Source organism: Nicotiana sylvestris, chromosome 11 (assembly GCF_000393655.2).
Source record: "Nicotiana sylvestris chromosome 11, ASM39365v2, whole genome shotgun sequence".
Classification (NCBI taxonomy): domain Eukaryota; kingdom Viridiplantae; phylum Streptophyta; class Magnoliopsida; order Solanales; family Solanaceae; genus Nicotiana; species Nicotiana sylvestris.
This window is the reverse complement of record NC_091067.1, coordinates 112,767,235-112,839,323: the sequence shown is the minus strand read 5'-3', so window position 1 is coordinate 112,839,323 and position 72,089 is coordinate 112,767,235. Positions and strand designations below refer to the sequence as shown.

Below are 72,089 nucleotides of genomic sequence, written 5' to 3'. Positions count from 1 at the left end.
CCCTCTCGTACCTTCTTCTTTCAAGTTTATCAGCTTTTCTAATTTTACCCCCCCTTTTTTTAGCAACCATGAGAGTTGTGGGGGATGTTCCCAATTTCCGTGGTTGGGTAGATAAATTGTTGAAGATTGCGCCAATGGACGGTAGATCTTGGAAAACACTTTCTAACCGCTTTGGTTGGAAGGTAAAGACTCATGGTAAGAGTTCACATTTTGTTCTTTTCGTGCCTATATTCTCCTTTATTGTTTTTACTTTTATCCTTCTTTTTGTCAGGATTTGCTATTCGAGGGGTTACTGCTGAAGCAGTTGCAACCTCTCGTGTCTCTTTGGGAACTCGTACTCCTTAGGGAACCCGTATCTCTTTAGAGAGAGCCCGAGAAATAGTCTTGGGTTCCTCTTCTGCGAAAAGGAAGGCTGTTAAAGAGGAAAATTCTGAAGAAGAGGAAAATGAGAGTTCCTTGGTAACAAGGCCACGAGTTAGAAGACGCATCATTTTCGATGACGAAGCTGAAGTTTCAGTTTCTCTTACCGAACCTGTTGAAACCCCAATAATAATTCTTGATAGTGACGTCACTCCCCATGATACTCGTGAGTCTATTTACCAACTTTTCGTCAGTGGATTTGGTCGTGAAGATGTCGGGCCTATTTTAGACGAAGTACCTTTATCGTCTTTTTCATTACCCGTGCTTGTGATTCCTTCTTTACTAGCCCCAGCTATTTCCGTTCCTTCTTCTACTGCTCTTACCTCTTCTCTGGCTCCTCCTTTGACTATTCCCCCTCCTATCGTTCATCATACTGAAACGGGCTCTTCAAGTAGAAGTGCCGCTATGAGGCGGGTAATTATTGAAATTCCTGCTGAGAGCAGCCTTTTGAGAAAGTCAGGTCAGGAGGACGTATGGCTAGAGCCTCTTATTGGCCCAATTGAAAAGGTAAAGCTGGAGAGTCACAGTTCCCTGACTTTAATGAATGATATCGTGCATGCCACTCTGAAGGTATTTTTCTTCTTTTACTTTGCAAAATTTTTCATCTTTGGGATTCTTATTTCTTCTTTTTTTAGGCCAATCTTATCGGCACAGAATTGATGAAAAGAATTGCCCCTTTGGAGAAGATAGCACACAACTCTCAATTGGAAGCAACCAATTGGAAGGGGCAATTTGAGAGTGCTCAGCTTGATATAGAGAACTTACAAGAGAGCAAGAATACCTTAGAGCAGCGAGTACGGGCTTTAAATTCAGAATTGGTGGTTACAAAAGCCTCTTCACACCAAGCAGAAAAAGAAAAAGAGCATCTCGAGTCCTCCTTCTCAGAGCAGCTATCTAAAGCTAGTGAAGAGATCAGAGAATTAAAGGCTCTTTTAAACCAAAAGGAAGTTTACGCTGGGGAGCTTGTGCAAAATTTGATTCAAGCACAAGAAGACCTCAGAATCTCTGCTGATAAGGTGCGTGCTTTAGAATGCTCCCACGCCTCCCTTCAAGCTTCCCACAGCTCCGCCTTGGCTGAAAATGAAGAGATAAAAAATGAGATCGCTGCTTGGGAAAAGAATTTTGAGACCCTTGAAGAAAAATCTGCTGTTGAGGCAAGTTAGGTTTTTTTGAATTCCCGTCGTGATACCCTACTTGAAGCTAGCCAAGAAAACTTCAACCTGGAGTTGGAGTTAGCTAAAATCAACGAAACCATTGAAAAGGCTCAACAAACTCAGGACTTCCCTTCTCCCGTGGATGAAGTTCCCGTGGCTGAAGCTCTCATGAATGTTGAAGATGATACGGGTATCATGACTATTTCAAACCCGATCGACCCCGTTGCTGCAAGCCAAGTTGAAACCGCACCTGTTGATGCACCTGCCCAAATTGAGCCCGCTGCTATTGACGTTCCTGCCTCAATACCACAAACTTCTCAGTGACCAGTTTTAATCATTCAAATGATTTTGTTTTTGTTTTGATTTTAGAAGATTGTAATCAAACCCTTAACTTCATTTGAGGGTTGATTTTAGAAACGCCAGTCCCCAAGTCTTTTAATGGGGCAATCTAAACAATTTTGTAGTTTTATGACTAAGTTCGAACTTAGTCTTAGATTGTTTACATATTAAGAAGTTTTTTATCTTAAACTTCTGCTTGCTTTATTCTCACCTTTATTTTTAAAGACTTACAAAATAATTTGCATTTTTGTTTTCCGAAAAATGCTTCTGTTAACCTCATGATTAATTTAAACATGAGTTTTATAAAATAGGGCCCTTTTATATTCCAATACTTAATGAAGAAGACGTCTCAACTTCATAATGGTATTATCATACGATAAAAGAAATAGGAATACAAACGTTTCTCTGAAATAACTTTGACAAGTTTTTATTTTTGAACCTTGTCTAGTTCCGAATAAAACTTTACATGTATTTGAATTACATCTATAACTTTCTCGTAACTGTTTTTCTTGTAACAGATAACTATAGTGAGGTTTTTCTTTGGCCTTAGCTCGTGGCTTTATGACTTTTACTCTGTACTTGACTCTTTCAGGCTTGATTTTTCCTTACTATGCTTTGCCTTCTTTATACATATGTCCGTGTATATTATGTAGTCCCCCAATTGTTTGAGTGTTGAAGTATGAAGCCTCGAGCACTTGATAGTTTCTCTCGTTTGGTCCTTTTCCTGAAAAGGAAAAACATACGGGACTCGGAGGGACGATTATAGATGAAGATTGGATAACCCATTTGTATTTCTATCAGAATAATTGTAACCTTAAGCCAGGAATTTTAGGTTACTCCATGTGCCTTACAGGTCGTGACTCATCATTTAGTACGGGTTAGCATTTTGCCTATCATCTAAAATCGTTAGTAAAATTTTAACAATTCAAAAATGAAATTTAAAATGGTTATACCTGACCGTGGGTTTTCCTTAGAAATAGTATCTCTTTAAATGAACAGCATTCCAATGCGAAAGTAGTATCTTGCCATCCATTGTTTCCAGTTCATATGCTCCTTTTCCTGCAATATCACGCACTCTGTAGGGTCCTTCCCATGTTGGACTTAATTTCCCTGTGTTAGCTACCTTTGTAGACTGAAAAACCCTTTTTAAGCATGAAGTCCCCAATTTTGAAGAACCTGAGGCGTGTTTTTCTATTGTAGTATCGTTCTATGACTTGCTTTTGTGCTGCCATTCTTATTAAAGCAGCTTCTCTCCGCCCTCGAGTAAATTTAGGTTGACCCGCATCTCCTCGTCATTAGATTCTTGTGTCACCTGTGTGAACCATGTACTTGGTTCCCCTATCTTAACTGAAATTAAAGCCTCAGCTCCATAAACCAATGAGAATGGTGTTTCTCCTGTACTTGTTTTTGTAGTTGTGCGATATGCCCATAAAACTCCAGGTAACACTTAAGGCCAGTTTCCTTTTGATTCCTCTAGTCGTTTCTTTAAATTTGTTGATAATGACTTTGTTCGTTTATTTTGCCTGTCCATTACCCACCGGATGATAGGGTGTTGACGTAATCCTTTTAATTTGCCAGCTTTGAAAAAATTCCGTGATCTAAGCTCCAATAAACTGAGGACCATAATCACATACAATCTCCTTTGGGTCGAATCGACATATGATATTCCGCCAAATAAAGTCTCTGACTTCCTTTTCTCGCACCTGTTTGAATGCACCTTCCTCTACCCATTTAGTAAAATAATCAGTGAGAACAATCAAAAACTTTACCTGTCCTTTTGCTTGCGGTAATGGACCTACGATATCCCTTCCCCATTTCATAAATGGCCATGGCGCAATGACCGGATGTAATAATTCTGAGGTCTATGCATATTGTTACTGTACCTCTGGCATTTATCACATTTGGCCACAAAACTTTCTGCCTCCTCTTCCATTTTAGGCCAGTAATAACCTTCCCTAATTAAGGTTCTTACTAGTGATCTTCCACCTGCGTGATTCCTGCAATGACCCTTGTGTATTTCTCTCATTACATACTCTGTTTGCGAAGGTCCAAGGCATTTTGCTAAGGGTCCATCGAACATTTTAAGATATAGATTGCCTTATTTTAAGCAGTACCGAGCGGCCTGCCTTCGAAGCGCGAAAGCATTTTTTTTTGTCATCAGGGACGGTTCCATACTGCAAAAAAGCAACAATTTCGTTCCTCTAATCCCAGGTTAAGTTATTAAAATTTACCTCATTCGCATCAGGATCAAGAACTGAATGAAATAAATGTATCACTGAGGCATTTGCATCGTTTTCCATGTCGGCCGCAAATGCGAGATTTGCTAGGGCGTCTGCTTCAAGATTTTCGTCCCTGGGTATTTGTCTAACTTTCCAATCTTGAAATTGTTTTATCAATTCCCGTACCTTTTCCAAGTATTGCTGCATCCTTGCTTCCCCGGCTGTATAAGTCCCTAGCATTTGATTAACTACGAGTTGTGAATCACTCTTGATTATAATCTGATTTATGCCAAGTTTCCGTGCCAGTTCTAAACCTGCAATCATAGCCTCATATTCTTCCTCATTGTTAGTTATGGAATGACATTTAATAGCTTGCCGAATGGTTTCACCCGTAGGTGGTACCAATACTACCCCCAAACCTGCTCCTCTCACATGAGATGAGCCATCAGTGAATAAAGTCCAAGTTCCTGGGTTAGCTCCATTGAACACCTGTAATTCTTTTTCTGCTTCTAACTATATTCCCTGACTAAAATCAGCCACGAAATCAGCTAATACATGTGATTTTATAGTAGTTCTAGGTTGGTATGCAATTTCGTATTCACTTAACTCTATTGCCTACTTAGCTAACCTACCTGATAACTCATGCTTATGTAATATGTTACGTAAAAGGGTAGGTAGTTACCACAACGATAGGATGACACTGAAAGTAAGGTCTTAACTTTCTAGATGCCATGATTAACGCAAGTGCAAGTTTTTCTAACTGAGGATACCTCGTCTCTGCATCTAACAAAGATTTACTTACGTAATAGATAGGTGATTGTTTACCTTGCTCTTCTCGGACCAAAACAGCACTTACCGCCACCTCCGAAACAGCAAGGTAGAGGAGTAGCTTTTCCCCAGCCTTTGGTTTTGCCAACAAAGGTGGATTTGATAAGTACGTTTTCAAATTCCTAAGTGCTTGTTGACATTCCTCATTCCATTCAAAATGATCCTGCTTCTTAAGGGCTGAGAAGAATTTAAAACACTTCTCTGATGATTTAGAGATGAATCTTCCTAAGGCCGCAATTCTCCCTGTTAATCTTTGAACTTCTTTCTTGTTTGAAAGTATGTCAGGGATTTCCTCAATGGCTTTAATCTGTGCAGGATTTACTTCAATTCCACGGTTAGAAACAAGAAAACCCAAAAACTTGTCTGATGCAACGCCAAATGCATATTTTTCGGGATTTAACTTCATATTAAATTTGCGCAAAATTGAAAATGTGTCAGATAAGTGTGATATATGATTTTTTGAGTACTGAGTTTTAACAAGCATATCATCTATATATACCTCCATTGTCTTTCCTAAATATTCCTGAAATATTTTGGTAACTAACCTCTAATACGTTGCACCTGCATTCTTTAGACCAAAGGGCATTACTTTATAACAGTAAGTCCCCCTATCTGTTATGAATGAAGTTTTTTATTCATCTGCCGGATCCATTTTAATCTGATTATAAACTGAATATGCATCTAAAAAACTTAACAATTCGTGACCTGCAGTTGCATCAATCAATTGATCTATGTGTGGTAGTGGAAAAGAATCTTTAGGGCTGGCTTTGTTAAGATCTGTAAAATCTACACAAACCCGCCACTTACCGTTTTTCTTTGGAACCAAAACAGTATTGGCTAACCAGTTAGGATATTTTACCTCTTGAATGGAACCAATTTTTAGCAATTTTTGGACTTCTTCTTGAATCACTTGATTCTTGAAAGTTCCCTGCTTTCTTTTCTTTTGCTTCACAGGAGGATATGACGGATCTTCATTTAGTTTATGAGTCATTACCTCCGGTGGTATTCCTGTCATGTCGGAGTGGGACCAAACAAAACATTCCATGTTAGTTTTCAAAAATTCAATTAACTTACCTTTCATTCTTTGGTCAAGATTAGCTCCGACATAGACTTTTTTATTAGGCCATTGAGCGAATAACACGACAGGTTCTAATTCCTCTATCGTTGTTTTGATATCTTCATTCTCTTCTGGTTCTTGAATAGTATCTGGCCTTGAGTCTACATCTGTTCGCCCTTGTTCAGTTGAGGTTTGTGTTGTGATATCCTCAACTGCCTTCTGTGATTGCTATTTGCCTCCACTTCTCGTGATTGTATCTGCAACAGAGTTAATAGCCCTGGATGTATGTTGATCTCCGCGAATTTGACAGATTCCCCATGGCGATGGAAATTTGATAACTTGAAGCAAGCTTGAAGGAACAACATCCATTTCATGGATCCATGATCTCCCCAGAATCATGTTGTAATCCATCTCCATGTCTACTACCTGGAACTTTGTATCTTTGACGACCCCTTCAGCAAAAGTGGTGAGTGTTACCTAATAGTTGACGCGACTCGAATACCCTCTTAGCAATAGCATCCGTAACCACAGCTATTGAGTCTGCTGTGGGAATAAGCGCCGCAGAATAGGCAGCTATTGACTCCCTCTTGATAGATTGCTTATGTTAGAGCTATTGTGTCACTGTCCTTCTCTACTTTCTCTGCCAATACCGAAGAGGGTAACTAACCTCCTTTCGTGATGATACTGGAATTATCAAATCCAGATAGAGTATGCGCCTTTGGTATTACTCTATCTTCAGCTTGCATCTCACGTAGCACTCTTAGCAAAATAATGTTCACTGAACTACCTGGATCAATAAAAATTGTTTCACATTAGTATCATGCACAATTAAAGATATTACCAGTGCATCGTTATGAGGGATTAATACGCCATCTGTATCTGCATCATTGAATGTAATATTTCCTTCTTCTAAAATATGCTGCACCCGTTTCCCTAGGGTAATAATTACTTTGGAAGTTTTGTTAGCTGCAGTATATGACACACCATTGATATCTTCACCCCCACTTATAACGTTAACAGTTCTTTTGGGAGACGGGGGTTTTGGAGGCTCCTGCCCGTTCTTCATGTAAGCTTGCTTGCCTTTCTCGCTGAACAACTCAGTAAGATATCCTTGTTTTAATAAATGATCAACTTCACTTTGTAAAAATCTGCAATCTGCTGTTTTGATCATTATGGAACTCGCACCAATGGTCAGGGTTGCGCCTGTTTGGATTCGATCTCATTTCGTTTGGCCATCGAACCTTATCTCCCATGCTTTTCAAAACAGCTACGAGCTCGGAGGTGCTGACGTTGAAGTTGTAACCTCCGAATCTCGCTTTTAAATTTCAATCATCATCCCGTGACTCATAGTTGTTTCGCTCGTTGCTAAATCTTGATGAAGAAACTGATTCTCTATTTCTTGATCTGTGATCGTGCCTTTGATTATCCTGTTTTGACCGCGAGTCTTTCCCCGCAGGTCCCATATAGGGCTCGTACCTGTTTTTACCGGATCGTTTTTCATTCTCTGCACGTCTTGAACGTATACTTTCTTCTTTTTGAGATCGTGGAACAGTATCTTCCTCAATCCTCAACTTCGTGCTATACTTGTTATAAACATCATTCCACGTTGTAGTTGGGAATTCTCGAAGGCTTTTCTTGAGTCTCCTCGTAGCTTCCGAACTTTTTTCATTCAAATTGCTTGTGAAAGCTATAGCTGCCCAGTTATCAGGTACACGCGGCAATGTCATTCTTTCGCGTTGAAATCTGTCCACGAATTCTCTAAGCAATTCTGAATCTCCTTGCTTGATTTTGAAAATATCCTCCATTCTTTTTTCCACTTTTTGGGCTCTCGAGTGTGCTTTGATGAAAGAATCTGCAAGCTCAGCAAAAGAGTTTATAGAATTTTCAGGTAAAAGGGAATACCATGTTAGTGCTCCTTTGGTGAGTGTTTCACCAAATTTCTTGACTAATATTGATTCGATCTCCTGCTTAGTCAAATCATTGCCTTTTACGCCCGTTGTGAATGCAGTCACGTGGTCTCGTGGGTCTGTTGTTCCATCATACTTTGGAATATCAAGCATTTTAAACTTTTTTGGAATTGGGAGTGGGGCAGCACTTGGCTTCCAGGGTTGTTGCGAATATCTGTCTATGTCTACCCCTTTGATTATGGGCGGCACCCCGGGTATCTGCTCTATGCGTTCACTTTGCTCCTTGAGCTGTTTCTGCAAGGTTAGTACTAAATTTTTTAAATCAGAATTAATTACATTACCTGGTTCTCTCTCCTGCGATTTACTGGGAGTTCCACCACTGCCTGAGTTAACAAGCCCAGAACGAGGGTTTTCCATAGTGTTATTATTTGGAGAAGGTGTGGGTGTTGCAACAGGTAACTGGTTAACAAGCGCCTCAACAGCTTTGTTGACCTGAGCAGTAATTAATTTCTGCAAAGCTTCATCAACAGCTTCAGCATTTTCAAATTGAGCATACTCGTTTATTTGAGATCCATCAGGAGTACCCTCACGAGATTGCCGTGGAGAGTCCTGCGGAGTAGGAACTTGAATGTTAATATTCTATGGGCCTCCCTGACTTTGTTGGTTCTCTTGGTTGCCCGGGGTGTTGTCATTGTTATTCGACATAATTGATGTAACAAGGAAGGTCAAGTGAAAAGAAAATAGATTATCAGATTCCCGGTAACAGAACCAATTTGTTTAACCAAAAAATAGAATTTCAGTCAAAGCTAGAATTTAGAAGAACGCGAGTTACTGATAATCAAAAGAATATGTAGAAGAAAGTAATTTGGAGTAGCCAGAGTGTAATCAGGAGAAAAACAAGTGAATCAAAGTATATTCCAATTGTGTCTTGTGTTCACAAGTGACCAGATACCTCACTTTTATAGGTATCTTGAAGATATGCGTTTTCTCCAAATCATAATGAGGCTATTATGAATAATTAAAGACATTGAATGCTACGTTACACAATCATTGTAATCAATACAAATTCTCTAACGTATCTAGTATTTAATGCCTGTCGAATTTCATATCTGCGCTCTTTATTATGGTCAGATCCATTCCTTTTGATAAATGACTTAAATAGGTACGGACGCTGAATCCTTCAAATGTCTTCCCGTGCCTCTTCCTTTGCCTTTGCTCGTTTCTATTGTTGCCCGTGCCTCTTGACTAATTATAATTCTTTGACTATTTGTCAGTCCACGTGTCTCAATATGTCACTTATATATATAAATGCAATTTTTCCCAATACAGAAAAAGAATTTGTAACGCATACTTGAATCTGCCAACCACTTCCTTCATATTGCCATTCTAAGAACATAAGATATTTGGAAATTCTAAGAAAATTTAACGAAAAGTCTGTAATGGGCCACTGGAAAAAGCAACAGACAGAAAGGAAGAAAACGAACCGGAAAAATAGATTTTTTGGGAAGATAAGATTAACAATGTCAAAAGAACATTAGGATGTGTCTTCTCTCAGTCAGTAAATGAATTTTCAAGGCAATAATAAGGTACTACTAACTCAAGAGAACCATCACATCACATGTGTGTACTATATATAGTCCAGTTTCACTCCACCTACCTATTAGAGCACCTGTTGCAACAGGATGTTCTTTTCGTACTAAAAGAATATACTCTTATATCTGCAAATTAAACATGTCTTTCTGTGATCATTAAGGCTTTTTGTTGTGGGGCTTAGTTCCGATAATTTTGTATTTACTTAATGATGTTTGGTTTATAGGAATGGATTAAATTTTCTTGCTTTACATATCTGGATTTCTTATAATAAAATTTTATTGATGCTATTGAATTAGCGGAAAAGTACATTTATTATCACATCATTTACTAATAAATCACCATTAATTATCTTTAGAAACTAAAAAGTAGATAGATGATAATAAATCTATGGCTATGTTTTTCCTTATAACTACAGTTATTTGATGCTCTCAAAATTCCTTTGAAAGAATTAATGCTTATTTCAATTGATTGGATGATTATTTGTGATCCATTTAGTCCGCACATTATTAAATTATGAATTGTTTTCCCTGCTGTGTATTTCTCCAAATAGTAGTCATCATATGCTGTACGATTGCTGAGAGTTTTTCATCCCTAAGAAATAATAGTGTCTTGTTCTTGTTGCTCTTATTTTTATTTTATTTTTAGAATGGTAACAAACTCTTACTTTTTTCTACCAATGTTATATGATAATTCAAAATGATTGTGCTTTATATTTCATATTATACTGTAGAGATGGGTGTACTTTAGGAATAAATGTTAAGATTACAAGTTTAGACTATTAAATAAAATGTCTTTATGAAACGTTTGAAAAACAAATGCCTAACAATACAAAGCCCAAATTGAGCAAACGACAACGTCCATATCTTGGCTTTAACATGTTATTGTCCCCCATACCTCAGACGATATCAGAAGCTAATTTTGTAAATAGTTTTATTGTTTTAGACTTTTAGTATACTGTATATGTAATCTTTTTCTTAATCTCTGTAAAAATTAGTTGGATGGAACATCGACCATTAGCTTTCCCCATCCTGGTTAAGAATTGAAAGAATTACAAGAAAATATACATGACTTCATATCATAACAAAAAATGGACCATGTTTTTAAGTTTTACCTGATATAGCCCATATTGTACATATTTTAAAAGCACTTGCAAATTTAAAAGCTGTGTTCTTACAACCATTGCTTATAAAAGCTATAGAGTTAAATCTTTGTTCTCATGACCATTGCTTTCACTCTCTCTTCTTCTCACATCTTCAACATATGCTTCAAGAGGCCATGTATTTTCTGTTTCTCCCCCTCTTTCACCTTGTTGCAATGTAAGGAAATTGAAGAGTAGAAGACCACAATTGAAGGCCATTCAAAGCTTTGCTTTCGAAAATAGGATTTTTTGAGTTTGTTAGTTATTTGGATTGGATGTTGTTCCAATTGATTGAAAATATCAAAAGGAGTTCAAAACTAAAATTTGAAGTGATTTGGAGTAGATTTGAGTTAAATTTCAGAAAAGACGCAAGAAAGAAGACGAAGTCAGTTTTTTGTATAATCTTTTATAATAGTGTATATGAGTGTATAAACACATCTTATACACGTTTATACATCTTTATACAAACGTCTGTAAACGAATTTCTTCCACGATTTTCAGTTGCAATTCTTGTTCAAAACTAGTCCAAATCTTCATTAAATGACTTCAAATTTTATATACAACCTCCTTATACTATTTCTAACAAGTCCAAATAATACCCACTTTAAATTTCTCACAAAATCAAATTGAAAATTTAAACCCACATATTTAACCTTGTTAAAAATTTAATTTTTACCACCCAAATGGATTTGGTTTGTTGAACTAATATTTGAGACACAGTTACTGATTCGAAAATTAACTTAAAAGCTTGAGCAATCTTTTTTTAAAATTAAATAGTATTTTCGAGAACCTATTGAAGTTGAATGTTGAATCTTAGCCTATTATTTTTGGGCTAGTTGGTTGTAAATTGAAATGTGAGCTATAAAATTGAAAAGTAGCGAGCTCAGTTGTTCTTATGTGAAATTTTCCCTTAAAAATTTGATTTGCAGAGTCATCAAAACTCACCTGTCATGGGTAATTATTTATATTTATCTAAATATTGTTAGCAGAAGTGATAATTATTTATATTTATCTAAACATAGGATACTGAAAGTTTACATAGCAAAACATATTGCCTTGGCTACATGCAATGCTAAAGAGAAGATTGAAGGCGACTCTTTTCTTTAATAAAATTCATGGCTAACACACCCATATTGGGTTATTTTCAAGATACCACATGTATTTTAACTGATAAAGATTGAAGGCAACATTTTCACGACTTGGAGATACCAGTCGATTTCCATATTTGCCATTTCTCCAGTTCTTATGTCTAATTTTGTCTTTGCCTTTGTACTTTTGCATAGCGAAATTTTAACTATACCATTATCATGAAGTGTTCCTAATATTTGATTTCTTAGATGCAATGTAAAGAAAAGCTGCATTATAATCCAAATACTCATCTAGTATTCTAAAGAAAAAAGAGAAAATGACCCTCTATAGCCCTTGAAAATTTAATTAGCCCATATTTTCTCCCATGGACCCGAAATAGCTTTTAGGCTTAATCTATTGACAAATTATAGCCACTATTTCCAATGCCTTTAGGCCCAATGCATTCTTCTTCCATAGCAACACCAACATACATCTTTTTCAAACTTCTCTTTTTTTCTTTGAGATCTCCTCCTCCTTTATTTAGATGCAAAAATATCTACCTTCTTGAGTAAGTTCCCGCAAAAGTCTAGCGGTGGTTGCCGCTTTCTTTGCTTTCTGTCCACTTTCAGATATAATATTACATGATTTTTTTGGATGATTTTGCAAGAAGATGGAAAATGGAGAAAATAAAATAGCCACGACCGGAGAAAAAAAAATTTCCGGCCAAGTTCACTGTCCTCCATTACCATCAGTGCTCCTTTATTTATACATTGTGTAATCAGTGTATAATAATGGTATAATATGGTGTATAATCAATGTGTATACATTTTACACTAGTGATACATTTATTATACACGTATTATGCAAAATTGGGCGTAAAAGATTACATTGGCTAAATTGAGTGTTGAGAATATTGTATATAATGTGTATATATTATGTATGAACATTTATATAAAAGGTGTATCTACACTGATATAATACATATACATTTTTTAATTTAATTCAGATTACAGTAGGTACATTGAGTGTTATGAATATTGTATATAATGTGTATATATTATGTATGCACATTTATATGAAAGATGTATCTACACTTATATAATACATATACACTTTTTATATAAATTCAATATTCATATAATTTTGTATATAAAGTATATAATAGTATATAATGTATATATGCAGTGCACATAGAATTTACAATTGTATATAAAGTAAATAATTAATATATTTTCCTTATATAAAATGTATAATTTTTCTCTCATAAATACTCTCAATCTTTCTTTCTTTTTCTTTTTAGATCTTATTTCTTTCTATTCAATTTGTCTGTTTATAATGCCTTATGTTTTTTCTTCTTTTCAATCTTTTTTCTCCTCTCTTTTAGTTCTTAATTCTTTAGGTTTGATAGTGGAATTGGGATGGATGAGGCTGATCCAAGGGTGCGTGAGTCTGCTTTTTGATGATTTATTATTTTTGGGATATGGGTAGATGGTGTGGTGGCAGCAGAGCATGGAGGTGGTAGTGGTGCCATGGCGGTAGCGACATCGGTGCAATAGTGGCAGGGCAATGGTGGAGCTTTTTTGTGTGGATGTCTGATAGATGGTGGAAAAGAAAAAATATATGCGGTGTGGTTGGTGGAATTTGGGCTGACCATTCTAATATCTTTTAGGCTACTAGATGTATTTGAAATTTTGTGTCTACCAGATGATATAAGTTTGCAGCGAGTGGCTACAAATGTATTTTTCTCAAGAAAAAATCTAACAGAAATACAAAAACGCAAAATATCTTTTTCTTTTTCTTTTGGATTTTTGATTTATTACACACTTTTTCAAATGTAAAATAGAAAGTACAATAATAATAAAAAACTCGACATTACCATACAAAACTAGAAGATAAAAGATGTTATAAAAAGAAAAACAGACTCAAAGCATTAAAAAATAAAAATAAAAATCTTCTTTAGCAACTCCTGAATAAGCGATACTGAGGATGGTCCTGTGGTGTCTGTCATTGCTCAAACTCCAGTAAGTAGATCCACACTTGTATGAAAAAACTCAAACCAACGCTATGTGAGACAATAACATTCCCTACCAGACACATGCAAGACATGATTATAATGATTTTTCTAAAATTAACCTCTGTGGCTAAAAATGCAAGATTTGGCTAAGACCCCGCGAAGCCAAGAACCTAAACTCACTAAGAAGATCGGACCCTATGTGGGTTGCCTACGTATCACGCACCGAAAGACGAGAATCAGGTATGCGTAGTTCGGGCAGATTGGATACGAGCGAGAAATAAAATTAACAAATAACTTAGAGAAAATATATTTTTTTTGTCTTTTCTTGAAAAAATGATGAAACATGTAAAATCTTTTTTGGATTTTCTTTTTTTATTTTTTATTTTTTGAAAAAATGATGGGGAAAGTGCAAAATTTTTTTGGATTTTTTCACTTTCATTTTTTTGTTTTTTTATTCTTGAAAGAGTGTCAAAGAAAATTATACTGGGCCCTACTTGATTCATTTTCACACTTCACCCTCTCTTTTTTTCGTTATTGGTCCGTCAAATGACCCTTTTACCTTTGAAGAAATGCAACATGTAGCACATAAGATGCATCAAGATGGTCTGCTATTTTGGGTACACCTGTCCTAGACGGACCCAACCCCTGTGTTGAGTCCCCAAAGTCAGATGCACGTGATGCAAACAAGCATTCCTACTAGGGATCCGACATGAGGCTATGTTATTCTAGATTTAAAAACCTGGATTTTTTTGTTCTAGACCTAGCTTACCCGAGCGGACAGCTTGAGTCGAGGGAGGGGGGGGAAGCAGCGTACCGGGAATACATAAGCTTCATCAGCTTTGCAACTTATCCGAACCTCATTCTAAAATTGGAATATGACTCTAACAGAAGTCACACGAAGTGCACACTTCCCAGATGATTTAGAAGACTCAGAGAGATGAGAGTTTCGTAACAATTTATATATAGTCCGAACAATATCAAAGCGGTAAAAAGCAACATTTAGCACATTATGTTCAAACATGAAAAAAAACCAGATAATAAATAAAGCCAATTATAACAGATATTCTAAGCTCGAATTCTGAACCCTGAACCAGAAGTTGTGGGTTCTTTTCCCCAGAAGAATCGCCAGAGTTGTCACACCTCCTTTTTCTACCTCCAGAAGGGTATAAAGGAGATTTTTTCAATTTAAGTGACAATCAAACAATGCTCTTGTAACGCACCTCTTTCATCACCAACTAGGCATCCAAAGCAAACATTCAATTTGAAGACTTTGGCCGAAGAATCAATGTCTGCTTTAAACATCCCTTTCTTTGTTGCTTCAGACCCAGCAAGTCCAACTCGGGGTTGCCATTTTACTTCTCCCACTGTATCTGAGTGTAACGAATTCGACACATCCACCATTGACTCAGGCCAGTGGATCAACTTCAAAAGTATGCTACCAATGTTTTTATGCATTTTGACCTACATAAAATATATGTGATGATGAAATGGGGATAGACGCTTGTGATATACTGAAATATCTTTTAGGTGAGAGAAAACCAGAAAGAGATATCTTTTATGTCAGAGAGAATTTCAAGAGAGAGATTTTAGGATATTAAAAGTTGTACATAATTTAATTAAATAGATAAGATTTTAAAATAAATTTTACTAAAAGTATTTTAGTTAAACAGTTGTAGGAAGTATAAATAAATCTTTAAAGGGTTGTATTTTATGTAAATTCCTCTAAGAGAATCTAGCTGAATCGACAAAACATGTCCTATTTATCACGTTTCCGAATTCCCACCGTCGGGACCATGATGGCGCCTAACATTTCACTTGCTAGGCAAGCCAAAGTTAGAATAATTTACTTCTTTTAACATTTTAGATGATAACGTTAATAACGAACTGAAATAACATATATGTTCTAAGTATAAATGCAAAAGCTAAACCAGCCAAACGTATATTACAATTCCTTGAACCTAGTGTCACAAGTGCACGAGCTTCTAAAATAATACATATAAGGGTCTTAAAAAAGTAGAAAGCTATTTGAATGAAAATATACAGCTAAAAAGAAAGAGGATGGTGACTCCAGGAGTTGCGGGCGTTGAACAACCGTACCTCAAGTCTCCGTCAATGTCTAATCCAGGCACGCTAATATCCACAGCTGGGACGAACTCCAAAATCTGCATCGTGTGCAGAGTGTAGTATCGGTACAACCGACCCCGTGTATTGGTAAGTGCAGAGCCTAACCGTCATAACCCATTTCCATTATAGATCATGATGGCGCCCAACACCATTGTCAGGCAAGCCAACGCGGAAATATAAATAAGTGTCACTTTACTTTACCAAAACAAGTACTACAATTTCTAAACTTGAAGGTAAAACAAGTGATAATCAGTAATGTACCCAAAAGAATAGTCTACTAATGTGTGTGCCAAGACCTGGTGTCACGAGTTGTGGGCAACTAGTAGAATATGCAAAAGAATAATTCTATCTTACAGTCCGAAATAGAATAGACAACAAGAATAAATCTATCCTATCCTATCTTCAATATACCAGTGACTTCCATCTTTCTTTCCCTCTATTTTTATATTTTCCCTTCTTCACTCTCTTTTTTTTTCTTTTTTCTTTTCTTCTTCCATAGCAACACCAACATACATCTTTTTCAAACTTCACTTTTTTTCTTTAAGATCTCCTCCTCCTTTATTTAGATGCAAAAATATCTACCTTCTTGAGTAAGTTCCCGCAAAAGTCTAGCGGTGGTTGCTGCTTTCTTTGCTTTCTGTCCACTTTCAGATATAATATTACATGATTTTTTTGGATGATTTTGCAAGAAGATGAAAAATGGAGAAAATAAAATAGCCACGACCGGAGAAAAAAAAATTTCCATCCAAGTTCACTGTCCTCTATTACCATCAGTGCTCATTAATTTATACATTGTGTAATCATTGTATAATAATGGTATAATATGGTGTATAATCAATGTGTATACATTTTACACTAGTGATACATTTATTATACACGTATTATACAAAATTGGGCGTAAAAGATTACATTGGCTAAATTGAGTGTTGAGAATATTGTATATAATGTGTATATATTATGTATGAACATTTATATAAAAGGTGTATATACACTGATATAATACATATACATTTTTTAACTTAATTCAGATTACAGTGGGTACATTGAGTGTTATGAATATTGTATATAATGTGTATATATTATGTATGCACATTTATATAAAAGGTGTATCTACATTTATATAATACATATACACTTTTTATACAAATTCAATATTCATATTATTTTGTATATAAAGTATATAATAGTATATAATGTATATATGCAGTGCACATAGAATTTACAATTGTATATAAAGTAAATAATTAATATATTTTCCTTATATAAAATGTATAATTTTTCTCTCATAAATACTCTCAATCTTTCTTTCTTTTTAGATCTTATTTCTTTCTATTCAATTTGTCTGTTTATACTGCCTTATGTTTTTTCTTCTTTTTAATCTTTTTTCTCCTCTCTTTTAGTTCTTAATTCTTTAGGTTTGATAGTGGAATTGGGATGGATGAGGCTGATCCAGGGGTGCGTGAGTCTGCTTTTTGATGATCTATTATTTTTGGGATATGGGTAGATGGTGTGATGGCAGCAGTGCATGGAGGTGGTAGTGGTGCCATGGCGGTAGCGACATCGGTGCAATAGTAGCAGGGCAATGGTGGAGCTTTTTTGTGTGGATGTCTGATAGATGGTGGAAAAGAAAAAATATATGCGGTGTGGTTGGTGGAATTTGGGCTGACCATTCTAATATCTTTTAGGCTACTAGATGTATTTTAAATTTTGTGGCTACCAGATGATATAAGTTTGCAGCGAGTGGCTACAAATGTATTTTTCTCAAGAAAAAATCTAACAGAAATACAAAAACGCAAAATCTCTTTTTCTTTTTCTTTTAGATTTTTGATTTATTACACACTTTTTCAAATGTAAAATAGAAAGTACAATAATAATAAAAAAACTCGACATTACCATACAAAACTAGAAGGTAAAAGATGTTATAAAAAGAAAAACAGACTCAAAGCATAAAAAAATAAAAATAAAAATCTTCTTTAGCAACTTATGAATAAGCGATCCTGAGGATGGTCCTGGGGTGTCTGTCATGCTCAAACTCCAGTAAGTAGATCCACACCTGTATGAAAAAACTCAAACCAACGCTATGTGAGACAATAACATTCCCTACCAGACACATGCAAGACATGATTATGACGATTTTTCTAAAATTAACCTCTGTGGCTAAAAATGCAAGATTTGGCTAAGACCCCGTGAAGCCAAGAACCTAAACTCATTAAGAAGATCGGACCCTATGTGGGTTGCCTACGTATCACTCCCCGAAAGACGAGAATCATGTATGCGTAGTTCGGGCAGATTGGATACGAGCGAGAAATAAAATTAACAAATAACTTAGAGAAAATATATTTTTTTGTCTTTTCTTGAAAAAATGATGAAACATGTAAAATCTTTTTTGGATTTTCTTTTTTTCTTTTTGAAAAAATGATGGGGAAAGTGCCAAATTTTTTTGGATTTTTTCACTTTCATTTTTTTGTTTTTTTATTCTTGAAAAAGTGTCAAAGAAAGTTATACTGGGCCCTACTTGCTTCATTTTCACACTTCACCTTTTTTTTTTTCGTTTGCCCGGAGCTATCATTGGTCTGCCAAATGACCCTTTTACCTTTGAAGAAATGCAATATGTAGCACATAAGATGCATCAAGATAGTCTGCTATTTTGGGTACACCTGTCCTAGACGGACTCAACCCCTGTGTTGAGTCCCCAAAGTCAGATGCACGTGATGCAAACAAGCATTCCTACTAGGGATCCGACATGAGGCTATGTTATTCTAGATTTAAAAACCTTGATTTTTTTGTTCTAGACCTGGCTTACCCGAGCGGACAACTTGAGTCGAGGGGGGGGGAGGCAGCGTACCGGGAATATATAAGCTTCATCGACTTTGCAACTTATCCGAACCTCATTCTAAAATTGGAATATGACTCTAACAGAAGTCACACGAAGTGCACACTTCCCAGATGATTTAGAAGACTCAGAGAGATGAGAGTTTCGTAACAATTTATATATAGTCCGAATAATATCAAAGCGGTAAAAAGCAACATTTAACACATTATGTTCAAACATGAAAAAAATCAGATAATAAATAAAGCCAATTATAACAGATATTCTAAGCTCGAATTCTGAACCCTGAACCAGAAGTTGTGGGTTCTTTTCCCCAGAAGAATCGCCAGAGTTGTCACACCTCCTTTTTCTACCTCCAAAAGGGTATAAAGGAGTTTTTCCAATTTAAGTGACAATCAAAAGAAGATTATTTAAATTAAAATCAGAGTCGCCACTTGGGATAATTTAAGGTATCCCAAGTCACCGGTTCAAATCCCGAATCGAGGAAAGATTGACTCTGTTTTATAGTCCGCGAACACATAAATCCGGGTAAGGAATTCTGTTAACCCAGAAGAAGGTGTTAGGCAATTCCAGGTTCCTTGGTTCTAGCACGGTCGCTCAACTATTATTCTTGGTCTAATTATCTGATTTTAAACACTTTTAAATCTATGTGCCTTTTAACTTTTGAAAACCGTTTTTTCTTATTTAAAGAATTAATTCAAGGTTATTTAAAATATATCGCAAGCCACGCTACATGAAATGCACCCGTGATTCACGACGCGTTCTATTTAATCTTGATGGAAATTAGAACCGGGCCGCATGAAATGTACCCACAAATTTTTAGAAATTAAGCATCACAACTACGTCACGGGAACCGTACCCGTAGCCATGACAATTATTCAATTAACGCGCCTAAAGTAAACTACGAAAGTTCAAGGCATTTTCTATACTAATTTTTTATTTATGAGAGGGCCATAGACTATGTGATTGGATGGCACACCTCGATTTATTTGTAGAAAAATCATAATTATGTCCTGCGAACGTGTACATAATCACGATAACAATTTTAAAACGCGCCTAAAACATCTTCTACAAATATGACGAAATATAAGTGATAAAAATATTAAGAGTCTAATTTTTTTTTACATATTATATCCAATCCCTAAGGCCATTCAAGCAATTCATGACAAACTTAGCCTAAACAATTTACTAACTTGCTTGGTATTAAACAATAATTTTGAGCCAGAAAACACAAACTAATAAATTACTTAAAATAAATTTAGACCAACAATGATGCAAACAAAAATAATCAACATCATTCATAACTTGAACCAACTAACTGCCGCATGATCAAACAAAATCCCGTAAAATTTAATAAAACAAAATTGCATGATCAAATAGAAAAAAGGAAGCTTGAACCAACTGACCGGATCAAGAACAACGACGGAAACCTCGTAACTTCACCCTCAAACCACTACCTCAGACAACATCAACATGTTATTTTTGATACAACTTGGCAAAAATAGATTCGACAGTTTTGATGACTATCGCCGGTTTTCTGTTCATTCGCCGTCAATGGTGTGAATCCGGCGAAATAATGACAGTAGAGGGGAAAGAAATGACATGAACAATGGTTAAGAACAGGAGTGACAGTCATGGCCGTCCTCCGGTCATCACCTCCGGAAGCGACATCCATGGAAAGGGTGAGAGCTGGGCGGTTTCCAGCAATGACAGCTAAGAAGCTTGAAAGTCTGGTGTGTTGCTGATTTCTGGCATATTTTGTGTATGTGTACGTTTATATGGGTGTGTTTTATTTTGGGTTTTCAAGGTTTGAAGATGCTTAAGATGGTGAAGAACGATGGGGGAGGTCGTGTATTTGATTCTCTGAAGAAGAAGCAGGACGATGGGAAGATTTTGGAAAAAATGGTGGATCTTAGCTTTGTGCGTATATGTCTGTTTAGGTGTTAGATCTAATGGAGAAGATGATCTAATGGTCTACTGTGTATTCCCCATTCAGAAAACGGCTGGTCTTCTCCTTAGTCTTAGGTCTATCTCTTTTTTTGTATTTTTCTGTATTTTCAGCTCTTTTCTTAGGGGTTTAGGTTTGTCAGCTCTGGATGGAATTGCGGACTTGTGTGTGTAGGGATCTAGGTCTAGAGTCTTGTTTGCTTTATAGGGTTTTTTTTTTAGGTTAAGGGGTATGCGCCTAGGGATTATGGGTTAGGTCCAAAAATTAGGCCTAAAAATGGGTTGCTCGAGCCCAAGTTTCATTCTTTCTCCGCGAACGAGACTAAAATACGACCTCATTTATTAATTAGTCCTACTTAAGTAAAACAATTGTTAAAATAAGACTGACCGTTAAAACAAAACTATTTTTGGTACTTTTCAAGATTAAAAATGACTACAAGACATTAATGAAATTATGTTTTTTGTAATTTTTATTTTCTTGTAATAAAATAAAGTAATAGAGTCAAAATTAGTTGAAATAGCGATATTAGGCCTAAATTAAATATTTATGTGCTAAAATATAAAAAATCTTGGGGAGGGTAATAAGTCACATGTCTACACTAGACATGGTCGAATTTCAACAGTGGGGACATTTGTACAAAGTGGATGTGCCCAAGGTCTATGAAGATGAGGTCCAAAGTTTCTATCCAGACCTCTTTACTGTTGAAACTGACCATATCTGTGCTTTGGTCAATGGAATTGATATTGTTTTAGATGCTGCTCTGCTTGGAGACACACTTAAGGTCCCTGCTGATGGTATGTCCTTTGTCAAGAATGTGTGTGGCTCAAATTTTAGTAATGCTATTGTAAAGGAAGGCGCAGTCCAACGAGGGGGTTGGTGCATAAGAAAGCTCTGCTTCCTATTTATCAACTCCTGTTTGGGTTGGTAAATAAGGTCCTTCTACCCCGTGCTGAGAGGAGGCCCATCACTTCCAAATCTGATCTGTATTTGATAGAAGCACTGGATGGGTTCTGATCTGTAAATCTGCTAGCCATAATGATTGAGCAAAGGCAAAAGGTGGCAATTTTCAAAGATAGAAACCATGGTCTTCCTTATGGATTTCTTCTCACGCATGTCTTCAAGTTCCTTGATGTGACTTTAGGACAACCCAAGATAGGGACCAAGAAGCAGACCTTCTCTCAAACTACTTTAGAGGAATGTGAATGTGTTGAAAAAGGTGGAGGGATAGGAAGCACTTCAACAATCTCTCAGCTTAACAATACCCAGAATAGTGCTACTGAGGAGATTAGGAAGTTGAAGGCAAGGAATGCCATTATGGAGAATTAGCAGGCTCAAGGGGCACCGGGGTCAAAAGAAGAGGTCGCTCGTCTGACCAAAGAAAATGCTGATCTCAGGCAACAAGTGGAGAACCTGAAGGAGAAACTGCTCGCAGAGCAAACGCCGGCCAATGCCCAAATTGATCTTGTTCTCAACACTCTTGATGTATCTTCTAAACCCTCTCCTTCTAGTGTCCCCTAGGCTAACCCTTCAATGACTAGTTTCTGGATTATCTCTTTTGTTTTTTGATGACTCTATGGCAGTTGTTTTTGTTTTTCTTTTGTGGTGTGGATGGAATTTCCTTGTACTGCTCCTGATGATAACAGTCCAAATTTGCCTTTGCTGTAATAGCAAAGGCTTATGATTTATCAAAACTATCCTCTTTTGTTGTTTAATACTTATGTTTCTCTGCTTCTCTTCTCTATCATGTTGTGTGCACATATGTGGCATGAGTTAGCTAGGCTAGACTTCTTTATGCTGATTGCTTGTTTGTGTATTTTAATTGATGCCAAAAGGGGCAAGTATAATTGAAACAAGGATCTGATTAAGGGGGAAGCATAAAGTCAGGGGGAACTTGTGAAGTTCCTGTTACTTCATCTGATTTATTTTGCTCTAAATATGTGTTATCAATTTTTAAGTTTGTCATCATCAAAAAGGGGAAAATTGATGGGTTTACAGTACCTTAGCTTTATGTGTTGATGATCTAACAAACTTACTATCAAATAACCAGATAAGGAACTTGACACACTTGGTACACAACTCAAATCAACGGACTCCAGCTAATGTGAGTTGCCATGACTTCAGAAGATAAAGAATCAACACAGGGACCTGATCCCCTTGTGATTCCCTGAAAGCAATACGAAGTCAACTGTCTACAGCTGGAAAGTGACTGCCTGCACTGTACAAGCAAACAGTGTAGTACAATACTGCAGTCTCTCTCATTTGGCCAACCAAGTGATTACATCATTCAAGTGTTATCATCCAAGTTGTATTAACAAAGAGCATTACAACAAAATATCACTTGAACACTTGAGAATTCATTCAAGCACTTCAACTGTTCTTCAGTTGAGCATTCAATTCTCAAGTGCAATCGAGAACAAAGTACAACACTACTACGGACCAGTTCCTACAACAAGTATCTTGTATGTCCTTAGTTGAGTTGTAACTTTGTATTAGTTCTTCATTGTAATTCCTACTTTGCTTATCTAGAAGCTTTAATTAGGAACCCCTTGTAAAACCATAAATCTTCAGTGTTTGTATTATGACTAGAGTTAATCATGAGTTGAAAGTCTTTGTAATATGTATATTGCAAAATGGCTTGTAATAGGTGTATTACAAGTTAGTGAGAAATTAAGAGTTTAATTCTTAGATTGCATAGGTTGTAATCTAAAAGTTGCTCATAGTGAAGTTGAAATCCTACCAGTGTAAGTCGTGGTTTTTTATCCCCTTGAGCAGAGATTTTTCCACCTAAAAGTTTCCTGTCCCATTTACTTACTGTTTCATTAGAACTACCAGTGGAAACCTATAGAGAACATGGTCTTTACATAGTTTGGTGGACTCATATATTCTATCAACGTATAATTCAAAAAATCAACAAGTAGTGCAACTTACTTATAACTCCATCTATTAACACGTATTCCATAAATCACAGTAGTGCCCTGTAATTACCATATGTACAACTGAGCTCATTGTATTTTGCTTCAAGAATTTCCAAGAGTTCCACAATATCAAAACCAGATTTATTCACATCCGATGCACTATCGTTAGGATCCTTATTGTCACAATCAATATAGACACAATCACATGAAGCAAAGTCGTCCTCAGCAACAACACCTATTCCATTGCAACTGAAACTGCATTCTCCAGCTCCATTCTCATCAGCAGACACTAAATTACTGGAGCAAGATGAAATCATTTCCCGTTTCCCACCATTTAGCTCATAAAGAATCCTCATTGTCACAATCATATAGACATCGATCACGCGAACGCAAGAAGGCAGACTGAACTTATTATGTGATAAATACAACTCATTATGTGATAAATACAACTCCAGGGGCATAGACCACTCATACATTTGGCATGCATGAGGAAGAATTTTCTCAATAGGAAGCAATAAATGTTGAAATTTATTACTCCCTCCGTTCTAATTTATGTCAACCTATTTGATTGGGCACGGAATTTAAGAAAAAATGAATACTTTTAAAATTTGTGGTCCTAAACAAGTCAAAAAGGGGCTCAGAGTATTTGTGTGGTTATAAAAGCTTCTCATTAATGGTATAATAGTAAGTTTAAGCTAAATTATTACCAAATTTAGAAAGGGGTCATTCTTTTTGGAACGGACCAAAAAGGAAATATGTTCACATAAACTGGAACAGAGGGAGTACATACGTAGAGCCGTTGCAGCGAAAATTAAACAAGAAACGTATCTTCAGCCATAATTGTTCAAGTATCGTAAAGTCGTCTTGGAAGAACCTTGATAGAAACCTAGGAGTCTTCAAGCTTGTTCTTATCATAGGATGCTAGATTGATAGAGTCACGAGCGTATTTATAGGTAGGCTATAGACTCTTATGCAAATACTTTAGCCCTAGGTATTTCTCCATAAATTATGATTGCCCTAGGAACTCTTAATAAAAAAATATTTCTTTCCATTAAAGAAACTACTATATATGCATAATAATATCTGATATATTATTTCCTTTGGAAGACAAGATAAATAATTTATTACCTTATATGTGGGCTATACTAGAGGTCTCTAGAAGAGACGGTAAATTTCTAACATTCCCCCACTTGGCCCACATGTTAAAATCAGATAATCCTTTATGAGAGATAAACATATTATACGACCATAGACTTTATCACTCAACTAAAAGTTATGTAACAATCACTTTAACTAGAACATATCATTACATGAATTACGATGGTCATGCTCTTAAACAAACAATTCCTTCCATGTATTATAATGTACAATATGTTCCAACAAAGTGTCAACAACTTTATGAATGAACTTAAAATAAGTCACTCAGAGTCCAACTTTACTGATCCAATGATCACAAAATAATACATGAAAAAAATCAAGTGTGCACTGTCATGTATATCAAAATAAACATAATGTCTAAACAAACTGTTAGAGGATAAAGCAAGGCTAAATTGAGCTACTAAGACCTATATAGGTTACATAATCCTTGAAAATATTAGCCAACAGACCTTTAGTTATAAGATCAACAATCAATCAAAGTAGTAATCGCATCTTGCTTCTTCACATAGTCTCTAACCATCAAGTAATTTATGTCGGTGTGCTTGTTTCGGCTGTTACTTTTATTATTCTTAGAAAAGAACACTATAGCTTAATTTTCACATAAGATTCTCAATGACCTTGAAATGGAATCGACAATCCTAGGCCGGAAATAAAGTTTTTCAACCATAAAGCCTGTGATGTAGCTTCATAGCATGCTATAAATTCAGCTTCCATTGTGGATGTTGCAACAATGGTTTGCTTGACACTTCTCCAAGACACAACACCTCTAGCAAGAAGGAGATTGTATCCTGAAGTAGATTTACCAGTGTCTTTGCATCCACCCAAATCAGAGTCAGAATATTCAATCACCTTCAATGAGTCAGAGTATTTGTATGTGAGATTATAATCCTTGTTCCTAGAAAATATCTCAAAAACCTTTTTACCAGCTTTCCAATGGTCAAGACCAGGGTTACTTTGATATCTGCCAAGCATTCCTACTGCAAAAGCAATATCAGGTCTAGTACTGACCTGTGCATACATAAGGCTCCCAACAAGTGAAGCATATGGGATGTCTTTTATTTTTGCCTTTTCCAACGCATTTTGTGGACATTGTTTCAAAGATAATTTGTCACCTTTAATTATAGGTGCTGCTATAGGTGAACATTTTTTCATTCCGAATATTTCGAAAATTCTTTCAACGTAGGTCTGTTGAGACAGTCCAAGTAATCTTTGGGATCTTTCTATGTGTATCTCTATGCCAATGATATAAGAGGCTTCACCCATATCCTTCATCTCAAAATTCTGGATAAGGAATTTTTTTAGTCTCGTAAAATAATCCCATATCACTACTTGCAAGCAAAATGTCATCCGCAAATAAGACTAGAAAAATATATTTGCTCCCACTTATCTTAAGGTATATACACTGATCAATGATGTTCTCCATAAATCCAAATGAAGAAACAATAGTATGAAATTTAATATACCATTGACGGGAAGCCTGCTTTAGCCCATAAATGAATTTATTCAACTTGCAAACAAGGTGAGTTTTGTCCTTATCACAAAATCCTTTAGGTTGACACATGTATACCTCCTCTTCAAGATCTCTATTCAAGAAAGTTGTTTTCACATACATTTGATGTAACTCTAAATCGGAATGAGCTACTAATGCCATGATTATTCTTAATGAATCCTTCTTTGATACTGGAGAGAAGGTTTCATGGTAGTCAATGTCTTCCCTTTGAGTAAAACCTTTGGCTAGAAGTTAGACGTTATATCATTCAATATTACCAGATGAGTCTCTTTTAATTTTAAAGACCCATTTGGAACCTATAGTAGAGGCTTCCTTTGGTAATTCAACGAGATCCCAGACTTTATTTTTAGCCATAGATTCTAACTCTTCTTTTATGGCATCATACCAAAGTTTGGAGTTTTCTCCACTCATGGCTTGTGAAAACGATCATGGATCATCTTTTAGTCCAATATCATAATCAGACTCTTGGATATATACAACATAGTGACTTGAAATTGCTAGCTTTTGAACTCTTGAGGATTTTCTTACTCCCACTATTTCAAACACTTCTTCAGTGGGTTCAGGTAAAGCAGGTTGATCTTCATATGGCCCCTCAAGTGGTGGTGGATATTGAACTTGTTCTTATTCAGATAATCTATGAGAATTTTTCTAAGCAACATTGAAGTTCCGAATATATAAAGGTACCATAGGTGGTTCCCTTATTTCTTCCAATTACGCCTTTTGAGTCAAACCACTCCCACTTTCTTCATGTTCCTCAAGAAATTTAACATTTCTAGCCTCAACAATTTTAGGAGAATGAGAAGGACAATAAAACCTAAATCCCTTAGAATTAACTGCATAGCCTATAACTAACTGCTTATTGTCCTTTCATCCAACTTCTTTAGTCGTGGGTTATAAACCCTCACTTCAATTGGACATCCCCAAACGTGTAAATTATTTAAAATAGATTTACATCCTTTCTATAACTCAAAGGGTTTCTTGGGGACAACCTTGGATGGAACCCTATAAAATATATACGACGAGTTTTAAGGCTTCACTCCATAAGGATAAAGGTAAACTTGATCTGCTAATCATTCTTTCTACCATGTCCATTAATGTCCGGTCCTTCTTTCTGCCACACCATTTTGTTGTGGTGTTCCTGGCATGGTATATTGGGCAATTATACATTCACTTTTAGGGAACTCAGCAAATGGACCCTTAACTTGTCCCTTATCTGTGTACCTACCATAATATTCTCCGCTCCTATCAGATCTTTCAATTTTGATCTGAGCACCAATATTTTTCTCTACTTTTGTTTTGTAAACTTTAAAAGCATCAAGTGCTTCTAATTTGTTAATTAGATAATATATATATATCATGAATAGTCATCAATAAATAAGATAAAATATCTCTCACCATTCAAGCTAGGGGTAGGAAAAGGTTCATAAATGTTTGTATATCTAATTTGTTAATTAGATAATATATATATATCATGAATAGTCATCAATAAATAAGATAAAATATCTCTCACCATTCAAGCTAGGGGTAGGAAAAGGTTCATAGATGTTTGTATATATGATCTCAAGCAATTAAGAACTCATTTTGGCCTCTTTAGTTGATTTGTTGGTCTGCTTACCCTTTATGTAGTCCACACAAGTCCCAAAGTTAGAAAAATCAAGAATTTTTAGAACTCCATCATTAACCAACCTTTGGACTCTTTTGATAGAGATGTGTCCCAATCTCTTATGCCAAAGACTTGATGATTTCTCATTGATAATACATCGCTTAGTGACAATTTCTTTGTCATGCAAGGTTAAAACATTGCATTCAAATGTGAGGTGTCGCTCAAGTTTATATAAATTTCCAAAACCAATATCTTTATTATTTTTTAAAAGTTTCACAGAAGGATAATGAAAATTCAAATCATATCCCGGCCTCGGCTCCTTCATTCCTGGAATTGTGGAACCGCACTCGTAAGTATACAATTTGCTTCTACTTTTATTAAAGATCATTCCTCGTCATTATTAAATTTTCTTCCTTTACCTGCCTCACCGATTCGGTGGATTCCCCCTAGGGTTAAGAGCTTGGACCAATGGGTTCAGAAAATTTTGGACGTTACTACTCCCGAAACCCGCTCGTGGAAAGAGCTGCCTTTGAAATATGGGTGGAAGGCCAAAAATCATGGTAAGTGAACTCATCTCATCCTTACCTTTTCTTATGAGAAATCTATCTGATTCTTCTCTCTTGTTGAATATAGGTCTACCCTAAGGCTTAGTTGTCGTCCCCAAAGAGGACATTTTGGCTGATCCTACTAATGTGGTGAGGCTGATGCTGAAAGCTTTTTCACAAATAGGCATCTCCAGGCCTGCTGCTGGTGCAAGTGCTTCTTCTTGGAGTCCATAGACAGAGAACAAGCAACCAAAAAGAAGGTGTCCCTCCGCGGCCAGGGGAAAGAATAAGAGGGCAAAGAATTCCACCCCTAAGTCGTCCCCAGAAGTCGTGGTAACGAGCTATCCGCCCGGGCCGGCCATGATACCATGATGATTGGCATTGATGGAGAAGCTATTGAGGAGGGAGCTTCTTTACATAGAAGACGACGACCTTCCTCAACTCAACAGACTGTTCAATCCGTTAAGTTAGTTACACCAACCGAGGACGATGCCTCGGCGCTCTAGGGGGAGTTTGAAATAGTGGAAAATACCAACTCCTATTTTCGAATCCCAATCGTTGTGCCCGGTATTGTGGGTCTGAGTATCGGGTCCTTACAGTCTTAGGTTGATGAGCAACCAACAACTAGCACTGCGCCTTCCGCAATTGCTTCTCACCCTTTGACGCCATCAGTTTCATCCCCTTCTTCACCAACTCTTCCTCCAGCAACTGCTACATCATCTCCATATTTCGTATCTATCTGAGAAGAGGATGTTTCTCTCCTCCAATCCCCAATTCATGGGAAATTAGAGTAAAATTATGCAACCCCTTCAGAAGATCCGCAACAGAGGAGGAGCGTTACTCTCTCGGTCTCTAGGAGATTCAATTTGCTGTTTTGGACGGTAGAACTTGCAAACTATCTGAAACTTTTGGCTTCAGAAAAAGATTGGGAAAAGATACATGCTCTCTCAGGAGAGTGCTTGTTGAACAATGCCATGCACAACGCTACAGCGGTACACTCTTTATTTCCTTTATCATTTCTCCTGTCTTTGATTGATAAATATCTTGAGTTTGTCTTTCTGTTTTGAAGGCCTATTTGCTTGCTTCCGAGGGACTCTAGAGGTAGATTCAGAAAAAGATGAACTTACCTCCGGGCGGGGTCAACTTTTGGCCGAGCGGGACCAACCTACTACTCGCGTCTCTGAACTGGAAGCCAAAGTTGTTGAGGCCATTGTGTTGGAGGCTCATTGCAGAAAGCTAGCAAGAAGTGTAAACCCTTAGCCAAGATATTGTCCCGCTGAGGGTTCAATTTGAAAAGGCCAAGGCCAAATGGGCTGAAGTCCATAGTGTCGTTCTTGCTGCATCCGATTGCGAGGCTGCCTCTGCTGAGAGATTGACCAACTTGAAGGCAATCCTTAAATCTAAACTGAAGAGCTTCCTGATGTGAGGCTGAAATATGCCCAATTGGAGAAGAAGTATAAGAAGATCATTGAGCATAATAGAGTTTTCATCTATACTGTCCGCGAACTCGACGTTAGCCTCAAGTTCATTAGATCTACTAGGGAAAACCTTTCTGCTGAGGTTGACCAACTTAAAGAAAAACTCAAGCGTCGAGCGGCTTCCTTCATTGTTGAAAAAACTTATGTTATGTACAACATGAGGAGAAAAATCTTGGAAGAGGCTAAAGCGGGCATCATTGACTTTGATGTCGAAATCGTTAAAGCCCGTGAGCTAGAGATAGTTGCTAAAAGTGGTCTCTCGGCAGGGTTTGATGCTTTTGGTTCTTCTGGTTCTGATTCTAAAACCTCAAGAACTGAAGAGGAACCAGAGGGCGCAGATGTTGAAGGCTAAATTGATGAGGGCAAAGATGTTGAGACATCGGTGGATCTACCCACTTCCCCTGTGGGAGTGTACGCTTCTCTTCCTCCGGGTTCTGGAGATGCAACAGATTAGCTTTTCCTTTCTCTTCCCAAATTTGTACCTGTGCCATTTTGGCACATTTATTGTGAATAAAAACATCTTTTGCTCAAGTATTGCATGAGTCTTTCTACGTACTTTTGTCTGAACATTTATTCAAGTTTTAATCTTTGCATTCTTTCTTGCTTAAGTGTTTTACGCAAGTTTTAATGTTTGTGTATGATTATGTAAAGCCTTGGGTGTAGTTTCCCCCAAAAGCATTTGGATTTCGGGCACAAGTTCTTCCGAAATCAACCCTTTTATCGTGAGGGTTTTATAAGAGAGGGCACTTTTATGTTGACAATGCTTTTGAAGAAGACGTCTCCTATTCATTATGGTACTTGCATTTGAAGTACGTATTTAACTTTTAAATGACAGAACAGATTCATCGTTCAGATAGAAACAAGATAGAAATAAAAGGACTTTACTTTATTCCTTCCATTGTCAAAAGGCACATAAGCATTCATTATGCTAAAAAAATTGCCATTTTTTGTGGCTAACTTGTACAACTTGTTTCTACGGGGCTGGCTGTGCAATCCCCGGTCCCGATGATACAACTATGTTTCTTGTTTTCCTATTCGGTCGACGTGGCAGTCATTGTTTCTATATCCTCATATCATTCCCCCTAGTGTTCGAATGCGAAAATTGCGAATTTCAACACTGGAAGTTTTGCACCTTCGAGAACTGCACTAATGAATTACTAGATAATCTTCGGTTCGGTAACAAACTTCACTTCCCCTTAAAAATTTATGCTATCGAGCCAAAGACTATTTGACAATCCCCTAATGGTTTGCACTTGTGAATGGTTAGGTAACCTTTGTTCGATAGCAAACTTACCTTCTAGTAGGAATTTTGCTATCGAGCGAAAAATTATCTAACCGTCCACGTGGTTCTTCGCTTGTGCACCTTGTTATTAGAAGATCTTATTACTGCTGTTGAAACTTTTCTTCGTACTATGCTTTCCATTATTGCCACGTTAAAAACCTTGCAAGAAAAACCCAATTGATACAAAAACTAGACGAAGGGAAAACAAGTGCAGCATATACTTTCAGTATAGGTGGTGTTCATCACCAATAATATCTCTTGAGGTGTGCCACTTTTCAGTTGCTTGGAAAATTTTCTCCATCCTGATTCTCCAATTCGTATGAACCTTTCCCGGTGACAGCTGAAACTCTGTAGGGGCCTTCCCATGTTGGACCTAGCTTCCTAGCGTTGAGTTGCTGGGTGTTTTGAGTTACTTTCCTTAGAACCAAGTCTCCCACTTTGAAATAATGGAGGTTAGGTCTTCGATTGTAATATCTTTCTATTCTATGCTTTTGGACAACCATTCATATATGCACCAAGTCCTTGCACTCATCGAGTAGCTCCAAGTTGACTAACATTGCTTCTTGTTTGTCTCTTCACTTTTCTGGAAATATCTCAAGTTAGGCTCCACTACTTCTACCAGGATTAAGGCTTCTGCTCCATATACAAGGGAGAAAGGAGTTTCTCCTGTACTTGATTTTGCCGTCGTTCAGTACACCCATAGCACTCCAGGTAGTTCCTCATGCCATTTAACTTTAGCTGTTTCCAATCTCTTTTTGATATTTTGTGTAATCAATTTGTTCGTTGCTTCCGCCTGACCATTTACGCTCGAATGGTAGGGCGAAGATGTGATTCTTTTAATTTTCAAGTCTTCAAGGAACTTTGTGATTCTTGCGCCTATAAATTGTGGCCTATTATCGCAGGCTATCTCCTTTGGTATTCCGAATCTACAAATTATATTCTCCCACAAGAAATCCACCACTTCAGTTCATCGATCTTCTGATAAGGACCTGTTTCAACCCATTTAGAATAGTCAGTCAAAATCAAAAGAAATCTTACCTTGCCAGGGGCCGGCGGCAGTGGCCCGGCGATATCCATTTTTCACTCCATGAACGGTCATGGAGACAGAACTGAATGCAATGGTTTTGCTGGTTGATGTACCAGTGGTGCGTAACGTTGACACTTATCGCATTTTTGTATGAAAACTTTGGCGTCCTATTCCATTCGGGGCAAATAGTATCCTTTCCTTACCAATTTTAGTACCAAGGAGTCGGCGCCCCAATGATTTCCATATATACCTTAATGGGCTTCTTGCATAACATATTTAGCTTCGGAAGCTCCCAAGCATCGAGCCAACGGGCCTTGGAAAGATTTCTTGTACAGTTGGCCTCCTTTGAAGCTATATCGTGCTGCATTAGCGTGCAACGCCCGGTATGCCTTGGAGTCTTTGGTCAACTTCCCGTGTTTGATATAATCAATTATCTCATTCCTCCAATCCTAGACGAAATTAGTCGTATTCACTTCATAGTACGCATCCAGAACTGAGTGCATAAGCTGTACTATCATCCTAGAATCTGATCCCTTCATTTTGTTGATGAACCGAGGTTAGCTAATGCATCCGCTTTCGCATTTTCTTCACTTAGGATATGCGTAATTGACCACTTCCGAAATCGATCAGAAAAAACTTAATAGGGATATATACGTTTTAGGTAAGAGAAAATCTTAAGAGAGATATACAAAAATATATTTTAAGTATGAAAATATCAAAAACAAATATACACTAATACATTGCATATTTGTATATTATATTGTATATATAAATATATATAATTAAAATAGATATAATAACATATATATAGTATATATAATATACAATCAATATATTGTAGAAAAACTTGGGGGAAACAAATACATTTTGCGGATGGAGTGATAAAGAAGAAGCAAACTTGGGGAAACAAATATAATGTATTATATAAATTCATAAAATAATATATATATATATATATATATATATATATATATATAAGTTATTAAAATATACAATAACACAATAGATAATAAATAGAATATAAATACTATATTATAAATAAAAAACAGTAACGAATAATGTCATTCCTTCATCCCTTCCTCCATTATGAATATCAAACACTGCTCTTGTAACGCACCTCTTTCATCACCAACTAGGCATCCAAAGCAAACATTCAATTTGAAGACTTTGGCCGAAGAATCAATATCTGCTTTAAACATCCCTTTCTTTGTTGCTTCATCCCCAGCAAAACCAACTCGGGGTTGCCATTTTACTCCTCCCACTGTATCTGAGTGTAACGAATTCGACACATCCACCATTGACTCAGGCCAGTGGATCAACTTCAAAAGTATGCTACCAATGTTTTTATGCATTTTGACCTACACAAAATATATGTGATGATGAAATGGAGATAGACGCTTGTGATAAACTGGAATATCTTTTAGGTGAGAGAAAACCAGAAAGAGATATCTTTTATGTCAGAGAGAATTTCAAGAGAGAGATTTTAGGATATTAGAAGTTGTACATAATTTAATTAAATAGATAAGATTTTAAAATAAATTTTACTAAAAGTATTTTAGTTAAACAGTTGTAGGAAGTATAAATAAATCTTTAAAGGGTTGTATTTTATGTAAATTCCTCTAACAGAATCTAGCTGAATCGACAAAACATGTCCTATTTGTCACGTCTCCGAATTCCCACCGTCGGGACCATGATGACGCCTAACATTTCACTTGTTAGGCAAGCCAAAGTTAGAATAATTTACTTCTTTTAACATTTTAGATGATAACATTAATAACGAACTGAAATAACATATATGTTCTAAGTATAAATGCATAAGCTAAACCAGCCAAACGTCTATTACAATTCCTTGAACCTGGTGTCACAAGTGCACGAGCTTCTAAAATAATACATATAAGGGTCTTAAAAAAGTACAAAGCTGTTTGAATGAAAATATACAGCTAAAAAGAAAGAGGATGGGGACTCCAGGAGTTGCGGGCATTGAACAATCGTACCTCTAGTCTCCATCAATGTCTAATCTAGGCACGCTAATATCCACCGCTAGGACAAACTCCAAAATCTGCATCGTGTGCTGAGTGTAGTATCAGTACAACCGACCCCGTGTACTGGTAAGTGCAGAGCCTAACCGTCATAACCCATTTCCATTTTAGGTCATGATGGCGCCCAACACCATTGTCAGGCAAGCCAACGCGGAAATATAAATAAGTGTCACTTTACTTTACCAAAACAAGCATTACAATTTCTAAACTTGAAGTTAAAACAAGTGATAATCAGTAATGTACCCAAAAGAATAGTCTACTAATGTGTGTGCCAAGACCTGGTGTCACGAGTTGTGGGCAACTAGTAGAATATACAAAAGAATAAATCTATCCTACTAACCGAAATAGAATAGACAACCAAAATAAAGAGACTCTATCAAGCTGCAGAACAGCGCGGGAAGGGAGCAGTTCATCGTGAAAGTCTCGGACTATGATCAGGGATGCGTACCAGACTGATAGCCAGATGTACCTGCCTCAAGTCCTATACAATTAAGTATAAAAGTGTAGTATGAGTACATAAACAATACGTACCCAGTAAGTATCCCGTCTAATCTCGAAGAAGTCAAGACGAGAGGTCGACTTGATACTTACTAGGGTCAAATAATATAATAAAGTGTTACACTAAGCATGGAAGTCACAAGTAAATAATAGTTTGTAGCAAGAAGTAATAAGTCATGTCCTTAATGATATCACAGTTAGCCATTTACATTTCAAAACATTTTTAACCAAGCAAGCCATGAATAAGATTTCACATAGATATCATGCGCACAATATGCCGAGGTCGACGGCTCGATCCAACAGAAAAGAAACGGTGCACTGGCAGAGGGTCGAATGGCGTGAACCATAGATGCATCTATTTCTACTGAGGTGATCGGCCCGATCCACGAATATCAATTATCATCAGGAAAATATATGAAGGCGCATTTATATTCAAATAAATTCATACAAGTGTTCAACAAGTACATACGTTCCCTTATGTTCATTTCCAATTCTCTAGCATATCCTAACTGATCACATTAGCAAGAAAATATATAGACATTCGCAAATATGGCATGATACGGGTCTTAAACTACCCGGACAATTAACATAATAGTAGCTACGCACAAACTCTCATCAGCTAGTGCGTACGTAGCCCCCGCATCTAGTGGAAAATTATTCAATTATTACACCTATGGGGACAATTCTCTCTTACAAGGTTAGAAAGGAGACTTACCTCGTTCCAAAGTGTACTTCCAATACCAAGAACGGGCTCAAACTCTCAATTTGTAGCAGAACGATCCAAAACTAATTAAACGAGGTAGGAACTAGTCAATACAAGCTCACAAGATTGCATTCTAACTATTAAAGCAATTTCCCAACCTTAAACACAAGTTTCCTAAAATCTGACCCCGGGCCAACGTTCCCGGATTCCAAAATTTTTCGAAGAAAGTTGTTCTTTATAACCTAAGGATCAATAATATATGATTTCTAATTCTTTTCATAACAAATTTCGTGGTTAAATCTAACTTTTATCAAAACCCTAGGATTTGCTCTAACCCCATGATTATACCTTAATCTTTGTGTGTTAATCTACACAAGACTCAAGTATTAAACTAGAAATAGGTAGGATAAACATACCTCAAGATGCTAGGTGAAAGTCCTTTCTCAAGAGCTCCAAATCGCCCAATGGGCGAGTGAAAAATGGCCAAAATGGCTTAGAGACCGTATTAAATGAAGCTCACTGCTTTAGTGATTTCCGCATCTGTTGTCCCGCTTCTACGAAAGGAAGGCCACATCTGCAGAATTCGCCATGCGAGCTGGGACTGCTTCTGCGGTTTTGAAGCCGCTTCTGTGGCTAAGGAACCGCTTCTGCGGCTTTGGCTTGGCCTGCCTTGGACGCATCTGCGAGAGGACGACTGCTTCTGCGGTCTCGCACCTACGGCTGGCCAACCGCAGGTGCGGTTATGATAGAAATCTAAAGCTTTACCTCTTCCCAAATTTTCCAACTTCACTCGAGCCTCGTCCGATTGACACTCGGGGTTCCCGGGCCCTGCTCGAACATACCGACAAGTCTGAAATCATAAAACGGACTTGCTCGAACCTTCGGAACGCCCGAAACAACGCTAAATCTAAGAATCACCCTCTAAAACCAATTGAATCAAACTTATGAACTTCAAGTTCTTCAATTCACTTGTAACGTGCTGAAACGTACTTATACTACTCGGATTGACACCAAATTTTGCGGGCAAGCCTTAAATGTTATATTGGACCTGTACCAGGCTCCGGAACCAACATACGGGCCCAATAACAACATGATCAATCATTAGTTAATTTCTTTAAATCCTTAGAATTTTAGTTAAACAATTTCTAACAAAAATTCACTACTCGGGCTAGGGACCTCGAAATTCAATTCCGGGTATATACCCAGGTCCCATATTTTCCTACCCTTTGGGACCGTCAAAACACAAATCCGAGTCCGTTTGCTAAAAATGTTGACTAAAGTCAAACTTAGCCTTTTAAGAAATTCTTAAGGAATCAAATGAGCCTATTTCAACCCAAACTCTTCCAAATCCCGAACCAACCATCCCCGCAGGTCGTAAATTAGTTAAAGCAAGCGCGAGAAGTTTTATTTAGGGGGACGGGGTTCTAAGAAGCAAAACGACTAGTCGGGTCATTATATTCTCCACCTCTTAAACAAACGTTCGTCCTCAAACGAACATAGAAAAGTACCCGAGGTTCTTAATAAATGTGGATATCTGCTCCGCACGTCCTCCTCGGACTCCCAAGTCGCCTCCTCGATTGGTTGGCCCATCCACTGGACCTTCACCGATGAAATCCTCTTGGATATTAACTAGCGATCATGTCTATCAACAATGGTAACTGGCTCCTCCTCATAACCCAAACTCTCATCCAGCTGAATAGTACTGAAGTCTAACACATGGGACAAGTCGACATGATACCTCCGAAGCATAGACACGTGGAATACTGGATGAACTCTCGATAAGATGGGGGTAAAGCAAGCTTGTAAGCAACCTCTCCAACTCGCCTCAACACCTCAAATGGGCCAATGAATCTTGGGCTCAACTTGCCCTTCTTCCCGAACCTTATAATACCTTTCATTGGTGATACTTTCAAGAGGACCTTCTCGCCAACCATGAATGCTACACACGTGCCTTTTGATCCACGTAACTCTTCTGTCTGGACTGAGCTGTGTGAAGCCTTTCCTGAATCAACTTCACCTTATCCAAGGCATCTTTCACCAAGTCTGTGTTGTACAACTTAGCCTCACCAGGCTCAAACCACCTGATAGGAGAACGACATCGCCGCCCATATAAAGCCTCAAATGGAGCCATCTCGATGCTGGACTGGTAGCTATTGTTGTAAGCAAACTCTGCCAAAGGCAAGAACTGATCCCAATGTCCTCCAAAGTCAATCACACATGCTCTAAACATGTCCTACAAAATCTGAACTGTCCGCTCCGACTGCCCGTCAGTCTGAGGATGAAATGCTGTGCTAAGCTCTACACGGGTCCCCAACTCACTTTGAACGGCTCTCCAGAAATGGGAAGTGAACTGAGGGCCTCTGTTTGATATGATGGAGACATGCACACCATGCAACCGGACTATCTCCCAAATGTAAATCTTAGCTAATCTCTCTGAAGTGTAAGTAGTCACAACCGGAATAACGTGTGCCGACTTGGTCAACCTGTCAACAATAACCCACACTGCATCAAACTTCCGCAAAGTCCGGGGCAACCCAACTACGAAGTCCATAGTAATGCGCTCCCACTTCCACTCTGGTATATACATCTGCTGAAGTAGGCCACCCGGCCTCTGGTGCTCATACTTAACCTGTTGGAAATTCAAACACCTAGCCATATACTCTACTATGTTGTTCTTTATCCTCCACCACCAATAATACTGCCTCAAGTCATGATACATCTTCGTCGCACCCAGATGAATGGAATACTGTGAACTGTGAGCCTTTTCTAGTATTCTCTCCCTCAGACCATCAACATTAGGAACACATAAGCGACCTTGGAGTCACAAAACACCATCCTCGCCAATAGAAACCTCTTTGGCACTACCCTGAAACACTATCTCTCGGAGAACCGCCAAATGTGGATCATCGAACTGTCGTGCCTTGATCTGCCCCAATAATGAAGACTAAGCAACAACACATGCAAGAACTCGGTTGGGCTCTAAAATATCCAACCTCACAAGTCTGTTAGCCAAGGACTGAATGTCCAAGGCTAGAGGCCTCTCCTTTGCTGGAATGAATGCCAAGCTACCCATACTCCCTGCTTTCTTGCTTAAGGCATCCGAGACCACATTTGCCTTGATTGGATGATAAAGAATGGTGATTTCATAATCCTTCAGTAACTCAAGCAATCTACGCTGCCTCAAATTGAGATCTCTCTGCTTGAACAAATGCTGTAAGCTGCGATGATCAGTATAAACCTCACATGACACCCTATACAGATAATGCCTCAATATCTTAAGAGCATGAACAATTGCGGCCAACTCCAAATCGTGCACAGGATAATTTTTCTAATGAATCTTCAGATGACGCGAAGCATATGCAATAACCGTCCCTCTTGCATCAATACACATCCCAATCCAACACGTGAAGCATCGCAATATATCGTATACATCCCCGAACCGGAAGGTAATACAAGAACTGGTGCTGTAGTCAAAGCTATCTTGAGCTTCTGAAAGCTCGCCTGACAATCATCGGACCAATGGAAAGGAGCACCCTTCTGGGTCAATCTAGTCAGAGGTGATGTAATAGATGAAAAGCCTTGCACGAATCTCATGTAATAACCTGCTAACCCTAGGAAACTCCTGATCTCGGTCATTGAAATAGGACGTGGCCAACTCTAGACTGCCTCAATCTTCTTGGGATCCACCTTAATACCCTCTCCTGACAGCACATGCCCCAAGAATGCCACTGGCTCTAGCCAAAACTCACACTTGGAGAACTTGGCATATAGCTTCTGCTCTTGCAGGGTCTGAAGCACTACTCTCAAATGCTGCTCGTGCTCCCCTAGGCTACGTGAGTATATCAAGATGTCGTCAATGAAGACGATGACAAAGGAATCAATATAAAGTCTAAACACTTTGTTCATCAAGTCCATAAATGCTGCTGGGGCATTAGTCAAGCCAAAGGACATCACCAAAAACTCATAATTGCCATATCTAGTTCGGAATGCAGTCTTCGAAACATTCGAGTCCCGAATCTTTAGCTGATGATACCCTGACCTCAAGTCGATCTTAGAGAACACCCTAGCACCCTACAACTGGTCAAACAAATCATCGATACGAGGCAACAAATACTTGTTCTTGATGGTGACTTTGTTCAACTAGCGATAATCAATGCACATCTGCATAGTCCCATCCTTCTTCTTCACAAATAGCACTGGTGTACCCCAAGGTGATACACTAGGTCTAACAAAACCCTTTGATAATAACTCTTTAAGCTGCTTCTTCAACTCCTTAAACTCTTTTGGAGCCATACGGTACGGTGGGATAGATATAGGCTAGGTGCCTGGAGCCAAATCAATACAAAAATTAATATCACGATTCGGTGGTATGCTAGGAAGATCAGAAGGAAACACATCGACGAACTACCGGACTACTAGAACTAAATCAATCGTCGAAGACTCTGCTGTGGTGTCCCAAACGTAAGCCAGATAACACAAACACCCCTTCTCGACCATATGCCGAGCCTTCAGGAAAGAGATAACCCGACTAGATGTATCAACTGCAGAACCCTTCCACTCCAACCGTGGAAACCCTGGAATCGCTAATGTAACAGTCTTAGCATGGCAATCTAGGATGACATGATATGGAGATAACCAATCCATGCCTAGGATGATCTCAAAGTCGATCATATCAAGCAATAGAAGATCTGCTCTAGTCTCGAAACTATAAAATGTGACCACGTAGGACCGGTAGATCCGATCCACAACCACAGAATTGCCCACATGAGTGGACACATGAACCGGAGTGCCCAAAGGCTTAGGAGAAATAACCAAGAAATGAGTAGATAGAGATGATACATATGAATATGTAGACCCTGGATCAAATAATATCGAAGCATATCTACCACAGACAGAAATAATACCTGTGATGACAGCATCTGAGGCCAATGCATCTAGCCTAGCCGGAAGGGCATAGAATCTGGCTGGAGCAGTAGCTGGCTGGCCTCCAAATGACTGAGCAGTAGCTGGCTGACCTCTACCTCTAGGACGGCCTCTACCAGTCTGCCCCCACCTCTAGACGGCTAGGCAACCGGTGCTGAAATTATAGGCTGTTGACACTGTTGTACTGCCTTGCCCCCAAGCCTAGGGCAGTATCTCCTTATATGACCAAGGTCTCCATACTCAAAACAACCCTGCGGTGCGGCGACCTGCTGCCCTGATGACTGACCCTGATGGCCTGTAAACCCACTAGAAGAAGCCTGAATAGCCGGTGGACGGTATGAACTCTCCGGCATAGCACTAAAATAGGAACCAGAAGAACCCTGGGGACCTGAATACCCACTAGAGGAACCCTGAATAGCTAGCGGGGGATAAGAACTCTCTGGTATGGAGCTGAAATAGGGGCACGCTGGAGCACCCCGAGCAGGTGGTGGTGCTGAATATGGGGGTCTACTGGTCTGACCCCTCCCAAACTAACCTATACCCCTAGTCGAGGCACCTCTAAACTCTCTGGAGAATCTAGCCCTCTTATCCTGCTGCATCTGCTCTCTACCCCTCATACGGTAGCCCTCAATCCTCCAAGCAATCTCCATTAATAGCTGATAAGGAGTCCCCATCTCCACCTTTCGGGCTATGTTGTCCCCAATGCCAGAATGTAACCCTGCAACGAACCTCCGCACCCTCTCTACGTCAGTAGGAATTATCATTAATGCATGGCGGGATAACATAGAAAACCTCGCCTCAAAGTCGGTCACGAACATCTAACCCTGCTCCAGTTGCTTAAACTGATATCGCAGCTCTTCCCTCTCAGAAGGTGGAATATACCTGTCCAAGAATAAATGCGTGAACTGACCCCAAGTGATGGGAGGAGAACCTGCTGGACTGCAAAGAACATAGGACTGCCACCATCTACGGGCCCTTCCTTCTAGCTGAAAAGTAGTGAAGTCAACCCCATGCGACTCCAATATCCTCATGTTGTGCAGTCTGTCCCTGCACCTATCAATGAAATCCTGGGCATCCTCATGATGCTCACCCCCGAATACAGAAGGGTGAAGTCTAGTCCATCTATCCAACAACTTCTGCGGGTCGCCATCCGCAGCTGGTCTAGGCTCGGGCGCCACTGCAGCCACTAGTTGAGCCCCATCTGTGGGTAGTGCACCTAGAGTCAAGTACACTGTAGCTGCATGACCAGGAGCCTGAGTAGTAGGGTTTTGTGCTCCTGATCCTGCCTGTGATATAGCTGGATCTGCTGGAAATAAACCAGTTGAATCATGGTGTCCATGAACCACAACATACGACCCCTGACCTCCTAGAAAACCGGTGCTCTCATAAAGTCCGTCGGGGTAGGCTCAGCTGCGGGCACCTCGCCCTGCTCCTCAATGATAGGATCTCCCGCGAGATCTGCTGGTGGTGCTACTGGGACAGCTCTGGGACACCCTCGTCCCCTACCTCGGGCCGGTGCCCTCCCCCAGCCTCTACCTCGGCCTCTAGCAACAGGGGGAGCAGCTACTCCTGGATCTGGAACATCAACCGTGCATTGTCCTCATCACCTGTGAGAGAATAGAAGAGGGAAATTTAGTTTAACAACCACCGCACGATAGGAAATGAATAAAGAGTAGTTTTCCTAACACCCTATAGCCTCTTGAAGATAAATACAGAATCTTCGTACCGATCCGCAAGACTCTATTAGGTTTGCCCATGACTTGTGAGACCAACATGAACCTAGTGCTCTGATACCATGTTGTCACAACCCATTTCCATTATAGGTCATGATGGCGCCCAACACCATTGTCAGGCAAGCCAACGCAAAAATATAAATAAGTGTCACTTTACTTTACCAAAACAAGTACTATAATTTCTAAACTTGAAGTTAAAACAAGTGATAATCAGTAGTGTACCCAAAATAATTATACAGTTTCCAAAAGAATAGTTTACTAATGTGTGTGCCAAGACCTGGTGTCACAAGTTGTGGGCAACTAGTAGAATATACAAAAAATAAATCTATCATACTGTCCAAAATAGAATAGACAACCAAAATAAAGAGAGACTCCATCAAGCTGCAGAACGACGCGGGAAGGGAGCAGCTCACCATGGAAGTCTCGAACTATGATCATGGATGCGTACCAGACTGATAGCCAGATGTACCTACCTCAGATCCTGTACAATTAAGTATAGAAGCATAGTATGAGTACATAAACAATATGTACCCAGTAAGTATCCCGTCTAATCTCGAAGAAGTCAAGACGAGAGGTCGACTTGATACTTACTAGGGTCAAATAATATAATAAAGTGTTACACTAAGCATGGAAGTCACAAGTAAATAACAGTTTGTAGCAAGAAGTAATAAGTCATGTCCTTAATGATATCATAGTTAGCCATTTACATTTCAAAACATTTTTAACCAAGCAAGCCATGAATAAGATTTCACATAGATATCATGCGCACATTATGCCGAGGTCGACAGCTCGATCCAACAGAAAAGAAACTGTGTACTGGCAGAGGGTCGAATGGCATGAACCATAGATGCATCTATTTATACTAAGGTGATCGGCCTGATCCACAAATATCAATTATCATCAGGAAAATACATGAAGACGCATTTATAATCAAATAAATTCATACAAGTGTTCAACAAGTACATACATTCACTTATGTTCATTTCCAATTCTCTAGCATATCCTAAGTGATCACATTAGCAAGAAAATATATAGATATTCGCAAATATGGCATGATACGGGTCCTAAACTACCCGTACAATTAACATAATAGTAGCTACGCATGGACTCTCGTCACCTAGTGCATACGTAGCCCCCGCATCTAGTGGCAAATTATTCAATTATTACACCTATGGGGACAATTCCCTCTTACAAGGTTATAAAGGAGACTTACCTCGCTCCAAAGTGTACTTCCAATACCAAGAACGGGCTCAAACTCTCAATTTGGAGCAGAACGATCCAAAACTAATTAAACGAGTTATGAACTAGTCAATACAAGCTCACAAGATCGCATTCTAACTATTAAAGCAATCTCCCAACCTTAAACATAAGATTCCTAAAATCTGACCCCGAGCCCACGTGCCTTAATTCTGAAATTTTTCGAAGAAAGTTGTTCTTTATAACCTAAGGATCAATAATATATGATTTCTAATTCATTTCATAACAAATTTCGTGGTTAAATCTAACTTTTATCAAAACCCTAGGTTTTGCTCTAACCCCATGATTTTACATTAATCTTTGTGTGTTAATCTACCCAAGATTCAAGTATTAAACTAGAAATAGGTAGGATAAACATACCTCAAAATGCTAGGTGAAATTCCTCTCTCAAGAGCTCCAAAATCGCCCAATGGGTGAGTGAAAAATGGTCAAAATGGCTTAGAGCCAATATTAAATGAAGCTCACTACTTCAGTGATTTCCGCATCTGCGATCAGGGGACCGCATCTGCGGTCCCGCTTCTGCGGTCAGGGGACCGCATCTGCGGTTCCTCTGCTGCGAGAGGAAGGCCGCATCTGCGAAATTGGCCAAGCGAGTTGGGACCGCTTAAGCGTTCTTGAAGCCGCTTCTGCGGCTAAGGAGTTGCTTTTGCGGCTTTGGCTTGGCCTGCCTTGGACGTATCTGTGAGAGGACGACCGCTTCTGCGGTCTTGCACCTGTGCCTGACCAACCGCAGGTGCAATTATGATAGCAACATGAAGCTTCAGCTCTTCCCAAATTTTCCAACTTCACTCGAGCCTCGTCTGATTGACGCTCAGGGTTCCCGGGCCCCGCCCAAATATACCGACAAGTTTGAAATCATGAAACGGACTCGCTCAAACCTTCGGAATGCCCGAAACAACGGTAAATCTAAGAATCACCCCCTAAAACCAATTGAATCAAACTTATGAACTTTAAGTTCTTCAATTCACTTCTAACGTGCCGAAACGTACTTATACTACTCAGATTGACACCAAATTTTGCGGGCACGTCTTAAATGTTATATTGGACCTGTACCAGGCTTCAGAACCAACATACGGGTCCGATACCAACATGATCAATCATTAGTTAATTTCTTTAAATCCTTAGAATTTCAGTTTAACAATTTCTAACAAAAATTTACTACTCGGGCTAGGGATCTCAGAATTTGATTCCGGGCATACGCCCAGGTCCCATATTTTCCTATGGACCCTTCGGGACCATCAAAACACAAATCCGGGTTTGTTTACCAAAAATGTTGACTAAAGTCAAACTTAGCCTTTTAAGAAAATCTTAAGAAATTAAATGAGCCTATTTCAACCCAAACTCTTCGAAATCCCGAACCAACAATCCTCGCAGGTTGTAAATTAGTTAATGTCACGACCCTAACCCCGAACCCGGTCATGATGGCGCCTCTCGTGAAGACAAGGCCAGCCAATTTACCCAAATTCTAAAATTTTAAAATAGTTAAATAACATAAAAACAGTCTAAAACATGATATAGCAATACCAAGTAGCGAATAATGCCAATAAAGTGCGGAAACACATCCCAACCGGGGTGTCACAAGTCATGAGCATCTACTAAGGTATAAATACAACTGAAAGTCTGAAGTGTACAAATATAGACTAATGAATGAAGAGAGAGAGAGGCAGTGCTGCGAACGCCGGCAGCTACCTTACTAAACTCCGATGGCTCTACCTCCGATCAGCCAAAACCCGCTACTGGGTGTATAAATACCTGAATTTGCACACAAGGTGCAGGGAGTAAAATGAGTACTCCAACTCAATGAGTAATAAACATAACTAAAGTCTGAATGATAAGAAATCACGTAAATCATATCAAGGTGCCGTATAGAAGTAGTTCAAAAACCAGTAAGAAAGCACTGAAGCTGTAAAAATCTCTTAAAACATCTTAGCTCAGTTTAAACTTCTTTGAAAATGACTTTTTAACAGTTATGCAAATGAATGCAAAACATTTAGTGCAGATAAGCAGAAAAATCCGCCCCTCGGGCACAAATCCCATAGTTTAACAGGTAAATGACAAGTAAATATGAAAGATAAACACATAAAGGTTTGCTCCTCGGACATAATGTCAACAACTCCGCCCCTCGGGCAATATATCAGAACAATAACAGCCCCTCGGGCAATCATAGAACAATACCAGCCCCTCGGGCTATCACATAGAACAATATTAGCCCCTCGGGCTCAATCTCACATCACAATAGGTACCTGCGCTCACTGAGGGTGTACAGACTCCGGGAGGGGCCTCTTACGGCCCAAGCGCAATAACAAGCCATCTCGTGGCATCAAATCTAGGCCCTCGGCCTAATATCAATCAAGCCACCTCGTGGCGTATATATGTATCTCAGGCCCTCGGCCTCATAGCAGTATCAGTGTATTCTCACAACTAGGCCCTCGGCCTTACTCAGTCCGAAAATCATCACAAGCCGCTCGGGCATTAGAAAAATAGTATTTCTCAGCCCCAAAACATCATTTAAAATATCATTTAAGTCTCAAAATCTGAGTAAAAATGGCTGAGTAGTAAAACAATGAAAACTAACATGACTGAGTTCAAGTAACAAACCAAAACAGTGATGAAATATCAAATAAAAGCCCCGAAAGGTCCAAATAGTTGGCATGAAGCCCAAATATGGCTTTCAACCCAATAAATGATGATAGCAAATAGTTTTAAATCAAATACGTGGTAAAACCATCAATCGGGATGGACCAAGTCACAATCCCCAATAGTGCACGATGCCACGCTCGTCATCAAGCGTGTGCCTCACCTCAATATAGCACTACGATGTGTGATTCGGGGTTTAAAACCCTCAGGACATCATTTACAATCATTACTCACCTCAAACCAGCTAAATCCCTAGATAGCGACGCCTTTGCCCCTCGAATCGGCTTCCACACGCGTCGAATCTATCCAAAATCAGAACGAATACGTCACAATATGCTAAGGGAACAAAGCCCAAGCGAAAACAATCAACAAAGGGCACGATTCCAGAAATACCAACACCCGAGCCCCCGACCCACGTCTCGAAATCAGGTAAAATTTACATTTTTAAAATCCTCATACCCTCACGAGTCTAACCATACCAAAATTATCCAATTCCGGTTCCATTTGGTCCTTCAAATCACCCTTTTATATTTTTGGAAGATCCCACAAATTTTTTTCCCAGATTCCATCCCAAATCACAAATTACATGATGAATTCATTAGATTCATGTACTCTAGCCAAATCTGAGTTAGAATCACTTACCCCGATGAATTTCTTGAAAAATCTTCGAAAAATCGCCAAAATCCGACTTTTATAGGTCAAAATATTAAATAAAACCCAAAACCTCATATTTATAGAGTATCCCATGGATTTCCACCTCTGCGGACCGCACAAAAATGACCGCGTTCCGCACAAAACCAGTGCGGTCCGCACAAAAATGACTGCGGCCGCACAGGTTTTTATCTGCAGTGACAAGCTTTAGTATTTTGGCCATGTCTCTCTCTACGAATGTCCAAATTGTGATATATTTATCTTTCTGGAAACTAGACACAAAGGGCTACAACTTCATGTTTGAGTCATCTCAAAATTCCTTGTAGATCAAAAGATATGAGCTTCCGAAGTAGGACTAGGGAAATGTTCCCCACCGCGGCCGCACTGCATTTTGTCCGGTCCGCACAGCACCTACCGCTGTCGCACTGCATTTTGTGCGGTCCGCACAGCACCTACCGCGGCCGCACTTCATTTTGTGCGGATCATGCTAGTGGGTTCCGAGGCCTGCAACCCTTCGACCTGCTACAACTATGATTTTCGGCCTAAAACATCCCGGAACCTACCCGGAACCCCCAAAACTTCAAACCAATTGTACCAACACATCCCATGACATTGTTCAAACTTGTTCAAAACTTCAGAAGGCTCACAACAACATCAAATCACCAATTTAACATATGATAGCCTAAGAACTCCAAGAACTCTTAAATTATGCTTTCGATCAAAAAGTCTATCAAATCTCGTCCGAATGACCTGAAATTTTGCACACACATCCCAAATGACACAACGAAGCTACTGCAACTCTCGAAATTCCATTCCGACCCCAATATCAAAATCTCACCTATCAACCAGAAAATGCCAAAATCTCAATTTCACCAATTCAAGCCTAAACCTTCCACGGACTTCCAAAATGCATTCCGATCACGCACCTAAGTCCCAAATCACCTAACAGAGCTAACCTAACCACAAAAATTTCAATCCGAGATCAAATACACACAAGTCAAATCTTGGTCAAAACTTTCAAATTTTAAGCTTTCAACTAAGACTGTTCTTCCAAATTCATTCTGATTAACCTGAAACCCACCACCAATGATTTACATAAGTCATAATACACCACACAGGGCAAGTCATGCCCGAGAACTGGCAAGCAAAGTGCAAAAGTTTAAAACGGCGGGTCGGGTTATTACATCCTCCCCCACTTAAATACACGTTCGTCCTCGAACGTGCCCAGAGTTGTTCCAGAAGCCAACCAATTGCTGAATAACTTACCATGAACATACCTGGGGAGTGATCCCACGTCACCCTATCTCACATAGGTGCAATAACACAATATAACTGAAGTTTCACAATCCATCCTAGTCCATTAAACATAGAACCACTTTTCTGCTTCTAAAATCATCAATACGGTCAGAATCTCACATTTATACTGTGAATAAGTCCGAACAAGCTGTAATAGACCATATCTGTTATCTCAGGTGCAATTACATGATAAAAAAAATAACTCAAACGCTCGTAGCGATCCCTTCTATTCAAGGCAGCTGCCCACAACAACGAATATCGGTAGAAAACCTCTTATCAACTAAAGTCCCATTCCAACACTTTCATATACTGCCAACGATAGATGAAACACGCAATAAACCATAACCATTTCTCAGATCGACCATTCACAAAGCCACTTCTCCTTTGGCAAATACCATAGCAAATGTTTGAGCCGAACCTGTATATCATCCTTCCAACATGCTGAAACCGAATTCGTTCATATTTATTAACGATCCCAATGATCTCCTCTAATCCAACACACCACTCTGGTGACATGACACATCAATATAGGCCTAAGCCACAACTTGCATAATACGCGGACTAATAAGTAACGGTTCGAACATACTCAAATCATGAAACATGACTCAAATGAAAGAGCTATACCTCAAGCTCACCAGTACCACCACAACACAAGGCTGAGAACCCATCTCACATTATAGGAATAGAACACACGAATCTAACCTGCAAGGTCATACCTCTACATATATTTGCTGCAATGCGCGATCCTATCCAAACACTGCTCCACATGAAACACCTCAAGTCACTCTGCTCGAAATTGACGACCACATGCAATTGATGTCTAGAACCAAAGTGAATCATCATAATCACGTAAAGCAAATACATAACACCTCACAACTCGAAAGGACATAACCGATACGCCATCCACTACGTAGTACCCAGTTACTCTCCCTGCTCGGCTTCCACTATGAAACCCCAATAGAACCGCACCATATGTGCCCATAACCAACAAATAATAATGCCTCGCAACATGGAAAGGTAACTCATAGATCTCCCCAGATTACTAATAAGCTCAAAAACAATCGAATCAACACATCCCTCAATAATACATTTCGGACCCAACCAAGCCGACTCAAGTTAGAACACGCATCCACATTGGCCTGCCAACGAACTCCTTATCAAGGTGAAGCTGCTCATTCCACCCCTTTAACTCTGCCGGTGCCATATGATACGGTGCCCAACATCAAATCAATATCGAAATCAACAACCCTGCCCGGTGACATGCTCGGCCACAAGAAACACATCCGAAAAGTCCCTCACCACCGGAACTGAATCAATGATAGAAGCCTCTACACTGACATCCATCACGAAAGCCCAAATAAGAAAGACAATCCTTTCCAGCCGTCTGCTGGGCCTTCGAAATATAAAACCACTCCACTAGGGAATAATCCTACGGACCTCGCCACTCAATCCGTGGAATTTCCGGCATAGCCAATAGTGCCGCCTTAGTGCAATAGTCCAGAATGACACAACATGGAGACAACCAGTCGGAACCCAATATCCCATCCAAAATCTAACATGCCAAGCACAAAAGATCCGCTCGGGTCTCCAAACCCCGATAGTCACTAAACAGTGCCGATACATATGACTCACAACCACAACATAGCCTGAATTTGAGAACTTCCCTGTCTCTAAATCCATATGGCACATGAATCAACATAACTGATCCCAATTCCGCTGTCTGAATGCATACCACACATCAAATACCCAATCATTCCTCGAAAGATACTCTAAAATTCCCATGTGTCACCAAGCAAACTCGAATATCAGCAGTCGATCTAACAAGAAAGCGCCGCAATTCTACCAAAGTACCATCAACTTAATCACATTGCCTTTTCTGAAACATATACCCTCATCATATCACTCCCATTTAGCAATACCATTTCCTTAATCATCTAGAGATCATCCCCCTAATCATCTGAAGCTCATTTCTCTAATCATCTAAAACTACCCGTGCTGCCTAAGAATTTTATGACTTTCCGTTCAAAACTGAACCGTAACCTTACACATGTAAATATCAATCCTCCACAGCATACCGCATATACCATACCATCCTAGGATAACATGAGAACTTCACCTCCCTTCCGAGCCACAAACATCTACGTACTCCACTAGTCAAAAACTTTCCATTGATCCCATCTAGAAGGAAATCACTATGCATCCCATGCTCCTCATGCCCATAGAAAATATACATCTCCAACTAAGGTAGAAACATCAAGAACTCTCCGAGTTCCCATTGCACAAACCAGACTTGCTAGGACTAAATCCTTCTAACTCGACTAAGCTATGCAAGCCATCAAAACCTAAGAGCATTGCTGCGAAATACCTATAGGAACTCATTACCCCGTACACACCCAAGGAACTAATCATATTCTTACCATACCGATCCGGCCTACTACCCAGCTATACCATCTATCCGAGTTTCCTTTTGATTTACCTTCAATTTGATATCCCCTCTTGCTGTAGCACCACAATTCCTCAACCCAGACTTACCACACGAGACCCAAGCATAAAACCACACTGTCTAAGGCTCATAAGTCGTTGAGTACTCTCTTAAATGTTTTCTAAAGCACCACGTTCAAAATACCTACCCCGAAGGGACTTCCTGCGAATCTGGAACCATTACCTTCCTAATACTGATGTATAGAATCCCATACTTAATGTAGAAAGTACCACAAGTCTTGACATATTCCAAATGAAAACTCAGTTCCTAACCACATATACAACTTTAAAATACCCAATTGTTACATGTAGAATCTTGAACACATTAGAACCATTCTCGAGAGTCATTCACTTTATTCAAACTGCAATTAGTCTGATCAAATGAACCGAACAACCCGTGCCTTATTGGCACTCCGACACCGCAGAATGTAGCCTCATCCCAATACAACCAAGCAATTTCCTGCTCTATGTACTGAGTATTCTTGTCAATAACAACTCAAGACATCCCGTGATTCTCACACACCTATGAAGCATAATATAATCTTCGTCAACATTTTCCTTTACCCGAGCCATCCTCGGTTTCAACCTCCATAGGCCATAACTAATTCACCTGAATGCCTCAAACTAGAACCGACATAGCACATAACCGTGCAGTCAACTAATCAATAGCGGACTCTCCCACTTGGCTCGAAGCCATAGATTAACACACACTTAATAACTCATAACACATATACTCTATTGATGCCATAATACCATAGTGAGATTAAATTCAAATCATTTGTAAGCTTGTGAAAACACAGATCATCTATTACTTTAAATCTTCTGCAAACCTCGTATTCACTCTCGCAACAGCTAAACCCACTCTCTTAAGCGACCCAAAATACAAATTTCCACACTTATATTTCACTTGTACATAAGATCTTCTAATAAACACATAAGGATCACACAACTTCAGAACACTTCGCAGGAGATAGCCCGCCTGCTTTGCCTTCAATTAACATTTCTGTATACCTTCCACCGTCATAAACTGTACGTAGTTAGTTAGTCTTCCTGAGTTTGAACTCATACCGAAACATGAAATTTACTTCACTCACAACTAGGAAACATAAAAAGATTCTTCAAACTCCCATAACTCGGGGCTATACCTCGAATCAAGATGGAATCCAAGCACCTAATAGTTCTTCTATCCCCCAACAGACCCTTCTCGTCACTTCCAAATCATATAGGTACATCTCATAGTACTAACACACTCATCACATAGCTACCCAGTTGTCACCTCTACCAACAGGGACACTACCAAATATATAAGTTCAAAAACACTCGCTCACACAATCAGCACCTCAGTGCTCAAGCCATAAGCAAAGATTCGGCCTCAAGTCCTCCAGACTGGCCCAACATCAACTCATAGAGATCACATCTCGCCCCTCGTTCAGGAAATCACAAGCCATCAATGCACATCTGATATTGAGCGCTCATGCGCGTATACGAACGCGTGGAAGGAATTCAAAGAGTTATATTTCAAGCTGAATCAAGGACGCATGATAAGAATTCAAGGATGTGAAGTTTTCCTAAAGGTTCTGCAGCCTCTCGAGGATAAATACAAATGTCTCTGTACCGATCTGCGAGACTCTACTAAACCTACTCATGACTCGTGAGACCTATGTAACCTAGGCTCTGATACCAACTTGTCATGGCCCTAACCCCGAACCCGGTCGTGATGGCGCCTCTCGTGAAGACAAAGCCATCCAATTGACCCAAATTCTAAATTTTTAAATATTGTTAAATAAGATAAAAACAGTCTAAAACATGATATAGCAATACCAAGTAGCGAATAATGCCAATAAAGTGCGGAAATACAACCCTAACACAGCCTAAATCGGGGTGTCACAAGTCACGAGCATCTACAAAGGTATAAATACAACTGAAAGTCTGAAGTGTACAAATATAGACTAATGAATGAAGAGAGAGAGAAGCAGTGCTGCGAATGCCGGCAGCTACCTTGCTAAACTCCGATGACTCTGCCTCCGATCAGCCAAAATCCGCTACCGGGTGTATAAATACCTGAATCTGCACACAAGGTGCAGGGAGTAAAGTGAGTAGTCCAACTCAATGAGTAATAATCATAACTAATGTCTGAATGGTAAGAAATCACGTAAAGCATATCAAGGTGCCGTATAGAAGCAGTTCAAAAACCAGTAAGAAAGCACTGAAGCTGTAAAAATCTCTTAAAACATCTTAGCTCAGTTTAAACTTCTTTGAAAATGACTTTTCAACAGTTACCCAAATGAATACAAAACATTTAGTGCAGATAAGCAAAAAAATCCGCCCCTCGGGCACAAACCCCATAGTTTAATAGGTAAATGACAAGTAAATATGAAAGATAAACACATAAAGGTTTGCCCCTCGGGCACAATGTGAACAACTCTGCCCCTCGAGCAATATCTCAGAACAATAACAGCCCCTCGGGCAATCATAGAACAATACCAGCCCCTTGGGCTATCACATAGAACAATATCAGCCCCTCGGGCTCTATCTCACATCACAATGGGTACCCGCGCTCACTGGGGGTGTACAAACTCCGAGAGGGGCCCCTTACAGCCCACGCGCAATAACAAGCCATCTCGTGGCATCAAATCTAGGCCCTCGACCTCATATCAATCAAGCCACCTCGTGGCGTATATATGTATCTCAGGCACTTAGCCTCATAGCAGTATCAATGTATCCTCACAACTAGGCCCTCGGCCTTACTCAGTCCGAAAATCATCACAAGCCCCTCGAGCATTAGAAAAATAGTATTTCTCATCCCAAAACATTATTTAAAATATCATTTAAGTCTCTAAATCTGAGTAAAAATGGATGAGTAGTAAAACAATGAAAAATAACATGACTGAGTTCAAGTAACAAACCAAAACAGTGAGGAAATATCAAATAAAAGCCCCAAAGGGTTCAAATAGTTGGCACGAAGCCCAAATATGGCATTCAACCCAATAAATGATGATAGCAAATAGTTTTAAATCAAATACGTGGTAAAACCATCAATCGGACCAAGTCACAATCCCTAATAGTGCACGACCCCATGCTCATCATCAAGCATGTGCCTCACCTCAATATAGCACAACGATGTGCGATCCGTGGTTTCAAACCCTCAGGACATCATTTACAATCATTACACACCTCGAACCGGCTAAATCCCTAGCTCGCGACGCCTTTGCCCCTTGAATCGACTTCCACGCGCGTCGAATCTATACAAAATAAGAACGAGTATGTCACAATATTCTAAGGGAACAAAGCCCAAGCGAAAACAATCAACAAAGGGTACGATTCCCCAAATTACCAAACCCCAAGCCCCGGAGCCACGTCTCGGAATCAGGTAAAATTTACATTTTTAGAATCCTCATACCCTCACGAGTCTAACCATACCAAAATTATCCAATTCAAGTACCATTTGGTTCTTCAAATCATCCTTTTATATTTTTGGAAGATTCCACAAATTTTCTTCCCAAATTCCATCCCAAATCACGAATTAAATGATAGATTCATGTACTCTAGAACTACGAATGTAGCACCAAATTGAATAAGATTTTTAAGAAAGCTTTAAAACTTCTTGTTACAACCCATGTTTTTGTACGTGTAAGTACGTCGTAAGTCCGTTGATGTAAGCTCAGAAATGAGATCCTCTTGGAAAGTATATAAAGTGATTTTACGTCCCATATTTTTTTGCAAGCCTTTGAGAGTTAATATTCAAGGATAAATGTTTATAAGGGTACATGTTGTTACACCCCATACTTCAGATGTTACTATCATTATAGGATTATCTAATGTAAACTCAAAAAGGATAAAATCCTTCTACAAGGATAAGAAAGGTTTGCCGAAGTGTTAAGTAAGTTAAGATGAATATGAGACTTGTTAACCATGATTTAAATGATTTTAAAGCCATGATATGACTATATACGATTTTTGTATATGAAGTATAAAGTTTGAGAAAAATCGGATCTATGTTGCGGAAAAACCGACTAACGATTTGCCTTGTAACTGAGTGTTTTGAGAAATATATTTCGTGTGCTATATGATGTATTTTTGGGAAATATTACATACCAAATTTAAGGTCTTGGAATGTAGTTTCCAACTCTCTTAACCGTTTTCTCATACAACACTCGGATAAAAGGTTATAAGCGTTGGAAGACGAGCCAATTATAGGGTGCCAAGTAGCACCTTTTGACTTTTCAACAAAATGGAGATTTATCTCCTTTATCTCGTCTCTTTATGCATATTTCCAGAGAGCACGACCAAATAAGACCCCTAACATCACCCTTAATCTATCTACAAGTATTTTCAATGATACTATCATTCGGGGCACGAAATCAAGTAGCGATAACATCAAAATAATCTATGCGACGTAAGTATCACTATATCACTTTTTTTTCTTCATAGTTTGGGTTTAGAAGGTATTTTGAAGTTAATAAAAATGCCTAATTTCTGTTTTTAATATCTTAAATATCAACGAAGGTTGATTAATTAATTTCATAATAGTTAGAACTCACGGGACGGTGATCGGAAGCCGTGAGTTCGAATTATTTGACTTGTAATGGACTGTTTTTGGGTTGTTTCGTATAGGTTTTGGGATGTCTATTTTGTTGCTGTTAAATGGAGTTTTTGGAGGATAAATGGTGTGGAGAAACACCACATAATGGCAAAATCATGGATTAGTCATTATGTTTGACACTACTATAGTCGTCGTTTTGGATATGAATTGATTGGGGTGTATTAGGCTATTGTAAGCTAAATATAATATGGATTTAAACTTGCATATACTATATGAGGTAATTATATTGTGTTCCTACAGGTTCTTAAGGTTATCTTGGCATTGGTTAAGTTAAATGGATGAACTAGACATGAACTAGTGAATAAAGTTGCTAATTAAGAATAATTGGAGTTGTGAATCATTTTCTTTGTTATGGATATATGGTATAAGGCTGGAATTATTGATAAATGACTTCATTATCATGTTAATGATACTATTAAGTTAAAGTAAAATGTCTATAAGGGATGATATGGGGTATACGAATTTCAATTGGAGCTTGTCGCTCGTCGTAAAATAGTTATGACTTGTTGTTGTTTTATGGTGTCTTGTTATTGATAATTATGTATTGCTGGATTTCTCTGGTAATTGTTGTTGGTATATGATATTGGAGGAGGCTCTTGTTACAGGGGAGATGCTGCCTGAATTTATATAAACGAGCTACAAGTTTAAGTTGCAGACTTGGCCTTTATTCAACACTAATTTTGAATCTCCTTATGCAATGGTAGATTGATTTGAGTTGGTTGAAGAGTAGCTTGGGAGGTATTAAGGACTCACCATGGTTAAGGTATGTTAAGGCACTTCCCTCTTTCTTTTGGCATGATCTAAAGTGAAATGAATTCGCTATTTCATAACGGATCTACTCCTAGAAACTAAGGTTACCCATGTTGTTCTTTCCTTATAAAGTTATTTTAAGCAAGTATGTATGATCCTTGAATCCAATAGAAGCTTATATTGATGGTATGATGTCCATAATGTTAATCGAAGGTGCAACGACCTTAAGTCACTCCAAAAGGTTTAGAATGTGATTCCATGATTCTAGCATGCATTATATATAGCATCTATTTTACTCTACCGAGTCGCGCTATAGTAGGCCGGGTACGATGATAACTAGGGATTTTGATGCATTTCATGTTCCTTCTTGCTTACTCTTTGATTATAAATTCATACAAAACAGTCCCAAAAGGCTCATAAGTTGTGCTTGATTGCATGTTTGATCAACAAAGTAACGAGATGTCAAAGATCGACTCAAAAAGAGTAAAACCGACACAAGTACCAAAGACAAGACAAAACTCAGGAGAAACAGGCCTAGTGCGGCCGCACTACACTTTGTGCGGTCTGCACTAGGGAGATTCAGAGAGTTGGTTTTTCAAGCATTAAAGCAGTGCGGCCGCAGTAGATATTGTGTGACCCGCACTGAAGGCACCACGGCTGCACTACCAGTCTGTGCGGTCCGCAGAACCAAAGTTCAGAGAGATGCTAAGTTCTGAAGATCAAGCCTGTACGGTCCACGGTCATGTTTGTGCGGACCGCACTAGATGCCTCCGCGGCCGCAGTCCATTCTGTGCAGAGCCTGGGCTCAGAGAGTTGAATTTGCAGAGTCAAGAGCCTAGTGCGGCCGCACACCATTTTGTGCGGTCCGCACTGACCCCTCAGGGGCATTTTTGTCCAGTTTTTCTAGCTTAGTATAAATAGAACCTTTTTCCATTTTTAGGGTATCAGATATTATCAGACGTTAGCTGCGCTCGTGAGAAGACATTTCTTAGCCATTTTGAGCATTTTTACTTAGTTTTTATCATTGAATCTTTGTATTTACCATAGCAATTAATTAATATGTCTTTATCTTCATCTATTTCTCTGTTTTTCTCTTCAAGCATGAGTAGCTAGACCCATTAGCTAGGGTTGTGGCTCAACCCTAGTGAGGGTAATTGATGGGTGTTTTGATTTAAGGTTAGATTGACTATGGGTGTTTGTTATTTGGGTCAATTTCATAGTTTAATCTATGAATTAGTGGTTGCAAACACTAGTTTGTGCTAAGTTGACTTGGGTTCTTCTTGAGAAAGAGAGCCTAAGTCTCTGAAATTGACCCAACAAGGAATTAGGATGGACTCAAGAGAATTGATAGTCCCAATTAAAGGGTTAAACCTCGAGAGAGTAATACCCAACTTGAACCCCAGTTGCTTGAGCAAATTTGCCTACCCTATTGGTCTTGAGAAAGTTTATTGGGCAAAATCACTCTCTATACCGAGAGGTGTGAGAGTGGGTAAATTTGTGCAACGGCTATAGCATATTCCCCAATCATGTCAATCGTGCCTTAGGTTCAATTACCCATCAATTGGCCACTAGGAGGATGCCACTACCCTAATGCCTTTTAAACTATTAGATACAACTTGTAGCAATTTACTCGTAGTTAATCTAGAAGCAATTGTAATTTGTAGTTTGATAATAGTAGAATATAAAGAAAACCCAAAAATGATTAGAAGTGATATTTGGAACAAATACGCAATTCCAACCTAAATAGATACTCGACTCCATTCCTAGCTCTCTATGGAAATCGATCCCGACCCACAAATCGGGTAAAAGCTATTGCGACCCTCTCTTCCTACTTTTTAGTAGTGTGGAGTAGGCTGCGATCAACTTTTTGGCATTGTTGCCGGGGAGCTAACAATTTTGGCTATCTATTTAGTTAGTTTTGTGTATTGTTCTTCTTTCCTTCTTTGTTACTTACTTGTTTGTGTCACTACTCAGGTACCAACATGGCTTTAAACAACGCTAATAACCCTCTTGGAAACGTGATAGTGGGGGTGGAGGTAGATGATCTTGAGCAAGATGAGGTGCCTCTTGCACCTCAAGGACAACGTAGAGGCCATAATGCCAATGCGAATCAAATGATAATATTCCACACCCTCCTCCGCCACCTCCAAGAGTGGCTCCCAGAGTACTTCCGAACCAGGGTTATGCAAGTGCTATTGTCCCACCCAAAATCTGGGTGAGCAACTTTCAGATAACCAAATGTGATGTTGACCTTACTTGAGCAGTATGGGTATTTCACGGGCGCTGCGACTCAAAATGCCTACAAACATCTCAAGGGCTTCGTAGATACATGTTGGGGGAGTAAGCAGACGAATGTATCCGAGGATGCGCTGAGATTGAGACTTTTCCCGTTCTCACTTCGGGGGAAGGCATTAGACTGGCTTGAGAGACTCCCCAACCATTCCATCACAACTTGGGATGAGTTGGCGGATAAGTTTATTGTCAATTTCTTCTCTCCTAGTCATATGACGGCACTTCGAGATAAAATATTAGCCTTCAAGCAAGAGCCAACGGAACCTTTGCATGAGATTTGGGAGTGGTATAGAACGATGGTGAAGGAGTGCCCAAATAATAATATAACCGAGGCCATGATACAACAAACCTTCTACCGGGGCATAAATACTACAAATCAATGCATTGTTAACCAATTGACCAGGGGCAATTTTATGAAGCTTTCTTATGATGAGGCATGTAATGTACTTGATGAAATGGTGGACACTTCTTCAGCATGGTAGAGTAGAGCAAATGTGCCTCAAGGTGACCCTACAGTTATCCATTTGCACAAGGAATTACATGATCATGGGCAAGCGATAGCTGAGTTTACTTCTACTATGAACTAATTGGCTAAGGCATAGTTGCAATAAGTTCAGAATCCTCGTCAAGTGAATGCCATAAAGGGTGTTAGTATGCTTGTCGACAAGAGAAGGCAAATGAGGCAAAAAAATCAAGGGAATTCTGAGCAGTATGATGATACATGTGATAGGTTTCAAAATGATGGTTACGATGATCAAAGTGAAGAGGTACAATATGTCAAGAACTATCAAGGTGATATAGGTAACTCTTCAAACCAACAATGGCGACCCCAAGGAAATTGGGGCAATCAACAACAAGGTGGTGGTAATTGGAACAACAACAACCAAAATAATAATTGGGGTAATCAAAACAACAGCCAAGGCAATTGGAATGGAAATAACAACAAATGGGGCAACAATAACAATCAAGGCGGGTGGAATAACAATGGAAACCAAGACAACTAGGGGCAAGGCTTTCAAAGGCCTCAAATGTACCAACAACTGAACAATCCACCCCTTTCCCTTCTCAAGGTCCTAGTTATTCGGGCAGTGATATGGGTAGAATTGAAGAGATGTTCGAGCAGATGATGAAGAAGAATGCGGATTCTGATGCACAGTTAGCTTCTCACAACACCTCTATCCGAAACTTGGAGGTGCAATTAGGTCAAATCTCCCAGTCATTGAATACTCGCCCGAAGGATGCTCTACCAAGTGATACGGTAGTGAACCCAAAGGGTGGGAACAATCATGTTATGGCGGTCATAACAAGAAGTGGGAGAGGCGGCGATGTGAATGCCTCTAAGCAAAAGCAAGTTGTGGATGATGATGTTGAGTTGCAAGATGACAAAGTCCCTTTGGTAGTTGAAGATGTGGTTGATGAAAATGTGAACAATGAAGTGAGGACTGATATTCAAGAAGTCTAGGTGGAAATCCAAAATGATGTGAACCGGTCTAGGGAACACATAATTGACATACCAGAGCTAGTTGTGCCAAAAGCCAAGGCTCCTTTGCCAAGGTCACCTCCACCTTATCCTCAAAGGCTCGCGAAGCAGAAGAATGATAATCAGTTTAAAAAGTTCATTGACATGATGAAGAGCTTATCTATTAATATGCCTTTGGTGGAGGCACTTGAACAAATGTCGGGTTATGCAAAATTCATGAAAGACTTGGTTACAAAGAAGCGTTCTATGGATTGTGAAACTATAAAGATGACTCACCAAGTTAGTGCTATAGTGCATTCAATGGCCCCAAAGCTTGAAGATCCCGGTGCTTTCACCATTCCTTGCACCATTGGGAGTGCGGATTTTGCCAAGGTTCTATGTGACTTGGGAGCTAGTATCAATTTGATGCCATACTTGGTTTTCAAAATTTTGGGTATCAGGCAACCTAGACCAACTTCAATAAGACTTCAAATGGCAGATCGATCGATGAAGCGACCTTTGGGCATTATTGATGATGTGCTTGTCCTGGTGGACAAATTCATATTGTCGGCCGATTTTGTAATTCTGGATTGTGAGGTGGACTATAAGGTTCCTATTATCTTGGAATGGCCTTTCCTTGCAACGGGGAAGGCATTGGTTGATGTTGAAGTGTGTGAGCTCACTTTCCGAGTGGGTGATGAAAAGGTCGTCTTCCATGTTTACAAATCTATGAAACAACCCAATAGCACCGAGGTGTGCTCTTTTGTTGACCTCGTCACAACAGTGATAATTGATGATACCAGTGCTATGATCAACGTGGAGATCCTGTTGAGGCTATGTTATTAAATCTTGATGTCAATGAGGATGCAAGTAGAGTGGAGTGCGTGAATGCCTTACATGGGATGGGCTCTTATTCTTATGAGCCTAGAAAATTGTCTTTGGATCTTGAAAACCGGAAAACTCCACCAAGAAAACCATCAATTGAGGAGCCACCAGTGTTGGAGTTGAAAACACTTCCTCCACACCTCAGGTATGAATTCTTAGGCTCAAATTCTACTTTACCAGTTATTCTTTCTTCTTGCCTAACTAACATGCAGGTTGAGGCCACTTTGGCGGTGCTTCAAAAGCGGAAAAGGGCAATTAGATGGACTTTAGCTGACATTCGGGGAATAAGCCCCGCATTTTGTATGCACAAAATTATCTTGGAGGATGATGCAAAGCCTTCCTTGGAGCATCAAAGAAGATTGAACGAGGCTATGCAAGAAGTGGTGAAATAAGAAATGATCAAATGGTTGAATGCCAGGGTTGTGTACCCCATTTTTGATAGCTCGTGTACTTCTCCAGTGCAATGTGTACCGAAGAAGGGTGGTATGACTGTGGTGACCAATGACAACAATGAACTTATTCCTACTCGGACAGTCACAGGTTGGAAGGTTTGCATGGACTACCGGAAGCTAAACAAGGTGACTCGAAAGAACCATTTCCCATTGCCATTCCTTGACCAAATGCTTGATCGTCTCACGAGGCGTGTTTTTTATTGCTTTTTGGATGGGTACTTGGGGTATAATCGAATCTTAATTGCCCCGAAGGACCAAGAGAAGACCACCTTTACTTGTCCGTATGGAACCTTCGCTTTCTTTAGGATGTCGTTCGGGTTGTGTAATGCTCCGGAGACATTCCAAAGATGCATGATAGCTATTTTCACTGACATGGTGGAAGATATATTGGAGGTATTCATGGATGATTTCAGTATGGTTAGTGATTCCCTTGAAGAATGTTTGAGAAATTTGGATAGAGTATTGGCCCGATGTGAAGACAGAAACCTCGTACTCAATTGGGAAAAACGTCATTTCATGGTTGAAGAGGGTATAGTGTTGGGTCACAAGATTTCAAAGTGAGGGATTGAAGTTGACAAAGCCTAGATAGAGGTGATTTCAAGGCTTCCTCCCCCTACTTCTGTCAAAGGGGTGAGGAGTTTTCTTGGGCACGCGGGTTTTTACCGGACGGCTTACAAAACTCCGATTGGGATGTCTCCGTATCGGTTGGTGTTTGGGAAAGCATGCCATCTTCTGGTTGAGTTAGAGCACAAGGCCATGTGGGCTTTGAGGAAGTTGAATCTTGAATGGGATGTTGCAGTTAATCTTCGTGTTGAACAACTCAATGAACTTGATGAATTTAGATTCCATGCCTACTCCAGTTCGTCCTTGTATAAGGACAAGATGAAGTACATTCATGACAAATATGCTCGTGGAAAGGAGTTCAAAGTTGGTGATTTGGTTCTCTTGTTCAACTCCCGGTTACGTTTGTTTTCGGGAAAGCTTAAATCAAAATGGAGTGGACTGCTTAAAGTTGTGTTTGTGACCCCTTTTGGTGCTCTTGATTTGAAAAACAAAAATGGTGAAGTTTTTAGAGTTAATGGGAACCGGGTCAAGAATTATCTTGGAAAGTTTGATGACAGCCACGTGGTGGCGCTCCTTCATCTCAAGTGATGTGGTGGTAACATGCGTCATGCCGCGACGTTAAATCAGGCGCTTATTGGGAGGCAATCCATGTCTTTTTCTTCTTGCCGTTTTCTTTGATTTTCTTTGTAGTATAGAATTGATTTTTGGGCTAATTAGTTGTGAGATGTTTTAGGGTTATGTTGATGTAGTGTAAGGCATGATGGACAAATATGCAGGTCTCTGAAGTTTCCAGTGCGGCCGCAGTACATTCTGTGCGGACCGCACTGGCGTGGGTATGATGAAGCTTCTCTGAAGTTTGCCACCGCGGCCGCACTACATTTTGTGCGGTCCGCGGTGGACCTTTGCGACCACAATCCGTTTTTTGCGGACCGCAGAAGGTTGCCTTCTCAAACTTGTGCTAAACAAGGCAGTGCGGACCGCGGTACATTTTGTGCAGTTCGCACTGGTAGGTGAGTCTGGGCCCCAGGGGCTTTTCTATAAATAGACCCTGAGGACCTCCTGTTACCCTTTTCGCAAATTTGAAACCTCTGAGAAATTAAAAACTAATCATCTTCTCACTTGCACGTAAGTACTTGTTGAAACTCATTTGATTCAATTGACCTCACAATCTGGTACTTTAATCTTCCTCTTTACTTGTTTAATTTTGTCACTTGCATTTAATTTTCATTTTTTCTTAGTTTTTATTTCTTCCTTCTCCCGAAATGTCTTAATTTGTTAGGTTAGGGTAGTTAGATTTTTGATTCTTATCTACCTAGTTAGTGTACTGGATAGGGTAAACATGTAGGGACATAAATTAGGGACAAATTTGGACTTAAAAGCAAAATATGATGAACCCTAACTTAGTGCCAAGTCTGGGCACGTAGTGCGGAACGCAGTCGTTTCTGTGCGGTCCACAGTGCCATTTTGTGCGGACCGCACTAATGAACTTCTGAAAGATAACTCTTGGGTAGTGCGGTCGCACTACACTTTGTGCTGTTCACACAGGCCCAGTGCGGCCGTGGTACCATTTTGTGCGGGCCGCAGTGCTCAGATTCAGAGGATGGGTAGTCTGAACCCCATCCCAGTGCAAACCGCAGTAGTTTTTGTGCGGACTGCATTGGCCCCTGTGCGACCGCACTCCATTTTGTGCGGTCCGCACTGGGCAATTCCTGCAACTTGTCTGCAACATTTTAAGTCTGTTCTGCAATTCTTTCTGCAACAATGTTCCCACTGCTTCTATTGATACTAACAATATTAGATGATTGTGTTTGCAGATAATGGTTAAACAACGAGGCAAAGGGTCAAAACAACCTGGAAGAGGTGAACCTTCCCGGGGTGGAAAACAGAAAAATGGCCAAACTCACTCCCCAAGCTAGGTAAAACATCAAGAACATGAGGAAGGCCATAAAAGTGGCTGACAGAGCCATTGACATGTCGGGGAGTGAGTACGAGCCCTCTTGGGAGATCTCTTCGGAGTCAGTCCCAGAATACATCCCATATCCGGAGAGGGCCAGACATAGAGACACCCATCCCTCATCAACCACCAAGCACCAGGGCATGTTTCTACTGAGTCTTCTAAGGGCTCAACAGCCGGCAGTGGTGAATACTCCACCTCCCCCACAGCTTCATTATCCGGGGAGGGTGCAAGTGGAGGTGAGGAAGAGGTACAGGGGGATGAGGAGGTAGCTGAGGGTGGTGAGCCTCAGGTTGGAGGCATTGCCCGAACTAGAAACCCCGATGTTTGGGAGGATAGGTTTGTGAGCCAGGTGGCATACCACAAGTTTAGGGAGTGGTGGCCGGTGAGAAAGTTGATACCGGAGCGGAGTTTCATTGACAGAGATCTATTACCCCTCAACCCTAATATGCAAAGACAATTCAGAACTTGAGTGGGTTGGGTACACTTCTTAGATGACTGTGTCGATGCCAATGAGCATTTGGTCAAAGAGTTTTATTGCAATGTAGCCCACATCAAAAGGGCTCCAAAGTGACCAAAGTTTGTAATTTGAAAGTTTTGTTCGATGGGAAGTCAATAAACAAATATTTGGGCTTCAACAAGGAGGATGAGACTCTATATATGACAAAGATGGAGATGGGCGAGAAGGTCCGTCCATGGTTAGCTCAGTACCTGGAAATCTCGGGTACCTTTCCTGATTGGTTGACTGTGGGGGTCAAAATATTGCGGAGGACCTTGAACTTTGAGGCGAAGGGTTGGGAGACATTTGTGTACAGCCGGTTAGATCCTATTACCCATGACCAGACCCTTCCTCTCCACCGGGCTATTTTGGTTGCTTCCATTATGGCGGGGTACCCCATCAACTTGGGGAATATGATGTCCCGAATCATTTCTATAGTAGGTGCCGAGCATGACCGGAACTATCCTTTCCCCAACACCCTCACTATGTACTTCCGGGACTTGAAGGTAGAAAAGAGGCCATACGACATCAAGGTCAATGTGACAACCCCATTCTCCTGGTATAGCTTGAAGGGGAATGACAACCCCAAGGAAAAGAACTACAAAGCCCCTACTTCTGCCCAACTGGCCAGTCTGAAGAGCTAGTCTGAAAAGCCAGTTGTGGTAGAGGTCCCTGCTGAGCCTACCTCCATTTATGCTGACATGCCTCCCGGACCCTCCACATCTTCAGCCATTCCTCCTGGCCCGTCCACATCAGTAGGCCTGGAGATCCCGTCTACCCGGGCCCATCCTATCACTACCTACCAGCTAAGTTAGGCCCTGCTGAGTATAAATAACTTGATACAGACTGCCTCATCCAAGTTGTCCATATTGACTACCATGGTAGAGGCTCAGTCGGCTCCTCCAGCCCCTCAGGTGCCCCAGTCGATAGAGGATGCTTTGAAAGAGATACTTGAGAACCAAAAGAAAATCCTCACTACTCAGGAGACACTGACCAAGGCAGTTGATTCACACAGCAAAGCTCTCAAGGAGCTTGCTCGGGAGCACAAGAAGCTTAGAAAGAGACATGCCTCTAAGGAGTCCGTGAAGGAGATGCGGGTAGATGTAGATAGACTGAAGGCAGACTAGCTGCCTTTGGACATGTTACTTGATGATCCAGTCCCAGTAGCTCATCTACAACCGGAGCAGACCCAGAGGCCTCTGAAGAGGAGGAAGATCCCTAGAGCAGATGATGCCATAATCTAGTTGGCGGACCCACCGGAGGCTTCCTCCAGTCAGCCACAAGATGTACCGGTTCCACAGCCTATCGAGGTCTAGGCCTAGGTCCTAGTAGCAGCAGAGCAAACCACCGAGAACCAGTCTAAGGTTCCCCAGCACATAGAGGACCCAAGGACCACCCATGATCCTATGCAGACAGACACGACTTAGGGAGTCTTCTATATCCTTTTTCTATTGTTTTTGGTGCTTATTTAGACTAGTTCGCACTGGGGACAATGCCAGCTTTTATTTGAGGGGGTGAGACACACATTTATGGATGACTGTATATATTGATATCTTTATGCTTTCTTGATTTTTCATTTGGTCTGTATATAATTTTATATTTAGTTACTTTTATCGCATTTTTTATCTTTCCTTGGGTCTGTATATAAAGTCTCATCATATTGTATATATTCATCCCCCGTTGTATATTCAAACTCCCTATTGTATATATTCATTCTATTTTCTGAATTTTTTTCATTTTTAGCTTCTTATTTATGTTCGTAGCTTTTTGTTTGTTTTGGACGTTTTTAATAAGCTTTTGATTTTCTTAATGCCACGGTTCTTTCCAAAGGTGGAGTGTTGTGTGAACCGGGTGGCTCTTCCCAATGATGGATGGCGTGACAACCTTCTTAAGGGTTTGAGTTTGTTTTTGTTTTTGTTTTAGTAGTTTGTAGCTAAGGGTATCTCAAGCAAAGCTTTACTTGGGCCTAGCACATTTGCCTTTGATCCCATGGTCAAAGACAAAATGTTGTGTTTAGGATGGTGAAAGTCGTGACTTTGAGACTCTTGTGTTGACCGATAATCATCAAGTGGTTTTTCGGGACCATTGTGTGCTCAAATCGTATCTAAGGTTGTTGTGGCGCCCGACTCTATGTCTTTAGCGATCCTTTAGCTTGTGTGGTGAAAAATTGAATTGCAAATCCAAGTCCCGAGCCATTGGTCTAGAACTTGCCCCGAATGTTTGTTGAGGCGAAATCCTAAGTGAATTTTGACTTGAGACGTGATTATAGGCTCTCCTTGATCCAAATGATAGTTTGAACAAATTCCATAGCCTACCAATGATATGATCCCTAGTTAACCCTTTTGAGCATTAGGCCTTTTTCTTTCAAGAACCATGATACAGGCCTATACCCGTTCTAAAAGATACCCTCTCTTGGCACCCGATCTTTCTTTGAGCATATGGCAAAAGTATAAGTTTGGGGGGAGAGACGAGGATGGCAACAAATTGGTAAAAGGCACAAAAATGAAGAAAAGGAAAGTCAATGAAAAAGAAAGAAAAGCAAAAGACAAAAAGAATGCTCAATATGAAAAAGAATAAAAAGGGATTCAAGAAAAGCAAAAGAATGAAAGGTGTGGAAGGTGAAAAAGGAGAAACGGTTTGAATTGCATAAGAAAGAGTGACAACGTGTCTTTCTAACCCCTTAGAAAGAAGTGAGATGACTCAAAAAGTCAAGAAAATGTGTGCCAAATGAATCAAAAGAAGTGCTTAAAGGAAGATGGAACCCACTTAGATCAAAACATTTCCTACCCTGAACCAAAAGCCTTCACAATGACTCCACAAAAGCCCTATAGGATCTTGAGTTGAATGAAGCTTACATTAGTGGATACTAACATAAGGGGCAAGCATATGGTACTTAGAGTCGGACTTGCGACTTTTTCTTGAGAGAGATGAGTGAATTTCCATTAACCTCGGCTTGTATGCCAATATTCAAAAAGGTGAGGTTTGCTTAGGGAGAGTTGAGGATGTGTGAGTTTGGGTTCCACAATGACCAAAGAAATTAGGAGAGTTCTTTGATGTGTTGAGTCAACTCTTGATGCTCTTGTGTCACACTTGATCCATGGTTTTTCAAAAGTTAAATGTTGTTCATGATTCATTTGTATTGAGGGCAATTGTTAGTCCCAATTGATGCTAGTTGAGGTTACTTCAGGATAGCTGAAAATTCTTGGATTTTCCCTTAAAGGGTGGGTCTTATTTTGTTTGATTGAGGACAAGCAAAAGCTTAAGTTTGGGGGAGTTGATAACTAGGGATTTTTGACGAATTTCATGCTCCTTCTTGCTTACGCTTTGATTATAAATTCATACAAAATAGTCCCAAAAGGCTCATAAGTTGTGCTTGATTGCAGGTTTGATCAACAAAGTGACGAGATGTCAAAGATCAGCTCAAAAGGAGTGAAAATATCACAAGTACCAAAGACAAGACAAAACTCAGGAGAAACAGGCCTAGTGCGACTGTACTACACTTTGTGCAGTCCGCACTAGGGAGATTCAGAGAGTTGGGTTTTCAAGTATTAAAGTAGTGCGGCCACAGTAGATATTGTGCGACCTACACTAAAGGCACCGCGGCCGCACTACCAGTCTGTACGGTTCGCAGAACCAAAGTTCAGAGAGATGCCAAGTTCTGAAGATCAAGCCTGTGCGGTCCGCGGTCATGTTTGTGCGGACTGCACTAGATGCCTCCCCTGTCGCAGTCCATTCTGTGCGGAGCCTGGGTTCAGAGAGTTGAATTTGCAGAGTCAAGAGCCTAGTGCGACCGCACACCATTTTATGCGGTCCGCACTGACCTCGTAGGGGCATTTTTGTCTAGCTTTTCTAGCTTAGTATAAATAGAACATTTTTCCATTTTTAGGGAATCAGATATTATCAGACGTTAGTTGTGCTCGTGAGAAGACTTTTCTTAGCCATTTTGGGCATTTTTACTTAGTTTTTATCATTGAATCTTTGTATTTACCTTAGCAATTAATTAATATGTCTTTATCTTCATCTATTTCTCTGTTTTTTCTCTTCAAGCATGAGTAGCTAGACCCATTAGCTAGGGTTGTGGCTCAACCCTAGTGTGGGTAATTGATGGGTGTTGTGATTTAAGGTTAGATTGAATATGGTGTTTGTTATTTAGGTCAATTTCATGGTTTAATCTATGAATTAGTGGTTGCAAACACTAGTTTGTGCTAAGTACTTGGGTTTTTCTTGAGAAAGAGAGCCTAAGTCTTCGAAATTGATCCAACAAGGAATTAGGATGGACCCAAGAGAATTGATAGTCCCAATTAAAGGGTTAAACCTCGAGAGAGTAATACCGGACTTGAACCCCAGTTGCTTGGGCAATTTTGCCTACCCTATTGGTCTTGAGAAAGTCAATTGGGAAAAATCACTCTCTCTACCAAGAGGTGTAAGAGTGGGTAAAATTGTGCAACGGTTATAGCATATTCCCCAATCATGTCAATCGTGCCTTAGGTTCAATTACTCGTCAATTGGCCACCTAGGAGGATGTCACTACCCTAGTGCCTTTTAAACTATTAGATACAACTTGTAGCAATTTACTCGTAGTTAATCTAGTAGCAATTATAATTTGTAGTTTTATAATAGTAGAATATAAAGAAAACCCAAAAATGATTAGAAGACTCCATTCTTAGCTCTCTGTGGAAATCGATCCCGACCCACAAATTGGGTAAAAGCTATTGCGACCCTTTCTTCCTACTTTTTAGTAGTGTGGGGTAGGCTACGATCATACGACACCTATTATGCAACCACTGATCAGTTGGGTTTACCAAGCTCCACGTGATCGGGTACGATTCTACCGAGCCTTATGATGGCCGGGTACGTTTTTACCGAGTCCTCTTTGAGGCTGGGTATGATATGATGATGATGATGCCCACAGAGGCGTATATTTTTAAAAGTTTATGTATATATATGTATTATGCATTTCATGTCAGTATCCCCCAGAGGCACTCAAATGTTACAGTTTGTATCTCCTCTATCTCTCTTTACATTAATATTCTTGTTTATGATTTTCTCCCTTACATACTCGGTACTTTATTTGTACTGACATCCCTTTTGCCTGAGGACGCTGCGTTTCATGCCCGCAGGTCCTGATTGATAGGTTGACAGTCTTCCTAGTAGGCTATCAGCTCAACGGAGGTGTTGGTGCACTCCACTTGCTCCAGAGTTGCCTATTTGGTTAGTATGCTTTGGATATGTATTGATTGGTATGGCGGGCCCTGTCCCGACCATTATGATTTTATGTACTCTTAGAGGCTTGTAGACAGATGTCAGGTTTATGGATACTTGTATGGCCTTGTTAGCATATGTGTTGAGTTTACAAATGGTCATGTTGGCCTTATAGGGCCGCATGTCACATGTATAAGTTTGTATATCATGTTGGGTCATCATATGTTGAGTATTCCCTTACGTTTTATTCTTGTTATCTCATGACGGGTTTCTGGCTCATTTACTCAAGATAGTTTAATAAGAAAGATATGTTATGTTGGTACTCGGTTGAGTAAGGCACCGGGTGCCCGTCGCAGCCCTTCAGTTTGGGTCGTGATAGAAGTGGTATCAGAGCAGTTCTGTCCCAGGGAGTCTACAATCCGTGTCTAGTAGAGTTTTGTTTATGGGTGTGTTGTGCACCACACTTATAAACAGGAGGCTACAGGGCATTTAGGACTGTCACTCTTTCTTCTTATTCTAGATCGTGTGATAGAGCTCAGTTGTAAGAATTCAAACTCCTAAATTTTGTTTTATTCATAATACAGTAATACCTACATCCAGAAAGACAGTTGGTAAGAGATTGAATTTTGATGCGAAAGAGTTAAGTCAGAGGAACTCGATTTTGCATCATGCTTATGATCACTAAATATGAGGTCTTCAGCAGATCATGTGTTTTAAGATGTGTAAGCTTCTTGATAAGGAGTCATAAGGCAAGAATATATATCCACTCGTATGGTAAAAAGGAATAAGAGAATCGGAAAGTAGACACAAGTTTCAGCAAGTAAAACAAGCAAGATAACGAAGTGTACGAGGTACCTAGTTAATGAAGATTATCATTATTTACAATTCAGGCAGAGAAATGTAAGTGTTGGTGTTACCTTCAATATTAATGGTGATATATACAATTGACCACACCCATCTCAGTTGTGCCCTATGGGAGCTAACAAATACAGTTTAAAAGAAGAAGGTGATATCAAGATTCAATTTGGGTTAGAGTAACTAAAAATTATGGATGGATTGTTATCATTAACTAATGTATCTGAAGGATAGTGCAAATGTGGTAATAGATCTCCTTGTGAGACACCTAGATGGTAAATTTTAGAATAGTAGAATCAGATATGAATACTAGAATATTCAGAAATTTCAGAAGATAGGTAGTGGGATCCTATAAGGGAAAAATATTTCCCTTAGTATGACTCCAGTCTCGAGTAAAAAAAAAGGAAGAATGTTAGGCATTCCGAAGATCCAGTGAGATAAAGCAAGGGGAGCTAAAAGTGAAAGAACATTTTGTTCAAGTTTCAGAATAAAGTGATAGACAAAAATATTATCCGGAGAATAAGAAGAGAGTAAATGAAGCATCATGAGTAAGATATGATATATGGGTGATAACAGTAAATCAAAATATGACACGATGATAGAGTCTATAGTCAAGTGAAGGAAAATACAAGAGGTGACAGGCCTTGAGGCAATAAATGAGTATAGGCCATAAAGTCATATCCTTACTTCGAGAATGAGTTGGTGACTTCAACGTGATTACCAGGAGGAAATGTTAGACCCTAGAGTAGTAGAAATTAGTATGGGCTGGTGAACAAGATAAACTGAACATGAATTAGGGACTGAAAGATTTTATAATAATTGATATCATGTGAATTTCAGAGATAACATTCCAACAATAATAGAATGGACAACAAAAGAATAACCTTTAAGGTTCATTTAGGAAGATGCTTCCCTAAAGAAAGCACGTGGAGCAAAGTTAAGCTTAAGGGACTAAATGTTCCAGTTACATTAAGTATCACCCTTGTGCGTAATAAATTCAATTATCCCTGGTATAGAGAGGTTACCACAAGGCGAGTAAGATGTTAGTGAAGATGTGATGAAAATACCAAGATGAAGAGGTAACTATGGAATAGTAAATGAGGAACCGGTAAAAGGGTGAAAAGAATGAGATTGCATCTATTCAGATCCTATAGATATGATATGACTCCTGAACATTATGCAAGCATGATGTCAGAGAGAAGCAGTAAGGGTTAAGCACCCGATGATATTGATATACAAGTGCAAATGAACACTTGATACATAAGGAGCCAGTACGAGAGGTAACTTAAGACAAAACAAATAACTAAAGAGAGATTACGTGGAATATAGATATGAGATTGGATCAACGAGTAGTTTGTAGTTGATTCAGGAAGAGCCTAGTTATGGCTAGACAAGAGGGTATAAGCAAATCAACAGATCATGCATAAACGTAGTGAATCCTAATCTAGTAAATTTAGTCTCGTGGATATGATGTCATAACCTTGAGAAATATTCATATAGGAGTTGGGTTACTAAAGGTATCGTATAAGTGTTTAGGAAATAATGGAGAGTGCCACTAAGGAGACAATCAAAATCTGAGTTTAGAAGTAACCCTACGAGCACAAGGGCACGAAGGTATGTAACTAAGGATGTTTGTAGGCGAGTAAGAACATCAAAACTTTATTCGGGTATACTATATAACAAGATCGTAACTTTACAAGATCTAGAAGGTCTCCTTAAGTACTACAAAGAAATACTAGCTGAGGAAATAAGGAATAAGGCTTCAACTTAAGCATAATGATATAAAGAAGATATGGTCGGGTAACAACAGTCCCACTACAACATTGTATGCACTCAATACGAAAGTGTCACCTATCGTGGATTATGAATGGGAAGTCAAAAGTGCTATTTGAGATTATATGAGTTACAGCAAATTCAAGTATTCGTGGGCAATAAGATAAGCCAATTAGTCATGTAACAAGTGATGTAACGACCATGAAAAGTGATTGCTTACATTTAAAGAAAGTTGAGAAGGCACAAAATGAATTATTCAATCAATGACCCAGAGTTGGTTAGGTTGTGAACGCACTTAAGATTTCAGATTTATATCTATGACATTCATACAACTATAGGAGACTCTAGTATAAGTAAAAGAAATAATTAAGTCCACGTCATCGACAAAGACTTGAATTGTTAGAAGATTATATCATGGATGCTACA

The 72,089-nt window shown here is 39.4% G+C and overlaps 1 protein-coding gene across 1 annotated transcript; it reads right to left on the bottom strand.

Moving 5' to 3' along the window:
- Positions 1 to 25,321: 25,321 nt before the first annotated feature.
- LOC138881509 (secreted RxLR effector protein 161-like) lies at positions 25,322 to 25,975 on the bottom strand. Its single transcript, XM_070161740.1, has one exon. It carries the CDS (start codon positions 25,973 to 25,975, stop codon positions 25,322 to 25,324), a length of 654 nt encoding a protein of 217 aa, XP_070017841.1.
- Between the last annotated feature and the right edge of the window lie 46,114 nt (positions 25,976 to 72,089).

What these genes read in the sequence shown, in the direction of transcription:
- LOC138881509 (XM_070161740.1), bottom strand. Translation starts at nt 25,975, where the DNA reads ATGGGTGAAGCCTCTTATATCATTGGCATAGAGATACACATAGAAAGA.